The sequence below is a fragment of the Chiloscyllium plagiosum genome, unplaced genomic scaffold, assembly GCF_037043375.1.
Source record: "Chiloscyllium plagiosum isolate Xiang-an unplaced genomic scaffold, Cpla_swu_hap1 HiC_scaffold_20, whole genome shotgun sequence".
In the NCBI taxonomy this organism is placed as follows: domain Eukaryota; kingdom Metazoa; phylum Chordata; class Chondrichthyes; order Orectolobiformes; family Hemiscylliidae; genus Chiloscyllium; species Chiloscyllium plagiosum.
In genome coordinates, this window is record NW_028270158.1 from 60,467,205 (window position 1) to 60,533,215 (window position 66,011).

Genomic DNA, 66,011 nt, shown 5'->3' on the forward strand with positions numbered 1-66,011 from the left:
TCCTGTCAGTATCAGTGTCCCTCTCGGTATCAACGTTCCTGTCAGTATCAGTGTTCCTGTCAGTATCAGTGTCCCTGTCAATATCAGCGTTCCTGTCATTATCAGTGTTCCTGTCAGTATCAGTGTCCCTGTCGGTATCAGCGTTCCTGTCAGTATCAGTGTTCCTGTCAATATCAGCGTTCCTGTTAATATCTGCGTTCCTGTCAGTATCAGTGTCCCTGTCATTATCAGTGTCCCTGTCAGTATCAGCGTTCCTGTCAATATCAGTGCTCCTGCCTGAATCAATGTTCCTGTCAGTATCAGTGTCCCTGTCGGCATTATCAGTGTTCCTGTCTGTATCAGCATTCCTGTCAGTATCAGCATTCCTGTCAGTATCGAGTGTCCCTGTCAGTATCAATGTTCCTGTCCATATCCACCTTTCTGTCAGTTTCTGTGTTCTTGTCAATATCAGCGTTCCTGTCAGTATCAGTGCTCCTGCTTGAAACAGTGTTCCTGTCAGTATCAGTATTCCTGCCAGTTTTTGTGTTCCTGTCTGTATCAGCATTCCTGTCAATATCAGTGTCCCTGTCTGTATCAGTGTTCCTGTCAGTGTTCTGGTCAGTAGCAGAATTCCTGTCAGTATCAGTGTTCCTGTCCGTATCCACCTTTCTGTCAGTTTCTGTGTTCTAGTCAGTATCAGTGTTCCTGTCAGTTTCCATGTTCCTGTCAGAATTAGTGTTCCTGTGAGTATCAGTGTTCCTGTGAGTATCAGTGTCCCTGTGTTCCTGTCAGAATCAGCATTCCTGTCTGTATCAGCGTTCCTGTCTGTATCCGTGTTCCTGTCTGTATCAGCGTTCCTGTCTGTATCAGCATTCCTGTCTGTATCAGCGTTCCTGTCTGTATCAGTGTTCCTGTCACTATCAGTGTTCGTGACCATATCAGCATTCCTGTCAATATCAGCGTTCCTGTCTGTATCAGCATTCCTGTCTGTATCAGCATTCCTGTCTGTATCCGTGTTCCTGTCTGTATCAGCGTTCCTGTCTGTATCAGCATTCCTGTCTGTATCAGCGTTCCTGTCTGTATCCGTGTTCCTGTCACTATCAGTGTTCGTGACCATATCAGCATTCCTGTCAATATCAGTGTTCCGGTCAGTATCAGTGTTCCTGTCTGTATCCACCTTTCTGTCAGTTTCTGTATTCCTGCCAGTATCATTCTCCCTGTCAGTATCAGTGTTCATGTCAGTATCAGCATTCGTCTCAGTTTCAGTGATCCTGTCAGCATCAGCGTTCCTGTCAGTATCAGCGTTCCTATCAGTATCAATGTTCCTGTCAGTATCAGCGTTCCTGCCAGTGTTCCGGTCAGTATCAGTGTTTCTGTCCATATCCACCTTTCTATCAGTTTCTGTATTCCTGCCAGTATCATTCTTCCTGTCAGTATCAGTGTTCCTGTCAATATCAGTGTTCATGTCAGTATCAGCATTCCTGCCAGTATCAGTGTACCTGTCAGTATCAGCATTCCTGTCTGTATAAGTGTTCCTGTCTGTATCAGTGATCCTGTCAGTATCAGTATCCCTGTCTGTATCAGTGTTCCTGTCAGTATCAGTGTTCCCGTCAGTATCAGCATTCTTCCTAGTATCAGCATTCCTGACCGTATCAGTGCCCCTGTGTTCCTGTCAGCATCAGCATTCCCGTCTGTATCAGCGTTCCTGTCTGTATCCGTGTTCCTGTCTGTATCAGTGTTCTTGTCAGTACCAGTGTTCCTGAGTGTATCAGCATTCCTGTCAGTATCAGTGTTCCTGTCTGTATCAGTGTTCTTGTCAGTATCAGTGTTCCTGTCAGTATCAGTGTTCCTGTCAGTATCAGTGTTCTTGTCAGTATCAGTGTTCCTGTCTATATCAGTGTTCCTGTCTGTATCAGCGTTCCTGTCAGTATCAATGTTCCTGTGAGTATCTGTGTCTCTGTTAGAATCAGTGTTCCCAATTTTATCCATGTCACTGTCAGTCCCAGTATTCTTGTCAGTATCAGTGTTCCTGTCAATATCATTGTTTCTGTCTGTATCAGCGTTACTGTCAATATCAGTGTTCCTATCTGTATCAGTGTTCCTGTTGATATCAACATTCCTGTCAGTATCAGTGTTTCCAACAGTATCTGTGTCTCTGTTAGTATCAGTGTTCCCATGTGTATCCATGTTCCTGTCAGTATCAGCGTTCCTGTCAGTATCAGCGTTCCTGTCAGTATCAGTGTTCCTGTCAGTATCAGCGTTCCTGTCAGTATCAGCGTTCCTGTCAGTATCAGTGTTCCTGTCAGTATCAGTGTTGCTTCCTGCTCCCAGTTTAAACTTAAGTGTTCATCCACCATCCCCCTCTCAAGGTCCACTTTTCTCAACATCCTTATCTTCCACTGAGTAAAAACAATGACTGCAGATGCTGGAAACCAGATCCTGGAGTAGAGTGGTGCTGGAAAAGACAGCAGTTCAGGCAGCATCTGAGGAGCAGGAAAATCGATGTTTCGGGCAAAAGCCCTTCATCCGGAATAGAGGCACTGTGCCTGAAGGGTGGAGAGATAAATGAGAGGAGGGTGGGGGTGGGGAGAAAGTAGTATAGAGTACAATGGATGAATGGGGGAGGGGATGAAGGTGATATAGAACATAGAACATAGAACATAGAAGAATACAGCGCAGTACAGGCCCTTCGGCCCTCGATGTTGCGCCGATCCAAGCCCACCTAACCTACACTCCGGAACTCAATTCCTCTACCAATAAAAGCCAGTACGCCATATGCCTTCTTCACCGCACTATCCTCCATATGCCTATCCAATGCCCACTTAAATACCCATAATGAGGGAGAGTCCACCACTGCTACTGGCAGGGCATTCCATGAACTCACGACTCGCTGAGTAAAGAACCTACCCCTAACATCTGTCCTATACCTACCCCCCCTTAATTTAAAGCTATGCCCCCTTGTAATAGCTGACTCCGTACGTGGAAAAAGGTTCTCACTGTCGACCCTATCTAAACCCCTAATCATCTTATACACCTCTATCAAGTCACCCCTCAACCTTCTTTTCTCCAATGAAAACAACCCCAAGTGCCTCAGCCTTTCCTCATACGATCTTTCTACCATACCAGGCAACATCCTGGTAAACCTCCTCTGCACCCGTTCCAGTGCCTCCACATCCTTCCTATAGTATGGCGACCAAAACTGCACACAATACTCCAGATGCAGCCGCACCAGAGTCTTATACAACTGCAACATGACCTCAGTACTCCGGAACTCAATTCCTCTACCAATAAAAGCCAGTACGCCATATGCCTTCTTCACCGCACTATTTACCTGGGTGGCAACTTTCAAAGATTTGTGTACATGGACACCAAGATCCCTCTGCTCATCCACACTACCAAGTATCCGACCGTTAGCCCAGTACCCCATCTTTTTATTACTCTTACCAAAGTGAATCACCTCACATTGAACTCCATTTGCCACCTTTCTGCCCAGTTCTGCAGCTTATCTATATCCCGCTGTAACCTGCCACATCCTTCCTCACTGTCTACAACTCCTCCGACTTTCGTATCATCCGCAAACTTGCTCACCCAACCTTCTAACCCCTCCTCCAGGTCATTTCTAAAAATGACAAACAGCAATGGTCCCAAAACAGATCCTTGCGGAACACCGCTAGTGACGGCACTCCAAGATGAACCTTTGCCATCAACTACTACCCTCTGTCTTCTTCCAGCCAGCCAACTCCTAATCCAAACCTCCAACTCACCCTCAATGTCATACCTCCGTATTTTTTGCAGTAGTCTACCATGGGGAACCTTATCAAAAGCCTTACTAAAATCCATATACACCACATCTACTGCTTTCCCCTCGTCCACCTCCTTAGTCACCTTCTCAAAGAATTCAATAAGGTTTGTGAGGCACGACCTGCCCTTCACAAAACCATGCTGACTATCCTTGATCACATTATTCCTATCCAGATGTTCATAAATCCTATCCCTTACAATTCTCTCTAAGATTTTGCCCACAACAGAAGTGAGACTCACCGGCCTATAGTTACTAGGGTTATCCCTACTCCCCTTCTTGAACAAGGGAACCACATTTGCTAGCCTCCAATCTTCTGGCACTACTCCTGTAGACAACGAGGACATAAAAATCAAGGCCAATGGCTCTGCAATCTCCTCCCTTGCTTCCCAGAGAATCCTAGGATAAATGCCATCAGGCCCAGGGGACTTATCTATTTTCACCCTTTCCAGAATTTCCAACACCTCTTCTCTACATACCTCAAAGCCATCCATTCTACTTAATTGTGACTCAGTACTCACATTGACAACAATGTCCTGTTCCTGATTGAATACTGACGAAAAGTATTCATTCAGTGTCTCCCCAATCTCTTCAGCCTCCACACGCAACTTCCCACTACTATCCTTGACTGGACCTATTCCTACCCTAGTCATTCTTTTATTCCTGAAATATGTCAGGGGGAGGGTGGGGGAAGGTAGCAAACAGTACAATGGGTGGATGGGGGTAGAATGAAGGTGATAGGTCAGGGAGGAGGGTGGAGTGGATAGGTGGAAAGGAAGATAGGCCGGTAGGACAGGACATGGGGACGGTGCAGAGCTGGAAGTTTGGAACTCGGGTGAGGTGGGGGAAGGGGAAATGAGGAAACTGGTGAAGTCCACATTGATGCCCTGGGGTTGAAGTGTTCCAAGGTGGAAGATGAGGCTTTCGTTGAAGTGTTCCGAGGCGGAACTTCCACTGAATCTGCAAGGTACACTGATAAGAAATAAAATAGAAAGGTTTGTCATTTCAGTTGCATGACACTGTAGTCTTTTGCTATAAATTCTGTGTCTTATGAGCCTGCGGGTCTGGCACTGTGGCTCAGTGGTTAGCACTGCTGCCTCACAGTGCCAGGGACCTGGGTTCGATTCCTGCCTCGGGCAACTGTCTGTATGGACTTTGCACATTCTTCCTGTGTCTGCGTGGGTTTCCTCCGGGTGCTCCAGTTTCCTCCCTCTGTCCAAAGATGTGAAGATTAGGTGAATTAGCCATGTTGGGTGCATCAGTCATGGGTAAGTTTAGGGAATGGGTCTGGGTGGGTTGCTCTTTGGATAATCGGTGTGAACTTGTTGGGCCAAAGGGCAGTTTCCATACTGTAAGGAATCTAATCTAATTGGATTTTATCCAAGTCTAAGAGGAGGAGTCTTCAGTCAGATCCTGGGTGATACCCTTCAGCCAGGGCGACCTATCTCAGTAAGTCAAGGACATCCTCTTAGGGGAGCGTTGAGAGGTTTGGAAAAAGTCAGTTTGCCAGTCAAAGTCCGGGGTTCTGTATAACTACAGTCTGAGGAGTGGACCATGTAATTGAGGTGAGGTTATTAGGGGATTAATGATCGGTCAGTCTGGGAGCTTCATGAGATGGGTCAGGGAACTGGTCAGTCATCAATAGGTCTGCTGAAGATGAGGATCCAATGCTTGGATCGGTTTGTGGGAGTGGGGAGGGAAGAGGGTGCCTTGTTGTATAGTCTAGACAGCGATAATCCCATGCTCCTGCTGAACTGAAGAAGGCAAAGAGGGGGATGTGATGGAGGCCAGAGGCAGCCCAGCAAGGAGGGAGGTGAGGACATTGATCGGGAAGAAAATCACCTTCAAGGTGATAGAGGGCAGCAGCGACAGGCGTAATGCATCAGACCGAACGTCACTGCGTACTGGCTCCCATCGATGTGAGCTGGGAGCAGTGGCTGTAACCTGCTGTTGCTCAGAAAGCAAGCGGTCCCAGTCTGCTCCCAGAAACAAGGTTAAAAATCACACAACACCAAGTGATAGTCCAACAGGTTTATTTGGAAGCACTAGCTTTCGGAGTGACGCTCCTTCATCAGGTTGTTGTGGAGCAGGACCGTAAGGCACAGAATTTATAGTTAAAGATTACAGTGTCACGCAACTGAAATGATAAACCTAGATTAACTCTTTCATCTTTTCAAATGGGTTTGCTTGTTTCGGTTCATTAACATGTAAATCCCAGAACTTCTTTTAAGTCACACTCTCAAGAAAACTTCAGGTTTTCTAAGAGAAGGTGCCATCTCAGCTCAGGCAAAGCATTAAAGGTGTGAGGTTAAAGTCTGTCTCTGTCCCAATCTTGAGTCTGACTGGTTCTATTTCTAAAGTGGGATTTCTAGAAAAGTACATGGATTGCCTGTCGGTTGTGCATTTTTTGAGCACAATAGAACGTATCTGCAAATATAATTCTGCAAATACAAATTCACCTCATAAATGTATATGTATGTGCACATGCAGGAGAGACAGAGTGAGTGTGTGTGTGTGAGCATGTGTGTGTGTGAGTGTGATGGAGTATAAGCCCGTAAGGGGGTTTGTGCACGTGTGTGAGTGAACACTACAGCAGTCAGGGACATTCGGCCTCAGATCTTTGGGGGACCATTAGATTAGATTAGATTAGATTACTTACAGTGTGGAAACAGGCCCTTCGGCCCAACAAGTCCACACCGACCCGCCGAAGCGTAACCCACCCGTTCCCGTACATTTACCCCTTTACCTAACACTATGGGCAATTTGGCATGGCCAATTCACCTGATTCACCATCCTCCGGGGTGGACATCGCAACAGGCAGCAGCGAAAAGTGGCTGAGCAGAGGCTGATAGCCAAGTTCGGTAACCATAGGGATGGCCTCAAATGGGACCTTGGGTTCATGTCACACTGCACATGAGCCCAATGCACTATACCGTCTCTCCACAAGCGCGCGTGCAACACACACACACACACCGCAGTCACCTCAGTCTAATACCGGCCTCCTCTGCATCAATCCCAGAAACAAAAGCAGCTTTTGTTTATTTGTTTCCTCTTCACTTTTGCTGTTGCCGAGTAAAAGTGAATATTTTTAGCAGTCTGATGTCTTTCCAGGATGTGACAGTCCCACATTGAACACTGAGAAGACGCTAGGCTATCCTGGGCACTGGGGACAGAGTAACTCTCCCCGTGACGAGGGATCTGAGTTGGGATGATGGTAAGGATGGTAACTGGTGTAATTTGGTTCTCCGACAGCAATCCCTTTACAACCGTGCAGTTACGTTTGCAATGAAATGCCACCTGTGTGCTTGGAGAAGTATTTCCTTGTAGTTCCTCTGCCACAGTGGGCACAGGGCGAGGCAGGTCCTGGTACATGCCTGCGTGTTGAAATGGTACCAATGTGGGGTATCCCAGGACATCCTGGTAATGGCGGATACTTCCAATTTTCTCAAGAGGGAAGATTGGAAGAGCAAGCGCCATACAAGCTAGTGATGAGGTGAATGGTGAAGAATAGTGTGAGATCAGACGCCAGGACCCACAGAGAGAAACCCTCATGAAACTCACTGAAACTGACACTTCACCAACTGCTTATAAAACTGTAAAATGTTACTTTCTCCACAGTTGCCACCAAGTCCATGGAAGTTCTCCAGCACTTTCTGTTTTTCTTTCAAGTCTCCAGCATCTGCAGGAGTTTCCTCCTATTTGACTGCCTTGGTAAGACTCATTGAGTAAGAGAATCAGACAGGACCAAAACAGACCCTTCGGTCCACACTGACCGTGTCCCTAAAGTAAATTACTCCCACCTGTCTGCAGTAGGTCCATATCCCTCCAAACCTTTCCTATTCACGTACTTATCCAAACGTCTTTTAGATGTTGTAACTGTACCTGCATCCACCACTTCCTCTTGAAGTTCATTTCACACACAAATCACTCTCTGTGTAAAAACATTGACCCCCCCCATGTCTTTTTAAAATCTCTCTTCTCACCTTAAAAATATGCCCCCTAGTCTTGAAACTTTCCACCCTAGGAAAAAAGAGACCTGCCATTCACCTTATCCATGCCCCTCAGTATTTTATAAATCTCAATAAGGTCACCTCTCAATCTCGTACGCTCCAGTGAAAGAACCTGTCCAGCCTCTCCCTATCATTCAAACCCTTCGTTCCTGGCAATGACCTGGTGAATCTCTTCTGGACCCTCTCCAGCTGAAAAATATCCTTCCTACAATGGGGAGACCAAAACTGACCTCCCTCCCTGCTCTGATTCCAACTCCTGATTTTTTTTTTCATGCATCACCGGCTGGGCCCAGCATTTATTGTCCCGTCCCTAGTTGCCCTTGAGAAGGTGGTGGTGAGCTGCCTTCTTGAACCTCTGCAGTCCACCCACTGCTCATGGGTGAATTCCAGGATTTTGACTCAGTGATGCAGTTTCCCAGATGGAATGCTGCGTGGCTTGGGAGGAGAACCGACAAGTGGTGGTCCTCCATGAATTTGCCACCTTTCTCCGCCTGGATGGTACAGGTTACAGATTTAGAAAGTGCTGTCAGAGGAGCCCTGGTGAATGCATTGTGTAGGTGGTACACAATGTGAGCTGGCAATGCTGAGAGTGAAGATTGAAGGTGATGGATGTGGCGCCAATCGTTTAATCCCTGCATTGGGGTTGATGTCGCCATGAAGTCTGAACATTCTCATCTTTCCCTGAAGTGCAGTCACCCTCAGGGTTAAACTCACCACCAGTTCTCCCTCTCTCTCTCTCTCTCTAGTGAGATGAGTAGAGAGAAACCTATGGTCACGAATGCGGCCTGCACACAGTGTAAATGAGGTTTTACCAAACAGCTTGGGTGGCTCAGTGGTGAGCACTGCTGCCTCACAGCTCCAGGGTCCCAGGTTCAATTCCAGCCTCAGGCAACTGTCTGTGTGGAGTGTGCACATTCCCCCAGTGTCTGTGTGGGTTTGCTCTGGTTTCCTCCCACAGTCCAAAGATGTGCAAGTCCGGTGAATTGGCCAAGCTGAATTGCCCATAGTGTTCAGGGGTGTGTTGGTTAGGTGCATTAGTCAGGGGTAAATGGAGGGTAGGGGAAAGTGTCTGGGTGGGATACTCTTTGGAGGGTCACTGTGGGCTGGTTGGGCCAAAATGGTCTGTCTCCAAACTGTAGGGATTCTATTCTTTGAAATTCTGCTGGGTATTGTTTTGGCCCAAGGAATTCAATGTCTTCACTTTTACCATTCCTCGTATTATCATTATTATCCTTCGGAAATATATACTTTACGCAAAGAAAAAAGTACCACAAACGTATGTCGATCTGCCCAATCTCTGGTAACAGATCAAAATCCAGCAGCAGGAAAAGAACAGAAAATAATCAACATGGATATGGAGTTCCTTCAGTTGTAGTCCATAGATCCTCTCTCTTCCCACATTACACCTGACCGCAATAGTTTTTTTAAAATTATTGTAAGGACATCCTTGTTAATTCAGGGAATGTTTTACTGTTTAATAGTAGTGACACATCACAGACTGATTTGCTTCATAAGAGAATGGTGTTCATTGTATTTAACACCCGATCTAATGATAAAGATGTGGAGGAGCCGGTGTTAACGGGGGTGGACAAAGTTAAAAGTCACACAACACCACGTTAGAGTCCAACAGGTTTATTAGAGAGTACAAGCTTTCTCCCCTGAGAAGGAGCAGCACTCCAAAAGCTTGGACTCTCAAATAAACCTGTTGGACTCTAACCTGGTGTTGTGTGACTTTTAACTGTAATGAATAAAACTTGTCTGACTATCATAGTCATGTACACACATTTAAGCGTTGACGCACGCGAGTTACAAAGTGGGAGGTTAGACTAAGCAGTTTTAAATGTTTAGTTCTATATGCTAGATTTATGCTTCACGTGGTTTCAAGTTCTGTAACTGGGCTCAAACAATGCAGTATACAGGTAATTTCGAGTTGGTTTACCAGAGTTAGCAGCTGCTGGTTTTTAGATGCCAACCGCTGATCAAACAGCAAACGGGTTTTGAGCTGGCAGGATGAATAGAGTGTGAGAGAGATAGAGAGAGAGAGAGAGAGAGAGAGAGAGAGAGAGAGAGAGAGAGCCCCCTTAGGTCCTCCTTCTTCTGCTTAATTCTCAGGCCTCATGAAAATCAGTTTTGTAAATATCAAGATTAGGAGGTGTTGGACTGGGGTGGACTAAGTTAAAAATCACACGGCACCAGGTTATAGTCCAACAGGTTTATTTGGAACCACTAGCTTTCGAGGCCCTGCCTCTTCATCAGGTGGCAAATATCGAGAGTTAGGTGGCTATTCACATAAGCCCTCTCACCAACTGGCCAGTTACCCAAATATGGGCAGACCAACCGAGCCAGGATCCATTGTCAAAAGTGATTGCATTTAATCCCCACCCAGCTAATAAACTCAATGTTTTGAAAATGGGCCAAGAGATGGTGCTATTTAAGTTTCACTAAAGTGTTGGGCTCTGATGGGTTTTTTCTAGACAACGTGACTGCATTGTTAACAGTTTGAAAACTGTAGTGTACAATTATGCACGTGTTCAGCCATTTTAGAAGCTGCTGTTTATTACAGAGTCATAGAGTCATACAGCACAGAAACAAACCCTACAGTCCGACCCATCCATGCTGACTAAGTTTCCCAAACTAAACTAGTCCCACGTCCCTCCAAACCTTTCCTACTCATGGTACCTGTCCAGATGTTGTAATGGTACCCACATCTACCATTTCCCCTGGAGGTTTATCCCACACACAAACCACCCAAATCCAAGATGGCAGCAGAGAAGGCTGTTTCTTTTCTTCTTTTCCCTCTTTTCAGTTTTTTTTCTTTCTTTTTTTCTTTTTTCCTCTTACCTCCATTTCCTTAGATGGTAATGGTGATGGAGAGTTAAGCCAACGTGGACTCAAGGGACTTCAGTTCTCAAGGTGAAGCCCAGCGCAGACTCCCTCCCTTTAGAAAGACTCTAAGGATGAACTTTTAACTTTTTTTTCATTTTTCTGATTTATACCCAAGATTTTGTACCTAGGTATCTTTGTACCCAAGATGGCGGCTATAATGTCAACTTTGTACACTTACTCCTATATCCATGTACTTGAGCACATGTGACAATAAACCTAATTCTAATTCTCTGTGTAAAAATGTTGCCCCTCAGGTCCCTTTTAAATCTTTCTCCTCTCACCTTAAAAATATGCCCTCTAATTTTGAACTCATCCACCCTTGGGTAAAGGCCTTTTCTATTCACCTTATCAATACCCTTCATTATTTTATAAACCTCTATAAGGTCACCCCTCAGCCACCCCTATACTCCAGTGAAAAAGACCAGTCTATCCAGCCTCTCCTTATAACTCAAAGCCTCCAATCCTGGGAACACCCTGATAAATCTCTTCTGAACCCTCTCCAATTTAATAATATCCTCCCTATAGCAGGGTGACTAGAACTGTATACAGTCCTCCAAAAGTGGCCTTACCAACGTCCTGTACAACTTCAACATGGCACCCCAACTCCCGTACTCAATGGTTTGAGCAATGGAGGCAGGTGTGTTAAACTCCTTCTTAAGTACCCTGTCTACCTGTGACGCAACTTTCAAAGAATGAACTGAAGCCCCCGTTCCTTCTATACAACAGCAGTACCCAGGGCCCTACCATTAACTGTATAAGTCCTGCCCTTGGTTGTTTTACCAAAATGCAACCCATTGCATCTATCCAAATTAAACTCCATCTGCCACTCCTCAGCCCACCTGCCCAATCGATCAAGATGCCTTTATAATCTTAGACAACCCTTTCACTGTCAACTATACCACCAATAAATTACTGTTTTTAATATGGGATTAAAACCAGTATATTTGAAGAAAAATCTACAGGCACTAAAGTTTTGATTTATGAACCTATCTGATCCCACCAATTTGAAGATAGTTTCATTGTCAGTTTGATAATTGCAGTGACTAAGAAATCAAGTAAGTGTTTTGATTTAAAAAAAAATTCAGACATGAAGTGTAGATGATTGCTCAAAGCTAAAATCTAATTGAGACATTCTACCAACATTAATAAAGTACTTGAAGTTGACTTCATCCTGCAAATTGTACAACTCTGCATCGCAATTTGGTGTGAGCACTGTTCAATTCAGTATAATATCGTGTAAATGTAATCTGAAATGTATCACTTTGTCAGTAATTTTTATACTCACTGAGCTCAGTGCTGTAAATTATGGCTCCATCTATATGGCATCTACATGTACAGTTGCTTGTTCTTTAGTGGAGTTGGGACTGTGAATTCTGCTTGTTAATGGAGACAGGGAAGACTCCTCAACATGATTTTGGTGAATTACAGAGCAATTCCCACTTGAAATAGGGCTGTCATATAAATCTCGCATTAAATGGTGGTAATTATTCATAGAATCTCAGATAAATTATTTTATGAACCTGAGGGAGTGGTTTCGATGCTTGAACATCTCATGCTCACCGACTTGAAAACCCAGTGTCTCTGTAAATCATTTAACTGCAATGTTTAAGAGGTCAAGCCTGCTTATAACTACCAATCCTCTTGGCAAGAAGAGTCAGGAAATTCATTCTTAAAGGGATGTAGTATTAACATTGATTGTTATTCTCCTCTGCACAAAGTAGGTCTGAATGGAATAATTCTTCTTATCAACAACAGAACACTTAAAGGAAAAGTAAATTATCAAAACCTTGATTGGAAAACAAGTCATTTCATTGTGGAAATGCAGCAATCTCCGTTAATTTTGTTTTTAAAAATAAATTTTCTTTGTCTACTATGCCTAAACCTGTTAGAATCTTGCTTACACCTATCAAATCTCCCTGAAATGACCTTTGATAAAGGAAGACACCTTAGTATTCCCCAAATGGGCGGAATGGTGGCACAGTGGTTAGCACTGCTGCCTCACAGCACCAGAGACCTGGGTTCAATTCCCGCCTCAAGCGACTGACTGTGTGGAGTTTGCACGTTCTCCCCGTGTCTGCGTGGGTTTCCTCCGGGTGCTCTGGTTTCCTCCCACAGTCCAAAGATGTGCAGGTCAGGTGAATTGGCCGTGCTAAATGCAATCATCAATGTAGCGGAGGAAGAGGTGGGGAATGGTCTCAGTGTAACTACGGAAGATGGACTGTTCTACGTAGCCAACAAAGAGACAGGCATAGCTGGGGCCCATACGTGTGCCCATGGCTACCCCTCTGGTCTGGAGGAAGTGGGAGGGTTCGAAGGAGAAATTGTTGAGGGTGAGGACCAGTTCAGCCAAACGAATGAGAGTGTCAGTGGAAGGGTACTGTTGGGGATGTAGGGAGAGGAAGAAACAGAGGGCTTGGAGGCCCTGGTCATGGCGGATGGAGGTGTAGAGGGGACTGGATATCCATGGTGAAGATGAGGCATTGGGGGCCGGGGAAACGGAAGTCTTGAAGAAGGTGGAGGGCGTGGGTGGTGTCCCAAACGTATGTGGGGAGTCCCTGGACTAGGGGGGGAATAGGACAGTGTCGAGGTAGGTAGAAATGAGTTCGATGGGGCAGGAGCATGCTGAGACGATGGGTCAGCCAGGGTAGTCAGGCTTGTGGATCTTGGGAAGGAAGTAGAATTAAGCGGTGTGGGGTTCCCGGACTATGAGATTGGAAGCTGTTGGTGGGAGATCTCCTGAGGGGATGAGGTTGGTGTGCTGTGGGACATGATGGTTTGGTGATGGGGGGTGGGGTCATGGTTGAGGGGGCGGTAGGAAGAGGTGTCTTCGAGTTGGCGCCTGGCTTCAGTGGTATAGAGGTCAGTGTGCCAAACTACCACTGCACCTCCTTTATCTGCTGGTTTGATGGTGAGGTTGGAGTTGGAGCAGAGGGAGTAGAGGGCTGTACATTCCGAGGGTGAGAGATGGGCCTGGTTGAGAGGGGTGGACATGTTGAGGTGGTCAATGTCCCAGCGGCATTTGGAAATAAAGAGGTCAAGGGCGGGTAACAGACTGGCACGGGGTATCTAGGTGGTTGGGGTATGTTGGAGGCAGGAGAAGGAGGCTTCGGAAGGTGGGCGGAAGTCTTGGTGGAAAAGGTAAGCTCGGAGGCAGCAGAAGAAATGTTCGACTTCACAACGCGTTTTGAATTTATTGATCCGTGAACGGATGGGGTTGAAGGTAAGGCCGTTGCTGTGGACTGATCGTTTGTGCTCAGTGAGAGGGAGGTCTGGAGGGATGGTGAAAACTCAGCAGGGCTGGGAGCTAGGACCTGGTATAGGGCTGGAGCTGGGGGTAGGGGAGGAGACTGTAACTGGAGTGGGCGCGGTAGTGAAGGGACTGGGAGTGATGTCATTTACGGAAGTGATGTACAAAACCCATATCACCCAGTAAAAAGGCGCTTTAGCATTCTTGTGCAATTATTACACTACTCTTTAGATGCAGCCCATTTAATCTGGTCTATCCCTTTAATTCGGAAGAGGCAAAATGTCAAGCCATCTTCGCATATACACATATCCCCAGCCCCTCTGTTCCCATACACTCTTGTAAACTATTGCCATTAAGTCTAAATCATTGAAAGAGTTTAATAATTTGAACTTTCAGGAGAACCAAAATTAATTTCTATCACAGGTGCTGAACTCTAAAGTGTGGATCGAGCCAAGGCACTGCTGATGCTGGAATCCAAAGTAGGCAGGCAGGAGGCAGGAAGATGCAGCAAGCCAGGCAGCATCAGGAGGTGGAGACGTCACGTTTCGGGTGCAGTGCTTCTTCAGGACAAAGTGTCCCAGGATCGATTCCAATTATGCATCTTTCACATGAAAGCAAGGTAAACGAGCATTTGAAATTTCTTACACTTTGGACTTTAGAAAAATGAACGAAGCTCTAATTGATATACACAAGGTGCTAAAGCTGATTGATAAAGTAGATGTAGAGAGGTCACAGTTTTAGGTGATGGGCAGCGGATTTAACACGGAGTGATACATGTTCTTATTTTGAGGTCCTGCTTATGTTATCTTTGACAAAAATATATTTTCAACCACATGTACCAATGCTTCACTCCTTTTTACAATTAAAATGATGAAACTATTTTCTCATATAGGAACTGAAATACAAAAACTATGAGCTGTGCTGAGACAGTACTGAACGATAAGTAGACACAAAGCTAGATTAGATAAAGGAAGTCATCAAAGGGAACACATTATGTTGTTTGGAATCAGTCTAAGCATGCAGCATCAATAACTTACAACATCTTGACGTGGAGGAGCTGGTTTTGAACTAGGGTGGACAAAGTTAAAAATCACACGACACCAGGTTATAGTCCAACAGGTTTACTTGGACGCACTAGCTTTCGGAGCGACGCTCCTTTGTCAGGTAGCTAGTGGGGCAGGATCATAGGAAACAGAATTTATAGCAAAAGACCATAGTGCCATACACTGATGCGATATATTGAACAACACTGGGTAGTTGTTCAGTCTTTCATCTTTTAGAATGAGTTGCAGGTTTCAGTTCATTAATATGTAAATCCCAGAACTACTTTCAAGCCAACATTCCCGAGGTAACTTCAGGTTTTATTTAAAAAAAGGTGACATCTCATCTTAGACAATATATTAAAGGTGTGAGGTTGGAGCTTGGATGTATTCCAATCTTGAGTCAGACTGGTTCTATTTCCAAAGTAGGAATTTATAATATGTCATAGAAATGAATTTGCAGATACATTCTATTATGTTCAAAAAGCATACAATCTGTAGGCAGTCAATATTTTTCACAATCCATGTGACAGAAAGCTTGTACCTGTTGGACTATAACCTGGTGTTGTGTGATTCTTAACTTACATCTGCACACAATTATTTGTAATGAACTGTGTTGAAATAAATTTCAGACCCTTCATTTACTGGTACGAGGCCAGCTTTGCATCTCTCACTTTCTCAGTTCACGGAAATGGGTTAATCCATGAATTCAGACTCAGGGATTGATTGGATCCTCAGCAGCACAGAAGCTTCACGCAGTTTGCACTTTACCGAGCATGCAGCATTCCTCGGATCACAGCAGGGGGTCTGGGCTTACGTGCGACTTAAACCTCACACTGCACTTCTTAAAGGGGACATCTCATTAGCAGGAAAGGCCATAACTTATAGGGGAGGACCCTGAAGGGACTTGAGAAAAGACCAGAAAATGCACAACAGCCAGAGGGCATAATCCTCAGGACGCTATGTTCATTTCACACTGTGGACAGGAGGAGGGCAGGTTCTTTATCCCCAGGAGTCAGGGATACTCCAGACAAACACTTAGAGGGCCACGGATTCTGGCAGGCAATGCCCCCATCCCAAACTCTCAGGAGCAGGAGACAGGGCTGTAAAAGCCTAATGATCTTATCGGAGTGGTCAATCTCCTTCCATCCTGAATTCTTCTCACACATCCTGCCACATTACAACACCCTCGCTGATACATTACACACCCACACTGATACATTACAACACCCTCGCTAATACATTATACACCCACACTGATACATTACAACACGCTCACTGATACATTACACACCCTCACTGATACATTACAACATGCTCACTGATACATTACACACCCTCACTGATACATTACAACACCCTCGCTAATACATTACACACCCACACTGATACATTACACACCCTCACTGATACATTACAACATGCTCACTGATACATTACAACACCCTCGCTAATACATTATACACCCACACTGATACATTACAACATGCTCACTGATACATTACACACCCTCACTGATACATTACAACATGCTCACTGATACATTACACACCCTCACTGATACATTACAACACCCTCGCTAATACATTACACACCCACACTGATACATTACACACCCTCATTGATACATTACAACACGGTCACTGAAACATTACACACACTCACTGATACAGTTCAACACCCTCGCTGATACATTACACACCCTCACTGATACATTACACACCCTCACTGATAAATTACAACACCCAGTGGGTGGCACGGTGGCACAGCAGTTAGCACTGCTGCCTCACAGCGCCAGAGACCCGGGTTCAATTCCCGCCTCAGGCGACTGACTGTGTGGAGTTTGCACATTCTTCCCGTGTCTGCGTGGGTTTCCTCCGGTGCTCCGGTTTCCTCCCACAGTCCAAAGATGTGCAGGTCAGGTGAATTGGCCATGCTAAATTGTCCGTAGTGTTAGATAAGGGGTAAATGTAGGGGTATGGGTGGGTTGCGCTTCGGCGGGTCGGTGTGGTCTTGTTGGGCCGAAGGGCCTGTTTCCACACTGTAAAGTAATCTAATCTAATCTAATCAAAACCCTCACTGACACATTTCACACCCTCACTGATACATTACAACACCCTCACTGATACATTACAACACTGTCACTGATACATCACAACACCCTCACTGATACATTACAATGCCCTCACAGATACATTACAACACCCTCAATGATACATTACAACACCCTCACTGATAAATTACAATGCCCTCACAGATACATTACAACACCCTCAATGATACATTACAACACCCTCACTGATAAATTACAACACCCTCACTGATACATTACAACTGCATCACTGATACATTACAACACCCGCAATGTTACATTACAACACTCACAATGATACATTCAATACCTTCACTGATTCATTACAACACCCTCACTGATACATTATACACCCTCACTGATACATTACAACATCCCCCTGATACATTACACACCCTCACTGATACATTACACACCCTCACTGATACATTACAACATCCCCCTGATACATTACACACCCTCACTGATACATTACACACCCTCACTGATACATTACAACGTCCTCACTGATATATTACAACACCCTCACTGATACATTACACACCCTTACTGATACATTACAACACCCTCACTGATACATTACACACCATCACTAATACATTACACACCCTCACTGATGCATTACAACACCCTCACTGATACATTACAACAGCATCACTGACACATTGCAATACCCTCACTGATAAATTACAACACCCTCAATGATACACTCCAACACCCTCAATGATACATTACAAACAGCATCACTGATACATTACAACACTCTCAATGTTACATTACAACACACTCGATGATACATTACAACACCCTTACTGACACACTCCAAAACCCTCACTAATACATTCAACACGTTCACTGATTCATTACAACATCCTCACTGATATAACATCCTCACTGATACATTATAACACTGTCACTGATACATTACAACATTCTCACTGATACATTACAACACTGTCACTGATACATTACAATGCCCTCACTGATACATTACACACCCTCACTGATACATTACAACACTGTCACGGATACTTTATAACATCTTCAATGATACATTACAACGCCATCACTGATACAATCCAACACCCTCACTGATACATTACAACTTCCTCACTGATACATTACAACACTGTCACTGATACATTACAATGCCCTCGCTTCTAAATTACAACATCCTCAATGATACATTACAACACCATCGGTGATACATTACAACATGCTCACTGAGACATTACAACAGCATCACTGATACATTACAACACCCACAATGATACATTACACCACCCTCACTGATACATTACAACATCCTCACTGGTACATTACAACACTGTCACTGATACATTTCAATTCCCTCACTGCAACATTACAACACCTTTAATGATACATTACAACACCATCGCTGATAAATTCCAACAACCTCACTGATACATTACAACAGCATCACAGATACATTACAACACCCTCAATGTTACATTACAACACACTCAATGATGCATTACAACACCCTCACTGATACATTACAACACCATCGGTGATACATTACAACAGGTTCAATGATACATTATAACAGCATCACTGACACATTACAACACCCTCAATGATACACTCCAAAACCTTCACTGATACATCCAACACCTTCACTGATTCATTACAACACCCTCACTGATATAACATCCTCACTGATACATTACAATGCCCTCACTGCTGCATTACAACACTCTCTTGATACATTACAACATCCTCACTGATACGTTACAACATCCTCACTGATACATTGAAACACCCTCACTAATGCATCACAACATCCTCATGGATACATTACAATATCCTCACTGATACATTACAAAAATCACTGATTTATTACAACACCTTCACTGATGTATCGAACCACTCTCACTAATGCATTTCAACACCCTCAATGATACATTACAACATCCTCACTGATACATTGCACTGATACATTACAACATCCTCACTGATACATTCCAACACCATCGGTGATACATTCCAACACACTCACTGATACATTACACATCCTCACTGATACATTACAACACTGTCACTGATACATTACAACACCCTCACAGATACATTTCAATGCCTTCACTGCTGCATTACAACACCCTCAATGCTACATTACAATACCCCCACTGATACATTCCAACACCCTCATTGATACATTACAACAGCATCACTGATACATTTCAACACCCTCACTGATACATTACAACAGCATCACTGATACATTACAACACCCACAATGTTACATTACAACACATACATTACAACACCCACAATGATATATCCAATATCTTCACTGATTCATTACAACACCCTCACTGATACATTACAACAACCTCACTGATACATTACAACAACCTCACTGATACATTACAACAACCTCACTGATACATTACAACATCCTCACTGATACATTACAACAGCATCACTGATACATTACAACAGCATCACTGATCCATTACAACACCCACATGTTACATTACAACACCCACAATGATACATTACAACACCTTCACTGATATATCTAATAACTTCACTGATTCATTACAACACCCTCACTGATACATTACACACCCTCACTAATATTACAACACCCACAATGTTACATTAAAACACATACATTACAACACCCACAATGATATATCCAATAACTTCACTGATTCATTACAACACCCTCACTGATACATTACAACACCCTCACTGATACATTACACACCCTCACTGATACATTACAACAGCCTCACTGATACATTACAAAAACCACTGATTTATTACAACACCTTCACTGATGCATTGAATCACTCTCACTAATGCATTTCAACACCCTCAATGATACATTACAACATCCTCACTGATACATTGCACTGATACGTTACAACATCCTCACTGATACATTACAACACCATCTGTGATACATTTCAACACACTTACTGATACATTACACATCCACACTGGTACATTACCACACCCTCACTGATACATTACACGTCCTCACTGATACATTACAACACTGTCACTGATACATTACAACACCCTCACTGATACATTTCAATGCCCTCACTGCTACATTACAACACCCTCAATGATACATTACAATACCCCCACTGATACATTCCAACACCCTCACTGATACATTACAACAGCATCACTGATACATTACAACACCCTCACTGATACATTAAAACAGCATCACTGATACATTACAACACCCACAATGTTACATTACAACACATACATTACAACACCCACAATGATATATCCAATATCTTCACTGATTCATTACAACACCCTCACTGATACATTACACACCCTCACTGATACATTACAACAACCTCACTGATACATTACAACACCCACATGTTACATTACAACACCCACAATGATACATTACAACACCTTCACTGATATATCCAATAACTTCACTGATTCATTACAACACCCTCACTGATACATTACACAGCCTCACTAATATTTTACAACACCCTCACTGATACATTACACACCCTCACTGATACATTACAACATCCTCATTGATACATTACAACATCCTCACTGATACATTACAAAAATCACTGATTTATTACAACACCTTCACTGATGCATTGAATCACTCTCACTAATGCATTTCAACACCCTCAATGATACATTACAACATCCTCACTGATACATTGCACTGATACATTACAACACCCTCACTGATACATTACAACACCCTCACTGATACATTACAATGTCCTCACTGCTACATTAGAACACCCTCAATGATACATTACAATACCCCCACTGATACATTCCAACACCCTCACTGAGACATTACAACAGCATCACTGATACATTACAATACCCACAATGTTACATTACAACACCCACAATGATACATTACAACACCCTCACTGATATATCCAATACCTTCACTGATTCATTACAACACCCTCACTGATACATTACATACCCTCACTGATACATTACACATCCTCACTGATACATTACAACACTGTCACTGATACATTACAACACCCTCACAGATACATTACAACACCCTCACTGATACATTTCAATGCCCTCACTGCTACATTACAACACCCTCAATGATACATTACAATACCCCCACTGATACATTCCAACACCCTCACTGATACATTACAACTGCATCACTGATACATTACAACACCCACATGTTACATTACAACACCCACAATGATACATTACAACACCTTCACTGATATATCCAATAACTTCACTGATTCATTACAATACCCTCACTGATACATTACACACCCTCACTAATATTTTACAACATCCTCACTGATACATTACACACCCTCACTGATACATTACAACAGCCTCACTGATACATTGAAATACCCTCACTAATACATCACAACATCCTCATTGATACATTACAACATCCTCACTGATACATTACAAAAATCACTGATTTATTACAACACCTTCACTGATGCATTGAATCACTCTCACAAATGCGTTTCAACACCCTCAATGATACATTACAACATCCTCACTGATACATTACAACATCCTCACTGATACATTACAACACCATCCGTGATACATTCCAACACACTTACTGATACATTACACACCCTCACTGATACATTACATGTCCTCACTGATACATTACAACACTGTCACTGATACATTACAACACCCTCACAGATACATTACAACACCCTCACTGATACATTACAACATCCTCAGTGATACATTTCAATGCCCTCACTGCTACATTACAACACCCTCAATGATACATTACAATACCCCCACTGATACATTCCAACACCCTCACTGATACATTACAACAGCATCACTGATACATTACAACACCCACATGTTACATTACAACACCCACAATGATACATTACAACACCTTCACTGATATATCCAATAACTTCACTGATTCATTACAATACCCTCACTGATACATTACACACCCTCACTAATATTTTACAACATCCTCACTGATACATTACACACCCTTACTGATACATTACAACAGCCTCACTGATACATTGAAATACCCTCACTAATACATCACAACATCCTCATTGATACATTACAACATCCTCACTGATACATTACAAAAATCACTGATTTATTACAACACCTTCACTGATGCATTGAATCACTCTCACAAATGCATTTCAACACCCTCAATGATACATTACAACATCCTCACTGATACATTACAACATCCTCACTGATACATTACAACACCATCCGTGATACATTCCAACACACTTACTGATACATTACACACCCTCACTGATACATTACATGTCCTCACTGATACATTACAACACTGTCACTGATACATTACAACACCCTCACAGATACATTACAACACCCTCACTGATACATTACAACATCCTCAGTGATACATTTCAATGCCCTCACTGCTACATTACAACACCCTCAATGATACATTACAATACCCCCACTGATACATTCCAACACCCTCACTGAGACATTACAACAGCATCACTGATACATTACAATACCCACAATGTTACATTACAACACCCACAATGATACATTACAACACCCTCACTGATATATCCAATACCTTCACTGATTTATTACAACACCCTCACTGATACATTACACACCCTCACTGATACATTACACGTCCTCACTGATACATTACAACACTGTCATTGATACATTACAACACCCTCACAGATACATTACAACACCCTCACAGATACATTACAACATCCTCAGTGATACATTTCAATGCCCTCACTGCTACATTACAACACCCTCAATGATACATTACAATACCCCCACTGATACATTCCAACACCCTCACTGAGACATTACAACAGCATCACTGATACATTACAATACCCACAATGTTACATTACAACACCCACAATGATACATTACAACACCCTCACTGATATATCCAATACCTTCACTGATTTATTACAACACCCTCACTGATACATTACACACCCTCACTGATACATTACAACAGCCTCACTGATACATTGAAATACCCTCACTAATACATCACAACATCCTCATTGATACATTAGAACATCCTCACTGATACATTACAAAAATCACTGATTTATTACAACACCTTCACTGATGCATTGAATCATTCACTAATGCATTTCAACACCCTCAATGATACATTACAACATCCTCACTGATACATTACAACATCTTCACTGATACATTACAACACCATCCGTGATACATTCCAACACACTTACTGATACATTACACATCCTCACTGATACATTACAACACCCTCACTGATACATTACATGTCCTCACTGATACATTACAACACTGTCACTGATACATTACAACACCCTCACGGATACATTACAACACCCTCACAGATACATTAGAATACCCTCACTGATACATTACAACATCCTCAGTGATACATTTCAATGCCCTCACTGCTACATTACAACACCCTCAATGATACATTACAATACCCCCACTGATACATTCCAACACCCTCACTGAGACATTACAACAGCATCACTGATACATTACAATACCCACAATGTTACATTACAACACCCACAATGATACATTACAACACCCTCACTGATATATCCAATACCTTCACTGATTCATTACAACACCCTCACTGATACATTACACACCCTCACTGATATATTACAACATCCTCAATGATACATTACAACACCATCACTGACACAATCCAACACCCTCATTGATACATTACAACAGCATCACTGATACATTGAAACACGCTCACTGTCACGTTATAAGACACTGACTGGGAAAATGACATGGCGTTTGAGGAACGTTAATGCTCAGGCTTCAACCATAACACTGGATTTCCAGTCACTTGTCAATTTAATTCTCCACACTTCTCTCACTTTGACTGCTCTGTTCTCAGCTTCATCAACTGTTCCAGTCAAACTCAATGCAAGCTTAGGTTGTAAAACCTCATCATTTTATTATGCATATTACAGCATTCAATAATTTCTGATTATAACCCTAACCCCCTTTTTGGGTTTCCCTTTCTTTGCTGATTTTGTCTTAACACTAATATTTCTCATCTTTATTCTTTTGTTTTGGATTCTATTGGAGATTGGGGTCTGCCTGTTTTTGATATTTTACATTTCATACTTCCTGCGGAGCACGAGACCTTATTTGACTTTGTCTTATTAGTAACTGGCCTTTCAAATGCATCAACAAACATTGATCAGATGCCATTCTGCCCTATTATGAGTGCAACAGTTTGAAAACAGCAAGTGGGTAGGAGGGTAACAGTGCTCCAGGCGCCATGAGTAACTATCCATGGACATTGGCCAATAATTGATTGACACAGTGTAAGTTAGGAATAGAGAATATCAAGAAGGGCCAGAGACAGACAGCAATCCTCATTGGGCAATCTTTGTGGGTAGCAGTCTTCAACTGGGAGCTCGCTTCTCCAAGTGGAAGATGGATCAGAAGGAGGGGAGGAATACCAAGGGGAGAGTTCGCTAATACTTTGGCAAGAGAGCGTCACCACTTTAATGTTCTGCTCTAATAGCCTGTGTCCCCTCTGGTGTCAACGAACCATCCCCAAAGGTCATGGCTGTGTACTTTCTGTATTTAATTACTCATGCAATCATATCTAAACTGCTGCTTCTCAAACTCAATAAACTATCGGAAAATTACTATAAATTGTCGGCTGCCGATATTAAGTAATCGTGATTACAACACTCTCTTCCCACTAAAATCAACAATTCAACATTTTTCTTTATTTATTCATGGGATGGGTTTGTCACTGGCTAGGCCAGCATTTATTGCCCAGAGGGAAATTAAGAGTCAACCCCATTGCTGTGGGCCTGGAGTCACATGTAGGCCAGACCAGATAAGGATGGCAAATTCCCTCCCTAAAGGACATTAGTGAACCAGATGGGCTTTTTCAGACAATCAACAATGGATTCACAGTCATCATTATACTCTTACTTCCAGATTTTACTAAATTCAAATTACACCATTGCCTGTAGCGGGACTCAAACCCAGGTCCCCAGTACGTTTCCAGATTAGCGATAACACCACTAGACCAATGCCTTCCCTAATATTTTGCCATTCACACCTCTTCTATCCCCATCTTTTATTTGTGCACATGCCCTATGTCCACTCTCTTTAGCCTTGCACCATGAACCTCTGGTCACTTAAACCCCTGCTGCTTTCCGAAGGAAGGTCAGTGACCTGGAGCACTAGACTGCGTTGTCCTAACTGGATGTTTTAGAAGGTAGGCCAGATCCAGTATCCATCCACATGTCCTGACCCTCGCCACTTGCTTACAAGTGGCAACATCTGTGGACCAATTATGGTGCTCATCTGGACAATTAATGCCCAGTTCAGGGCTCCATCCTGAGATGTAACCAGCTAAAGCAGCAGGAGAGGCCATACCCAGTGCTTAGTGTGGTAGAGTAGCAGGCACAGGGACCCTCCCTCACCAGGCTCTCTTGGTCAATTGCAGGGATCACACTATAGCATTACACACACCCTCTCAGATTCCCTCTCATTGTCTGGAATTTGACAGGCAATCAACACCACTGCGGCCTCCCACCCCGTCACCCCTCTCTGCAAACCATGGCTAGCCAGCTTGACCCTGGCTAGACCCCCGGAATGTTTACCAAGTTGAGATCACACTCTCATCATCTGTCAGTGGCATTGGCACTGGGGGTGCTCCCAGCAACCCTCCTGGTCCTGAGAGCCAAAAGTGTTCCCTTCAAACCCAGTAATGGCTGTTCTTCTCCTGGGTTGGCTCCATCTCAGGGTGCAGAGAGCAAGGCGCCCTGGAAAGTCCAACACCTTGGCTCTGCCCCACCGCATGTCTCTCCAGCAAGGTCTTGTTTCCATCGGCACTGGTGAAGTCAGAAAGAGCTCATGGGAGGATATGGACCAGAGCCACTTGCAGAGTGCTCCACAGAAAGTGAATGTCCTGCTCTGAGGTCGCAGGTCAACTTCAAAGGTCAGTTGTCGCCTTCCCTAAAGGCACAGCTCCTGGTTGAGAGAGGGGAAGCTGTCCCCAAAGCACCCAAGTTGAAACTATCTCTGGAGAATTGATTCCCCCCCCCACCACCTCCCCATCTCTGCTGTTGTTTCAGGCCAAAGATGAACTGTAACCATTACATTTGACCCCTGTGGATGGAAGCAAGTGATTTGCTCAGAGATCTTTCAGAAATGTCTTCCAAGTGGCCAGTAGCACTCCCTTGGCAACTTTTCACAATCGTACCTGTAACCCAGGGAGTGGTAATGGCCTGGTGGCACTTTCATCACACTATTAATCCAGAGAGCTGGGTAATATTCTGGGCTCCCGGGTTCCCACCATGGCAGATGTTGGAATTCAATAAAAATCTAGAACTAATAGTCGAATGATTACCATTGTCAGAGAAATACACGCTTGGTTCACCAATGCCCATTAGGGAAGGAGACTGGTCTACATGTGACTCCAGATGCATGGATATTGGCCAATAATTGATTGACACAGTATAAGTTAGGAATAGAGAATATCAAGAAGGGCCAGAGACAGACAGCAATCCTCATTGGGCAATCTTTGTGGGTAGCAGTCTTCAACTGGGAGCTCGCTTCTCCAAGTGGAAGATGAATCAGAAGGAGGGGAGGAATACCAAGGGGAGAGTTCGCTAATACTTTGGCAAGAGAGCTTCACCACTTTAATGTTCTGCCCTAATAGCCTGTGTCCCGTCTGGTGTCAACGAACCATCCCCAAAGGTCATGGCTGTGTACTTTCTGTATTTAATTACTCATGCAATCATATCTAAACTGCTGCTTCTCAAACTCAAGAAACTATCGGAACATTACTATATATTGGCATCTGCCTTTAGTAAGTAATTGTGATTACAACACTCTCTTCCCACCAGCAATGTGGTTGAGTTTTGACTGCCCTTGGGACACTTACGGATGGTTGAAAAATATGGACAGGTGATGCCCACATCCTGTGAATGAGTCAAAAGAAGACCCACTCCCTGCTGCAAAGCCAAGGTGCTGATCATTGGAAACTCGCCTGAATGGTGGGTTCTAACACCTTGAAATGGTGCTTGGTTTGTGGGTTTTTGTAGATGTGAGGGGAGTGTTAACGGCAAACGGTCTCCCCTCCAACTGAGTAACCAATGAGCGTGCAGGATCGACTCCCATTGTACTCTGCCCACTTTGTAGACATATGATGCGAGCATCTTTGAGGGTGACAGTATGCTCCTGTGCACATGTGCAAGGTGATATCGGATCCCATGGGACTGAGACCAGATACAAGAGCAGCTCTGTTCCATACTGTCTTTCAGTACGCTGTTTCATAGTTAATCAAGGTTTGGACGAGAATGATGTCCAGTCCCAATCCCAATCCCAGATGCTTATACATAGAGAATATCTCGAAAGTTTGTGAGTTATGTCTGACAACTTGCTGATGTATTAAGTTTGTTACATGGTGGTTGATGCAGTAACTCTGCTGTCAGATAGATACATACAATGGAACCTGGATATAACAATGAGAAGTCAGGAATAGAAACAGTACAGATAAGGCTGGCACTGGCTAGGCCAGGAGTTCCTGTTTTCCTCATGTAAAAGGGGAAGCTAATTTGCAGAATCGAACATGCATCAGAGGAGCTGACATTTTGTTCCTCATCCCCTAGGAAACGTGGGGGTTAGAAACTCTACAAATGCCAATTGGCAGGATGTCAAGGGAGATTTTCAGGCAGTGCCTCTGGAAGTCTTGCCCAGTTACAGAGGGTAGTGGGTGGGCTCGAGAATCTGGGGAGCCCAACAGGAGGCTGGTCCAAGACTGAAAGATGGGCAGCCTCACTGTCATTGGTGGGTCAGGGTATGACAGGAGGCAAAGGGGCATCTCCTTTTCCAGTCCTCAGCCACAAACAAAGGCAATGTTTATTGGTCAGAGTATTGAGTACAGGAGTTGGGAGGTCATGTTGCAGCTGTACAGGACATTGGTTAGGCCACTGTTGGCCACTGTGCAATTCTGGTCTCCTTCCTATCGGAAAGATGTTGTGAAACTTGAAAGGGTTCAGAAAAGATTTACAAGGATGTCGCTAGGGTTAGATGGTTTGAACTATAGGGAGAAGTTGAATAGGCTGGGACTGTTTTCCCTGGAGCGTCGGGGGCTGAGGGGTGACCTTATAGAGGTGTATAAAATCATGAGAAGCATGGATAGGATAAATAGACAAAGTCTTTTCGCTGGGGTCGGGGAGTCCAGAACTAGAGGGCATAGGTTTAGGGTGAGAGAGGAAAGATGTAAAAGAGACCTAAGGGGCAACTTTTTCACACAGAGGGTGGTACGTGTATGGAATGGGCTGCCAGATGAAGTGGTGGAGGCTGGTACAATTGCAACATTTAAAAGGTGTCTGGATGGTATATGAATAGGAAGGATGTAGAGGGATATGGGCCAGGTTGGGATATCTGTTCGGCATTGACGAGTTGGACCGACGGTCTGTTTCCATGCTGTACATCTCTATGACTCTATGACTGAAAGAATTATGGTCTCTTGGATAGAAGGGAGATAAGACCCACACTGGTAAAGAATCCTATCAGTAGATATCTTATAGCATAGTACCTTCCCCATTGAATGGCCATTGTCAGTTGGAAAATCCAGATCCCAATTGTCTTACTGCACGGTGGGGCAGGTATAACAAATCTTACCATCATTCCTGCTCCTTCAGAACACGACGGGAATGGGAACATATCAGAGCATTGATCTGACACAATTTTCTCCCTGTTTTCGGATAACTTTCATCATCAATGCCCTCTGACCTTGAGCATTCAACCCTGGAAGAGTCCTGGTGAGGTAGTTCAAGGTTATTGGAATGTGAGGTTCTTTTCTTGGCTAGCATATCATGTGAAAAAATGCCAACATGTGGGTTCAACTCCAATTCTGACAAGGAGCCTGCCGGGAACTGGAACAGCAGCTCCTCATAACCCCAAGCAGGCATCACCAGGGGGTCGCCATGCACTTAGACACTCATTATGACCTACTGCGTAGGGCTGTTGTGGTGCTAAAATCACTCCACTGGCTCAGTTTGCAGTCACATTGGGAACATTACAAACATTCAGCCAGTGGTAATGTAACCATTCCTCGATGGAAAGGGTGAGCATTGAGGGCCATTTGAACATTTTGAGCGCTCATTTTGGACAAAGACTGGGAATGGGTTGTTTAACAGACTCAAAACTAATCGACATTTCACTCCTTATTGTCCCCGTGCCAGTGTGAGAGAGTAACATCTTTCCTGTAAACATAAACGTTCCAATTCAAGGTGGGCTGCTATTTCCCTCATCTGCTCAGCAGGGTGCGTTGGCAGTGTGGTCCAGAGAGCTGAAGGATATCTATCAGATCTGACTGGAAACTGCTGGAAAGGGCGAGGGCAGGGACCAATCGATGTTGTCTATGACAAAGCAACACCGAAAAGAGGATTTGTTTTAAAATAAATGCCCAATCTGTTCCAACAAAGGTTGCAGAGAGGCTAGTCTTAGCCTAACATATCGTTGATTCATTTTTACGACTGGACACTGAGCAGTAAACACTGCATTGTACAGTGAATATTCTACCTTTCTGGAAAAATTATAGAAACAAAAATTATGGAAACAGGCCCTTCAGCCCAACAAGGCCACACCGACCCTCTGAAGAGTAACCACCCAGATCCATTCCCCTAACCTATCACTCCACATTTACCCCGGACTAATCCACCTAACCTACACATTCCTGAACACTGCGGGCAATTTAGCATGGCCAATTCACCTAAACTGCATATCTTTGGACTGTGGGAGGAAACTAGAGCACCTGGAGGAAACCCACACAGATATGGGGAGAATGTGCAAACTCCACAGAGACAGTTGCCCGAGGCTGGAATCGAACCTGGGTCCCTGGCGCTGTGGGGCAGCAGTACTAACCACTGAGCCACCGTGTCACCCGAATGCTTAGCTCAGCCTACAAATTCTACATTTTGCAAAAACCTTGTCCAACTAAAGTCTGCCTTAATTTTGCCTAATTCCATCTAACAAAGATCAATACACTTAATGGGACTTGCGCAGGGAACTACACCAATTTCAAATCTCAGGGGAGTATTGTGACATCTAGTCGAGAATGGTGGTGGGCAATTAAACACCTTATTGGAGGTGGGGGTTCCACAAATAATCCCATCCTCAACGATGGGGGAGCCCAACATGTCAGTGCGAAAGGTTGAAGCATTTTGCAACCACAATCAGCAAGTCATGCCGAGTGGATGGTCCATCTCAGGCCTCCTCCCGATTTGCCCGAAACGTCGATTTTCCCGCTCCTCGGATGCTGCCTGACCTGCTGTGCTTTTCCAGCACCACTCTAATCTTGATTCTAATCTCCAGCATCTGCAGTACCCACCTCCACCTTTTAAAAAAGGCAGATCAGGAACAGACCACCAATCCAGCCCCAGCAGGTCAGCTGAAGAAAGGAGTTTGAGTGTTTACAATGTATTATTATACACCGACATTAGTCATGTTTCTTGGTGCTCCCCAAACTCTGGCAAACAAAGAGAGGATTGGTTCCATAAGGATCACTGAAGTTCAGTGAGTGTTCTCTCCAGGAAGCCACAATCACCATAGCCCCCACTCCACCCCGTGCCAAGTAACAATTATGGTCATAAGGTCTGTCTTATCCCACTCTGGGTACAAAGCAATGCTGTCACAACTGATCAAATGCTTACAGCCAACTCAACATATCCAACAGCAAGCCTTTGAGGCTTAGAGAGCTGACATTATTTTATCCATTAGTGAATTGCATCAAAATGATAAATTCCTTTTATTTCTATTTTTGCAACCTATCACACTAATTTCCTCCTCCCTGATACTTAGCTTAATTAAATTATTAACCGAACAATACGGCAAATTAACAAAACACCAAGACCTAGCATTAAGAAGCTGCCTAATAAAATCGTATTTGATCTTTAAATGGGTTAGATTTGCTCTAATGACTTTTGCCTTCAAATTTCTGCCTACTTCCTATTTTGCATTTCATTACAACCCTCATAATTCAATTCAGCACAGTTGCCTTTCATTATATTCAATCTAATAATTAGAAAAAGAAATATTTTATTATTCAAAAGAATAATCACAATCAAGAAAAGAATCAGCCTTTTTTTTATTTATTCAATTCCTTTCCCATCCAATAGGTTAGAGGCTAATTTCCATCCAAACACCACGGCTCACGATAATTTAGTTAATACACGATACATACAAACTTCGCAAGCATGCCACTTTGTTTGGTAAAACAGATCCTAATTAACCTATCATAAACCTAGAAACGGGCTTTTCTAAAGGAATACAGTATGGTGTCCGTGGAAAATGCTTTGAGTTCAGTTGTTTACACTGTTGTTAGCTTCAGGATATCATTGTTGCAAACAACGATATTTTCTCCAATATTTTAAAAAATGTAATTGTGCATGTGTTTAAGTCACAGGAGAGAGTGCAGAGCAGTTTGGGAACTTCTCTCCAATTATCTCTATAATTGTGGGAACGGAATGACAAGGCTTACTTCCCAAATGGTTCAACTGATGATGCCGCATCGTGGAGACCACCTCCGATTCACTGAGGTCGTGAATTCCCGCAGAAACGTGAAGTCGCTGCTTTGCTTTCCCGCTCTCTACCGTTTGCTGACTTCACCAGAACGGTGTCCTGTTTGCTCTCAAATATGCGTTGTCTCTGATTAATCAAAGGCTGCCTTTCACAGGGGACGTAACTCATTATCAATGCAGCTCGCTCAGACACACTCTATGTCCCCAATCGAAAGACCAAAATTGTACAACTCGTGCATTCTCCTTCTGATACTTCAAATATTTAACAGATCAAAGTCTGGATTTAAACACTCAAAGTCATTTCTTTTATTCAGAGGCTCAATTTCCAAGGGGCAACTGAAATGCAGTGCAGTGTTCACAGTTAACAAGACTGTACAAGCTGTTGCATTCTTTATTGCTGTCCACTGTCCACCTCCACCTCAACATTATTCACACCACTGCATTCTATGTTTAGTTTCCAAAGAGCTCCTGATTGTTTTCAATGTCCACACACCATTACTGGTGACATTCAATTGGGCCAACAAAGCAAGTAAGATTCCTCATACTTTTTTTGCAGTTGGCCAGATATAAGGATGCATTGGATCTGCTAAAGGTTTCCACAAATCGTCATCTGTTCAAAAACTGCAAATGCTGCCTATTGAGAATTGGACACCAATGGTGCAATCCAAAATAAACTCTCAATCAGGATCATATACAGAATGCCTACAGTGTGGAAGCAGGCCATTCGGCCCATCGAGTCTGCACCAACCCTCCAAAGAGCATCCCACCCTGAGCGACCCCATGCCTGTATTTCCTACGGCTAACCCACCTAGCCTGCACATCCCTGGACACTATGGGCAATATAGCCTGGCCAATCTACCCTGACCTGCACATCTTTGGACTGTGGGAGGAAACCGGAGCACCCGGAGGAAACCCACATAGACACGGGGAGAATGTGCAAATTCCACACAGGCAGTCGCCCGAGGTGGGAATTGAACGTGGGTCTGTGACACTGTGAGATAGTAGTGCTAACCACTGAGCCACCATTGCCACCCACTTAGAGACAACTGACCCCGTTTAAAAGGAGACAATTGACTATTTTAGTCGAAATGCAATTGCTCACATCCATTTTGACGACTTACGGTTAAACACCACCCCACAAATCAGGATTCTAAATCATCCTTTCTGAACTGGCATCATTCACACAGGATGGTGGACAAACCCACTGCACAAAAACATATTCAAACTCTAACATAGCGACACTGAAGGAGCAGTGATGAGGCAAAATCCTTGAACTCCCTCCCTAACAGTGTCATAGGTGTATCTAGAGCATATGGACTGCAGTGATCAAGGTGGCTTCTCGTTACCACAATCTGAAAGGCAATCGGGTGATGGATGAAAAACTCCAACTGTGAATAACCTTATTATTAGATATTTCTATGAGCATTTCATAAGATCGTAAGAATGAGGAATAGGAGTAGGCCTCAAACCCTCTCTGCCATTGAGTAAGATCAGAGTTGATCTTTTCATGCACCCAGCTCTATTTACCCGCCCGCTCACTGGAAGCCTTAATTTAGTGAGCAATTCTAGAACTAAACTGGGTCCAGATTGGTAATACATTTCAAACAGATTCAAAATTTCCATCCCACCTCTAATAGTTCATACCATATTCATATCTACTTTTATGGTGTGTATGAAGGTTTGATCCACCTTACCCAAATTAGTTCATGTTCTTCACGATGCTGAATTATGAAGCAGCATATGTTTCAAATCGGAAAGAAATTATGGGTAATTATTGTTTATTCAAATAAAACTCTAGAAGAATGTGCTGTAAACCCCACAATTTTTATTGCGGTGAGGCAAATAGCAATTAACCAGAATAGAAAATGGGAGATTGCACACATATGGGGGATTTGCTCCACTGGTCAGTTAACAGAGTGACCCAAGCAAACACATTGACTTCCCTGTTACAAACCAAGCATCTAACAGTGACTACTTATCAGTCAGCTCAAAGAATGATGAGTTTATCTCTAGTCTGCATTCATGAATTAAACAGATTGGCATAGTTACACAGTTCAGCGGACGTTGTTCATTTCATCTTCAGAATTACATAGCAGCTCTTTACAAAAGTCACGGGATGGAAACCCTCCATAACTTCATTGTTAAGGCAGCAGTTCCAACACAATAAGAAAAGGAATTCTGCATAGAATCACGATGACTTGATTACACCTTTTTTTTTAAAAAAAGAGATCCATGCTAATGTGGACAGGCCAAGATGCTTGCTTCACTGTAGGATATGTAGAAAGTACATTTGCCCTTTCTAGTGTTCAATCATTTAGGCCTTGCGTTTGTCATGATTAAGGGCAGTTCCAAACAATAATCGAATCAAGTCCTCCCCACGTCCCTTCTGTTTTTGAGAATTTCACTCAGGTTAGTCACCAAATCAATTCCAAAAAGAAAAAAAACTACACCTTTTAACACTAGTACTTCTGAGCAAAATAAGTCTTTTATGGAAAAATATACGGTCAAAACTGTGCCTTACATCCTGTAAGTGTGTTGATTCTGTGAAGCCATTGAACCAAAGCTCAACACTCACTCAATAGCCAAGTCAAGAAAAAGCAAGTAGAAAATTAACTTGAAAGACTTCTAGTTTAGCCCTGTATTTCTAATTCGAGTTCATATGGCGAAACACTGCAACTGCAAGGTAATAGAAGGTGACTTTAACACAAGTTAGGGTTAGTCGTTTTTAGGAGTAAGTGCAATATACTTCAATGGACAATTTTTGGATCAACTAGCAAGAATAGGCTGTTAACAGCCATCTCAGTTAAGAATTAGCTAGCTCCTAATTGACTGTACGTAAATAGTGCCATCACAGTTCCATTCATCGTACGCTTGCTTGACTTGACTATTGGCTTCATATTTTCACTTCAGCAACATTGTCTTCCAAAGTGTCAAGTGCAGTTGTGAGCAATTTTCGGCTTTGAACAAAGAAAGAATCTGAAACGGCAAATAGCTTTGAGAACACATCCCTTTGAAACACTGCAGCATTGTGCACCTCTGGTGGTACAACCTGGTATGTAATCAGATGGTATGATCTTAAACTATTAAGAATTTCAGACTGATTTCTTTCAACTATGACGGAAATCTCTTAAAATGGTATTCCAGTGTAAAAATTATAAACAATAAAAAATAACAAATGGGTCATTTTTCAACAGCATAAAAGGAACTTCATGTAAGCTGTACATTTCCAGTAATCAAGAGCATTAATGCTAATGTAGCAAATGGTTCAAGATTGATCATTAGGGGAACATAGTCTTGTCACAGAAAGTTGTCTCCTCTTTCCCATTGATGCAGTTCATTGAAGAATCCTTCATAGAAGTTGAAGCCTTGATCTATATCCAAAGGGGTAATTTGGAACTCTTCCTTCATCTCCTCCCATGGATGCCTTTGAGCATCAGAGAAAAATGTAAAATCTTCAAACTGGGAAGCCTGGCTGGTGGTTTCCGCAAGAACCTGGTCCATCCCAATGGAGCACCATTTAGACTGTGGGCTAATATGCCTTCCTTGGACAGTAAGATCCAGCTCTGTACCCAGAGAGTTCAATGCTGCATTGATGTCTAAGTCCTCAAAATTGCTCCCATTCGCATTGAACACATCATCAAAGACTGAGGCCCAGTCAAAGTCGCCCTTGAGCGATTCAGATTCGCGATCGTCGTGACCCAGCAGTGGAGACTTGGTAGTTCTGGACGTCTTCATTGTTCGCTTTGGCAAGGCTTGCTTGCGTTTGCTTGCAGTTCGGTGGTTGTCTGAAGAGTTGAAAAGTGGATTATTGTGAGAATTCTCCATGTACCGCACAGATGTATGTCCAGGCCCAGGATAAGACAGGAAAGGTTGAGTTGATGGATTTATCGAGACTTCAGATGTAGTTACAGATGGGAGTTTGTTTTGTTTGAGGGCGCTAAAGTGTGTTGCTGGCATCCGTCTCCTTTTGAATACACCGTTGACAAACATGTCGGCATATTGTGGATCAATCTGCCAGAAACCCCCTTTACCAGGTTCATCTTTCTGTCTTGGCACTTTCATGAAGCATTTATTTAAAGAAAGGTTATGACGAATAGAATTCTGCAAATTGGATGGAAAACAAGAAGAATTAATACGAGAAAATCTTCCAGAATTAAACTATGAAAGCAACTATTGTTACTTAACTAGGCCTCTAAAAGTGGGGCCAAAAACACATCCATGTGCATAAAAACTGCAAATCATTTATCTACAATAATACATTTTTAGGACTATTCAACATTGAAAATTAGTTGGATTTGGGCTAACCACAGAAGTTTAAAGTCTCAACTCACTTTCCCTGAGTGAGAACAATCCAGAACTAATTCCACCGTTGTGCTCTGTTCATACAGTTTTGTATCCTAGAGCCTGGGGTACATCTTTTCCAAATCTTGCCTGATTTGCAACCGTTTGAACAACACTGTTTCTTATCTATTAAGTAGCTTTTTACCCTTGTTGCAATATTCCCTCTTCTTTAAAATCCTGAATTTTAAGAAGAAATCCATTCCTAGATGTTTCGTACCAACTGCGTTCTATAATTTCATATAGATTACAGATATGCCTCTGTTTTAAGTGTCATTAATTACCTATTCAATTTGAAATGCTCGATTGTGGCTTCCAACTGTTTGCTCTAATTGAACGTCCTCTTCCTTCTTAGCCATTAATGGCAACCAATCCCAAGATATAAAAACGTGGAATTCCTTGTTTTAGGCTTCAAAATCGAATGGTGATAATTTATAATTACGATGGCTGCAGCAAGATTTTACTGAGAGACTGCTATCTGTCTGTACGGTCAGGTGGCTCCAATTTTCCACCTTCTCATTACCCTCTCTGTCCTACCCTTAAAGTTGGAACAGCATCACTAACCTTCACTATAAGGCCATTATTCTGCATTGCAGGTAATAAAATAACGCAATGTGGTTGGCTTGCCAAAGCATATTCCACAATATGTCTCAAATTCTTAAAAATGTTTTCGAGATGTGGTCAGTGCTTGCAATTTGTTCCCAATCTCTAATTGCCCTTGAGGAGGTGGTGATGAGCTGTCATCTTAACCGCTGTGGTGCATCGGTAAAAGCAGCAGTTCAAGGGCATCTTGTTCGGCCATTTCAGAGGGTAGTTAGGGGCGAAAGTCAGCCATTGTTACCTGTGACATGTGACATCTCCAGAAAAACTGCAGATCTGGTAAGGCAAAGCGCCCACACAGAGACTGCTCTCATATGCACTAATGCACACATATGGCAGATTATATCACTGTCTACACTTTATACCACCTTACAGTGATTGCATAATCTCCAAGAATTGAGACTGAGTGGCCTTTAAGTATTCACCTTAAGCCCACCAGCTGGGAGCAGAGATGGTGAGAGACGGGACTGTCACAGAAACACCTCCAAGGCCGTATTTTAAAACTGTGCGCTCCTTTTCCTGGTAATTTCTCCCCTTTGCCTCATCATTTTGTCTTCATTCTTTCTCGGAATGTGAGCATTGCTGGTTTAGACCACCATTTGTAGCCCATCCCTAATGATTGGGGTAGCTTACTCACCAGTTTCAGTGGGTACTTTTAAGGGTCAACAACATGACTATGGTCAGGAGTCACGTGTAGGCATGGCCAGGTAGGCTTTTACAACAGCAAACAAGATTCTCATGGTACAGGTCCTGAGACCTCTGGGGATTTTCAGCTCCAGAAGCACTGATACCACTCGTGAGCAAACTAGTGGGCACTGTCGGTACTGCGGTCAAGCCTCAGGGAACCTGGACTGAGATATGTCAGGAATATTGGGTTGGGAAACTTTGGACCGAGTGAGAGCAGGAGAGGGTTTTGGGACAGAGCTTTGCAGGGCAGATGAGAAAGGGGCTCAGTGGTTAGCACTGCTGCCTCACAGCGCCAGGGACCCAGGTTCGATTCCAGCCTCGGGTTACTGTCTGTGTGGAGTTTGCACATTCTCCCCGTGTCTGTGTGGGTTTTCTCCAGGTGCTCCGTTTTCCTCCCACAATCCAAAGATGTGCAGGGTAAGTGAATTGGCCATGCTGAATTGCCCCATAGTGTGCAGGGATGTGTAGGTTAGGCGCATTAGTGAGGGGTAAATATAGGGTAGAGGAATGGGTCTGGGTGGGTTACTCTTTGGAGGGTCAGTGTGGACAGACCTGTTTCCACACTGTAGGAATTCTTAAGAATCCACAAAGGCACCTGCTAGTAGGAAATTGCATCCTGCTTCCTCCCTGGTGGGGTTTGAACCCAGGACCTATATTGAGTTAGCCTGAGTCTCAGGATAGTTAGTCCCAGTGACATTACTATCATGATGTGGAAGAGCTGCCAGAGTTGGACTGGAATGGACAAGATCAGAAGTCACACACCACCTGGTTACAGTCCAACACGTTTATCTGAAAGCACAAGCTTTACACCATCCATGTCAGTGATGAAAGGGTTAGGTCTCCTTTATTTGTTGATGAGTAATAAGGTCTCCTTAAGACTCATTTCTTGGTTTAAAGCATCGGGGAACAGAAAAGAAAAACACACCCTCTCCTCACACCTCCAGTAGCCTCTCCCCTTCAAATCTACGTTGCTGTATCCTTACGTCCAATGTTAAATCTTTCATTCATCTATAGTTTAGCAATGGTCTAACTGCAACGTTTTAAGTACTCCCATCACCAATAAAAGCTTTCTGAATAACACAATCTGTACTTAGTTCAGCAAATGGAATTCAATGTTAATCTGTTCTGACTATAGCTCTATATCCACACTGAAACCACATGTGGGGCCTGTATTCACTGCTTCCAGAATGTACCCAATAACAGTGACAGCACAGCACCCCACGCTCAGCTGAAGATCACGGAGTTGGAAGATGGTGATGACAAGCCTCACACTCGGACTAAATTTCAGGCTAGCATTTCAGTAGCAACAGAAAGAAAAGGTGTTTTTCAAACATGTCAGTTTTCAGTCAGTGTGAATACAACGACTTCGGGATTTGGTGTTGAGGGGGGATTCTCAAGTCCGAGGAAGTTTCAGAATGTGGTGGGTGTTAGGGCCTTCATCAGCCATTTTGTGCTGCTCAGTCTTTGGCAGCCCCTAACAATATGGTTCCAGACATAGAGGGAGTTGGAAACAGAGATGAACACTTTAAAATCAGAATACGACCAGACCCAGGTGTCAATGTAGGTCAGCGACCAGAACAAGTTAAACTTTGCGCAACAAGTGATGAATATCACTTCGAGGTATCGTTCATCTTAACAAAATGAAATTTTGATGATACAAACTAAAACAGAGAATGCTAGAGAAACTCTAGCAGCACCTGTGGAGAGAGAAATAGAATTAATGCTAAGAGTCCTCAGAAATTTTAAATGGAATGGACTAACACCTAAATAGAAATCGGAATAAGAAAACGTGTGTGTCAAAGTGATTATTGTCTGGAACCAGAATTTCCCTTGCTATCTTTTATCAGATGGCTGTCCTGTTGCAGGTATTTCTGGTCTCTAATAAAAATCTGAAAGAATTGTAGATGCTGGAAATCAGAAACAAAACAAAAAAAAATTCTGGAAGGGCTCAGGAGGTTTGGCAGCATCTGTGGAGAGAAATCAGGGTTAACATTTTGGGTCCAATGGCCATGCCTCAGAACTGAAGACTCTGGAATTCTGGTCTCTGTTGCCTGTGTAAAAAGAGACAATATGAGTTGAAAGGATTCAGGTAGACTGCAGATTCAGTCACACTCTGTCCTCAGTCTTCCTGCTAATACAGATCCTGATTCTGAAAGCTGTATTAATGTCAAAAAAAAAAGAGGCTCAACATTTTCAAAATTTATTGTTTTGGAACTTTGCTTTGCAGTTCTAAATTCTGAACTATTTTGAGACCAATTCCTCAAGATCGTTCACTATCGTTTCTTGTAAATGAAACCAGACTGAGATCACCTTCTCACATAAATGTCAAACTACAGATCGTGTGTCACTGCAATGTTGAAAATGCGTTAAATCATTATATTGAGCTTAACATTTGTCTTCAAACCAGATATCAGCTATTATCACATTATGATAAAACACAAAAATTAACCCGACTTCGAATCAAAATGAGAAGAAACTTAGTTGCAAAAATATCATCTCCATTTTTTGATCATTAAAATTCACAATTGAAATCCTAACTCAGTCAGGAAGGCTCATTTAAAGCACTTTAGAAATACATGGAAGTATATGGGGTAAAGTCAAATGTCTGTACTCACTCCACAGTACAACAGAAATGTCCTTATTTGTCCACTTTGAGTCATAGAGACGTACAGCACGGAAACTGACCCTGTGGTCCAACGCATGCATGCTGACCAAATATCTGAAATTAATCTAGTCCCACCTGCCAGCATTTGGCCCATATCCCTCCAAACCCTTCATATTCAAAGGCCCGTCCAGATACCTTTTAAATATTGCATTTGTACGGGCCTCCACCACTTCCTCAGGCAGCTCATTCCATACACGCCCCCATTCTCGGTGTGAAAACGTTCCCCCTTAGATCCCTTTTAAATCTTTCCCCTCTCACCTTAAACCTATGCCCTCCAGCTTTGGACTCTCCTATCCTGACATAACGACCTTGTCTGTTCACCCTATCCAAGACCTCCGTGATTTTATAAACCTCTACAAGCCTCTGGTGCTCCAGGGAAAACAGCCCCAGCCTATTCAGCTCCTCCCTCTAGCTCAAACCATAGAGCACACAAATTGATCAGCAGGCCTCAAACTCAGGGAGAGAGGGACAAGCAGAGATCTTTAGGAGAGGAGATTTCCAAACCAAGCACTCCCATTGTGACTGATCAATTCAGATCTGAATGAAGCTTGCTATTATACAAAGACTGAGAATTATTGCTGATGTCATAAAAACACAAAATATTTCGACTGGGACAACACATCTATCCTGGGACAGGCTAAGCAAAGACATGCCAGAGAATTCCTAGAGGCCTGGCACTCCAACCACAACGCCATAAACAAACACATACATCTAGGTGCCATCTATCAACCCCTCAGAAAACGAACAGGAAATGACATCACCACAAACCCCAGGAACCCCATCCAGGAGAAAGATATAAATAGAAAGCAGGAGACAACAGCTTCGCTTCACTTGGAGGTCGCCACTGATGATGTTACCTAGCCAGGTAATGAAACATCTGGATATCAAGCCTACAGCTCAGCGAGCAAACCTACACCCTAAACCTCAACCTGAGCTACAAACCTTCACAAACCTTGCAAAAACACAAAGTAAACAGGAGCAACCAATATGGGCATTCAAGTTTGCCCTACCCTTTAATACGATCATGGCTGAAGTGAAGCTTCAATTCCAACTCCCTGTCAACGCCTCATATCCCTCCAATCCCTGAAAGCTCTTGACAGTCTGCCCAACTAAGTCTGAAATATATTCAATGATGAAGTATTTACAACCACTGAGATGGAGGATCTCGTGGGTTCACAATCATTTGAGTGATGGTTCCTTATCTCAGTCCCAAATGATCGAACCCTTATCCTAGGATTAATCGACACTCCGTGATCTGTGGGAACAATCTCCCTGCCAAGAATCTTCCGTGAAATCATCTCTCATTTATCTAAACTCCAGAGGATCCAATTTACGCAGTTTCTAATCAAAGCACAACTGCTTCTATCCTGGGAACCAATTTCATCAACCCCTTGCTGTGACATGTCCCATGCATGTTGTTGTGACATGGAGAGAACTTTTTTTAGAATCCCTACAGCGTAGAAACAGGCCCTTTGGCCCAACAAGTCCACACCGACCCTCCGAAGAGTAACCCACCCAGGATCCATTCCCTTATTTCTCTACATTTCCCCTGACTAATGCACCTAACACTATGGAAAATTTACATGGCCAATCCACCTAAACTGCACATCTTTGGATTGTGGGAGGAAACCCACACAGATATGGGAAGAATATGCAAACTCCCGCAGACAATCGCCCGAGGCTGGAATCGAACCCGGGTCCCTGGTGCTGTGAGGCAGCAGTGCTAACCACTGAGCCACCGTGCCACCCAATCAGAAACAGAGAGAAACAGCCAAATCAAATCAACCTCCCCACTCCTACATTCACAACACAGTAAAGTTAAAGCATTCAATGACCCTCAAACTTGAGCCCCATGGTTCCTAACCCAAACTTTTTAAATAACTGATACCAGATATAAAGTTTATAGCTTAAAACAAATTAACATTTTTTTAATAAGACATTAGGTTTAGCAAAGTTAAACAGCAAGGCAATCAAAATAATGTCTCTGATTTAAACCCCATCTTCTTTGGTTCCAGTCCCCAGTATCAATCCAATTTACTCTGCCTCTCACTGGACAACCCTCCCATTCCAGAGATCAATCGCCTCCAAAGGCAAGGAGATCCTTTGGTAAACCTGAAGGTCAAAGTGCACACACTACTCCCGATGTGATCGCAGCAAAGGCATTATACAGAAGACATTGGTCTTACAATCAACCCAAAACTTCCAAGTAGGAATCTGGAGAGGCAACATGGACTGCATTTGGGAACACGCCGGAAAAAGCTGGTGAGGACAAGGCATTGTTCCAATCAAAGTGATATTACTGGTGTCAGAATATGAATCCACAACTACCAACTAGAAGTCCATAAGACATAGGAGCAGAAATTAGGCCATTCAGCCCATTGAGTCTGCTCCACCATTCAATCATGGCTGTTAAGTTTCTCAACCCCATTCGCCCACTTTTTCCCAGTAAGCCTTGATACCCTTGACACTCAAGAACTTACCTCAGTCTTAAATATACTCAATGACCTGGCCTTCACAGCCTTCTGGGGCAGTGAATTCCATAGATTCACCCCTCTCCTTATCTCTGTTCTAAAAAAACACCCTTTACTCTAAGGCTGTGCCCTTGTGTCCTCGTCTCTCCTACCAATGGAAACATCTTCCCAACACCTACTCTGTCCAGACCATACAGTATACTGAAGGTTTCAATCAGATTCCCCCCTCATCCTTCCAAATTCCATGAGTATAGACCTAGAGTCCTCAAACCTTCCTCATATGTCCAAACCTTTGCCTTGATTGCAGTTTCCTTCTAATTGTTTTACTATCAGAAAGCGACAAAATGAAGTCTTCAGACAAACTTAACCCATATGACTATAATGGGAGGGGTTTGCGACACAGTGGTAGTCTCCCTACCACTGAGGCAGGAGGCCCAGCTCAAGTCCCATCTGTTCCAGAGGTGTGTAACAATATCTCTGAGCTGGGTCATTAGGAAACATCTCCAATGGTGCTGAGTCCACACCAGAACTATCTGTCCAGCTGCTTTACCTTAATATCCTACCAATATTTCTCTTCATGTTAACCGGATTTTCTCAGCTATGCACCAATTAGCTCAGGTTATATTTCAGAAGATTGAATTTGAGAGCATCAGTAGATTCTCTAATGGATAGCCAGCTGAAGTGAGCAAATTGTTCTGTTTCTCCAGATCAACAGATCTTTGAAGGAGTCATGATGGGAGATCAGGAAGATTCTTCTCTTGAAATCTGACAAAAATACAAGTAGTGCAATTGCATCCCCCTCTTTTCAAATGACTGGTCTGTAGTTTGCACATAAACAGGCAACACGGTTTTGTCATATGCAGTAACTTCAGTGTAGAACACTACACATTGAACCAAACAAAACAGGCAAGTAGACTTCATGTTCCACAGAAGACTGGTGGAGGCCAGGTCATTGAGTATATTTAAGACGGAGATAGGTAGGTTTGTGAGTGTCAAGGGAATCAAAGGATACGGGGAGAAAGCGGAAGAGTGGGATTGTGAAACTTATCAGTCACAATTGAATGGTGGAGCAGACTAGATGGGCCGAATGGCTTAATTTCTACTTCTATGTCTTAGGGTCTTTTGATGTGAAGCTGCTATTATCCCAGAGGGCTGCTGGCCTCACAGTAATCTCAGTTGGTTTAAGAACTGAACTGGTACAGTTGGCATCACACTGCATTGCAAACCAGCCAAATGAACTGCTGACCTCCCTATACTTGATATGCATCTTCGCTCAACAAGTATCTACCACCAGTTAGGAATTAAAGGACCTGCATTCACCATTTTGCCAACGATGCATCAAAGTACACGTGCATAAGCCATGCAAAAAAAAAAATCTGTGCATTGGGATCACATACCTACAATGGTTACAGCTCACGTTTCACACCATTAGTCACGTTTGCATTCCCAATTAGTCGCGTGTGGCTAGGGATTAATGCAATGAAAAATAATTGCAGCAAAGCACTGATGCAAGAACAGAACAAAGCTACATGAACGGGTGTACTGAGTGTGCTACCTTCAGCACACAGAGTGTCAGTGGTACACTGTAGCCTGATTCTAACTCAGACAAGGTGAGGCGGGGCAGTGGGGGGTCATTACTGACTGGAGACTTTCAAACTTCTCGGCCTCACCCAAAGCAGTTCAGCCCCAGGAGGTCGAAGCCAATGACCCACCAGAGTGACCCCCAACAATCACACAGATCTGGGAGGCTCCCAATATCACAACATAGTGCGGTTCGTTCAAAGGTCCAGGTTTCCTTTCGAGACTGAAAGCCAGACTCTTGCATCACAGAGGGGGGGGGGGGGGGGGTTCAAATTAATTCAATTGTAACTTCTATTTTCTTTTCAATCCTATTCTGGGCCTGTTGTTCCTTTGCATACAGTGACATTGCTGGAGAGCATTGTCTGCATTTGACAATGCACAGTTAAAAATCGGGTCGAAATGACCATAACTCATAGGAACAGAAATTAGGCCATTCAGCCCATCGAGTCTGCTCCATCATTCAAGCATGGCTGATAGGTTTCTCAACCCCGTTCACCCGCTTTCTCCCGTTCCAGGGCCAGTACATCATTCCTGAGATATGGGGCCCAAAATTTCTCACAATCTTCTCAATGTGGTCTGACTAGAGCTTTATACAGCCTCAGAAGTACATCCCTGCTTTTACATTCTAGTCCTCGTGAGATGAATGACAATGTTATATTTGCCTTCCTAACTACCAACTCAACCTGCACATTTACCTTAAGAGTAACCTGGACTAGGACTCCTAAGTCCCTTTGCACTTGAGATTTCTGAATTTTCTCCCCATTTAGAAAAACAGTCCATGCCTCTATTCATCCAACCAAAGTGTACGGTCTCACATTTCTCCCTTCTCCTCTGAGGCTGCTTGTCTTGCTGTGCTTTTTCCAGCTACACTCTTTATCCACTCTGACTCTGACTCTCCAGCATCTGCAGTCCTCACTGTCTCCTTTGACCATCGCTGGCAATGCATACTCACCTGGCCCACTGGAAGGAGGTCTCCTTCCTGGTGGCTGTATATGTCAGTAAACAGCGGACAGGAGCCTCTGGGAAAAGGTGCTTGGTCAGGTCCAGAAAACAAACCCTCCAGCATAAACCTGCCATTGGGGATACCTCTGCCTGTGGCAAAAGCTCTGTGCCCATCCCCTAAAGCACCAGGAGGTTGAAGAGAAGATGCTGCTGCTGGTGTTGGTGTTGACCCTGCTGGTGTTGATCCTTCTAATGCTGGCATTAATGCTGCAGCTGGTGCTGTTGGTGTTGACCCTGCTGGTGCTGCTGCTGTTGATCCTGCTGGTGCTGCTGGTGCTGTTGGTGTTGACCCTGCTGGTGCTGGCATTAATGCTGCGGCTGGTGCTGGTGCTGTTGGTGTTGACCCTGCTGGTGCTGTTGGTATTGACCCTGCTGATGCTGCTGGTGTTGATCCTGCCGATGCTGCTAATGTTGACCCTGCTGGTGCTGTTGGTGTTGACCCTACTGGTGTCGAAGCTGCCGGTAGCGTTGCTGGTGTTGCTCAACACCAGCAGCACCAGTAACAGGATCAACACCAGCAGCACCAGTAACAGGATCAATACCAGCAGCAGAATCTGTCGATTCGATTCCACTGCTTCTTCCTCATCAGAGATCCTAGGCAGAGCTACATTAAAAAAACTCCCAAAACTGCAGTGAGGCCTAACAACTGGAAATGCAAGACCAAAGAATCAGGATAGCAGAAATGACCTCCCAATTCTCGGAAATTACCTCCAACACAATAAAACAATACACTCAGGACTGATCGTGTGAGCAGAAAAAGATCAACCGTTTAATACACTGAGATGATGAACATTTCTAATGTATGTGCATAGGGAGATGTTCTATGGTAATGATATTCAAGTATGACCTATTCAGACAACCTGATCCGAACAAATGTATCGGGTTAGACCAGTCAGTGTCTGGAATCCTATATGTGCATAATTTTACCTCAGCTTCGTAAACAAAACACTCAGTCAGTTTAATGTAGCGTTTTCCTCACGTTTCATTCCCACTGGAACATTATTTCAAGTAGACTCAAGCACTTCAACTTTAAATTAGCCTTCTAACAATTGTCACTGAATGAATAGATTAATCACAGAAGTAACGATGTGATTTGATATTTATACAAATAGACCGCAACCGAATAACAGATGGTTAATGAGAAGATGAGTGAGGTAAAATGACAGGTGTGTGTGCAGAAAGTGCAACACAGTCAGAGGCTAATTCTATGGATCACATGCTATTTAATATGTATAGGCAGCAACAAAATCTATAATGAACAAATACGTTACACATTTATAATATGTATATGAACACATAAATGTAAAAGCAGTATAGGCAATTTTGTTTCCAAAGATCAAAGCTAAAAGCACCTGCATCATATAACTGTCCACCAAAGAACAATAAAAGACTAATTTTAAAAAGGAATTGACATCTGATATGCTTGTGTAGTATTTTACTAATTGGGGATAAGGAGGGGGGTTAAGATTTGACAGTAAGAGAGAAGTACTCTGTCTTTCGGTCGATCCTTGGTTTGACCCAGGTACACCCACGTTCTGTTGTATTAATGCATGAACTCATAACTATGTAGAACTGGACCTCTACACCTGCCGAATGTTATGTATCATTGGAAGTGCTTTGCTTCTACACTCTGAAGAAGCACTATACCAAGTATGGACCAGTTTCATCACACTAAGATCATAAAGAACACAACAGGGAGAATATTAAATGTGAGGTAAGCACTTGGAATGCTGTGTCATATTAGTTCATACAGCGCAGATAGAGACCATTCAGTTCACTTTAGTCTCCACTGACTATCCACCCAAATCCAGCCCCCTATCCTATCCCCATAACCCCGCATTCACTATGGCTAATCCATCTAGCCTGCCCACCCCAACGTAAAATTGAGCCTAGCCAATCCACCTGACCTGCACATCTTGGGATTGTGGCAGAAAACCGTACAGATGGAGGGACAACATGCAAACTCCACACGGACAGTCTCCAGAGGGTAGAATCGAACCAGGGTCACTGGTGCTGTGAGGCAGCAGTACTAACCACTGAGCCAATCTGCTGCCCCATGCAATTATGGTAGAAGTTGTTTCGAATGGGTAGTTTGAGTCTGCTACAGGAATCCAGCACATGTTTTATGCAGATCACCAGCCATTTGTTTTATTGTTCCAGTCATCATTACTGTAAAGGACAGCTGGAATTAGGTCACTATAATTGAAAACAATGACCCCGGTAGTGGAATCCTTGTCCTCTGTTATTAGTAAGATTCATTACCAAACCACGTGTCAGGTTACTGTATCCTGTTACACAGCTCAATATAATCCCTCTGAATACAATTGGTTAATTGTCAGCTGTCTTATAAAAGACCCTTGGCCCAAATTCCTACTACCTGATATCAATTTTTAGTTACTCAAAGAATAATTAAACTGTCGAAACTACAACAAATAATGCAGAACACAAGCAGAATTACTAATGAAACCGTATCCAACAATAGACCCAATGGCATAGGCACAAAGTCTATACTCCCATGGTCTCTACTATTTGCTAGAGGGCTATGTTTAATACTCCTCAGCACTGGAATAAATGACTCACCCAATGTGCTTCTTGCACAATAAGGGTTGCGTCAATTCCCCCCAAAACACTTGATTTAGAAATACTTGCACTTGCATCAAAGTAGCAATCAGTACATTAATGTTCCAGGTTGTGGAGAGTGGAATTTGAGAGATGTTTGATAAATGCATGAAGAACCAGAGCATGAAGGAGCAATGCTCCAAAAGCTAGTCCATCCAAATAAACTTGTTGCACTATAACCTGGCGTTGTGTGATTTTTAACAGAGGATAATAGTTAGAGACCAAAAAAGTCACTCATGCAGGAAGGCAGAAGACAGTAGGTGTGGTTTGCATCTTCCTTTGCAAAGCAGAGTGGGAAAAAGTGAGGACTGCAGATGCTGGAGATCAGAGCTGGAAATGTGTTGCTGGAAAAGCGCAGCAGGTCAGGCAGCATCCAAGGAGCAGGAGAATCGACGTTTCGGGCATGAGCCCTTCTTCCTGACCTGCTGCGCTTTCAAAGCAGGGTGGGGTCATGATGCAAACATTGCAATTAAGGAGAAAATATTGACAGAGCGAGAAAGGATGTTAAAGGGGCTACGTCTTCAAAAGTGGATGATTGTCCAAGTCCCTGAAAAATGTGCCCCAGGTTGTTAGGAGAAGGGAGGGAGGGAATAGCACAGACTCTGATTGTATGTTTGCAGTTCTTTCTGTCTGGAGGCCTGGTGGCGGAAGCAGTGAACATTGTAAAATTGACCAAGCAATTACAGGCCAGCCTGCCCTCAGCTGAAAACATTTGAAGGGGTGACAATGGTTTAGTAAAGCATTTATTTAATGAATCATTAATATTTAATCAATGACCATTCACATGGATTTGCTAAGGGACGGCTGTGTCTGACTAAAGTTATTGAATTTCTTTAAAAAAACAACATTAAGATGATCAATGGAGGTACATTTGAGATAATCTACCAGGTCTCCAGCATGGCTGTGAAAATGGCAGGCTGGTCAGGAAGGTGATGACTTGCACTGGACTCGGTGGGGGGGGGGTTGCGGTTTGCTGTTCAGTGAAAATGCAATTGTCAGCAGCGTGGAGAGGTTTTTCAGGCCCCAATACACAGCCCTACCTGCACAAACTGTCCATGTGGGTGATGTAAGGTGCAGACTGCAGGAAGGTAAGGACAGGTCAGCTGAGCAGTAACGGGACACATTCGATCCAGAGAAATGTGAGGCCATGCATTTGGAGAGGATAAAAAAATGGCAGGGGAATAACACACAATAAATGGGAGGATTCTGAGATGCGCACAGGCATAGAGACAACATGAAGTGCAAATCCACAGATCCCTAAAGGTAGGAGACAGGTGATCAAAAAGGAAAGCATCTCCCATACCTTCATTCGCTGAGTAACAGAGTATGAGATCAGAGTCGAGAGAGTGTGGTGCTGCTGGAAAAGCACGGCAGGTCAGGCAGCATCCGAGGAGCAGGAAAATCCACGTTTTGGACAATTTTCTGATTGCTGATGAAGGGCTTTTGCCTGAAATGTTGATTTTTCCTGCTCCTCGGATGCTGCCTGACCTGCCGTGCTTTTCCAGCAGCACACTGTCTCGACTCTGATCTCGAGCATCTGCAGTCCTTACTTTCTGCCAGAGTATGACAGCAGGCAGGTTATGCTGGAACTGTACAAAGTAGAATTAGGCCGTAGCTGGAGGATTGCAAATAATTCTGGATATTGCATCGACAGCAAAATGTGACTACACTAAACACAATATGAAGATATTGCCAAGAATTGACAGATGAGATAGTGATACATTTTGACAGAGGGATAAGGAGGGACGATGGAGACTAACTTCTAAAAGGTGTGCAGTAACAGAGTGTCCTGGTAAGATCTATGAAGGACTTATTGAGAGTGGTTAGTGAAGCACGTGGAATCTTGAGCTTTGTATTTCTAGATGCATTAAGTGCAAAAGCAGGGGAGGTGTGTTGAATCACTGTAAAGCTCTGGTTAGGACCCAGTACTGCATCCAGTTTTGGTTTGTACACTTCGAGAAAGATGAGAGGGTGCAGAGGGGATTTTAGCAGAATGAGCCCAGGCGATTTTAGATACTAGGTAAACTGGAAAAGACAGCAGTTGATCTCCTTGGAGTAAAGGAGTTTGAAGGGAAGTTTGATGGATGTGAACAAGGAAGGGTCACAGATTTCTCTTCACAGATGCTGCCTGACCTGCTGAGCTTTTCCAGCAATTCCTGTTTCCAATTTACAGCATCGGCAGCTCTTTCGGGTTTTCATTATGAATGAGGTTACAATGAACTTAGATAAAGTAGACAAGGACAAACATGAGCAAAGTTGTATGGAGTGGGGGTGATGTAGATTTTGGGCTGGAGACGGGGTAAATATGAAAAAGGACATTTTTCCCTCAGTAAGTGGAATTTGAAACTCACTTCCCATGAAAGTGCTCAAAATGGAAACAACCAAATTATTTCAAAAAGAAATTGACTGGGCACTTGCCAGAAGGAGAAATGCAGGGCTCCAGGGATTGAGTGAGGAAAATGAGATTGACCAGCGTACACATTCAGATGGGCCAAATGGCTTCCTTCACTGTCACAAATGACTCAAAAACAACCCAGGGTCAAGAATAGATTGTATACCAACCACGTTGGAGATCTTCCATCGCTACCTAGATATACACCAGGAGTATCATGACGTTTAAACATATGTTCCCAATTATTTTCATAGCTTTGGAGTTGGTCATATTGATAGATCTTGTTGCTGTGATGTAGGATTTAACCATCAGTGAGTCAATAATATGTAGAAAAAACATTTCAAAACTGTTATGTCCTGGAAATTCTAATGGGACAAAGCAGCAAATAAGTGAAAAGAAAAGACAAACATGCTTTGGTTTCAGATATAAGAAATCCAAATCCATGGACGTTCCAGACATTCCACAACACCTTTGGCAATGAGCCCCAAACTTTGAATCATTGCAATCACTTCCGCCCACTTGCTCTACTCCTCTGCCCCTTACTTCAACTGCTTAACCTCACCGGTCTCTCCCCACCACCCATGCATCCATCCAAACCCAACCATCAAATAACAGCCCCACTCACCAACTCGATCTGATTACCTTAAAACAAGCAACGTTTCACAAACCCTTTCCCCTCTGCAGCCCATTCCTCCAAAGTTACACCAGCCCATAAGACTGCCCTAAGCCTCCATTCCTATCCCTCCCCTCCCACGTCTTCCCATCTCCCTCTAAGCCCTCCCCATCTGACCCATACCTTTCCTTTTCAGTTAAAGCACTCAGCTTTAACTGAATCATGCTGGGTACCATCAAGGGCATGAAAAAGATCCCTGGAATACTGGAAGTAAATTTCACTAGATTAGGAGCTAGAGAAGTGAGCTTGTTCATGCTTTAAGCACATGGAGATGTTTGAACAGTGAGCAACTCCCCTGTGCAGTAACATGTTCAAAAGGATATCACATGTTTTCTGCTATTTTCGTGGAGAACTGGCCAAAGGGAGAATTCATCCTTGACAAAATGTTCAGTGTATTGTGCTCTCAGTCGGTTAATGCCAACCAAATTCTTTCATAGAATTGGAGTGTCGCTGGCTAGGCCAGCATTTATTACCCATCCCTAATTGCCCAGAGGGCAGTTAAGAATCAAGCTCATTGCTGTGGCTCTGGAGCCACATGTAGGCCAGAGCAGGTAAGGATGGCAGATTTCTGTCCCTAAAGGACATGAGTAAACCAGGTGGATTTTTACAGCCGTGGATACATGGTCATCATTAAGCTAGCTTTTCATTCCACATTTTCAAAGTTCACCACCGGCCATGGTGATATTTGAACTCCTGTCACCAGAAATAATTAGCCTGCGATTCTGGATTAGAAGTCCAGTTGTATTATCACTACACCACCAGCTCTTTGCACGGAGATTGTAATGTGAGCTTAGTGCCTGTCAGAAGGAGTTAAGAAAGAAAATCAGCCAGGAGTTGGGTTCCTGACAACTACCCGATCATTTCTGCCTATCTACAGTTAGCATTGGACTATTGTGGCTGAACAACTCTAGTGGCCCACTGAATTTTACACATAAATACTGGGCACTTGTGTATGACATTGCAAGGTAATGAAACTCAAGGGAACCATAGTCCTCCACAGAATCACCACATTGCGAATCAGGCTGAGTCCACACTGAGCCCCAGCCTCTATCCCTGTGATCCTGCACATCTCTGGACTAGGTCAGAATGCAGATGACACCAGCTTATAGTCCAACAGGTTTATTTGAAATCATAAGCTTTCCTGGCTTCCCCTTCATCACCTGATTTGGTGTCATCTGACTCCTGAGCTAATCCAGGAATATGAAGGTTAGGTGGATTAACCATAGGCCCCTCCACATCACCTTTGGGTTGTAGGAGGAAACTGGAGCACCCAGAGGAAATCCACACGGACACAGGGAGAATGTGCAAACTCCACGCAGATAAGTCATCCGGGGCTGGAATCGAACCCGGGTCCCTGGCGCTGTGTAGCAGCAGTGCCAGCTACTGTGCCACCCCACAAAACCGGAGACTGAGGGATCATTGTTGGGGCTAGGGGTATATTCATGGGAGAAACAAACAAAAAGAATGAATTGAATTTAAGGGAATCACTCGAAACAACCTAAAAAGTATTAAATGGTCAGTGCAGATGGTGCATCATTAACATAAACCATAGTCAATTGTACAGTTTCAAGTCTTTAAGTAACCTTCTCCTTAAAAGATAACAACTCCTGCTGTGGTCCGTACTCATAACTGGATTTATCCTTCTCCCCACCAAGGAGAAGGCGGCCAGACAAATGCAGTGATGCTTGAGGTACAGTATACCGCTTGGGGAATCGTTTAATGTGTTGTTCAGAACTCCCAGTACTCAACCACCAAGGCTGGCTACAGCAGAGCAAGTTAAAATGCAAAATTACAACTGGAGTAGGTCCAGGTCGAGATGCATATGCATGACATTGACAATGCTGCTTACCCCATGCTGTTAAATTGCCCACCAGCAGGGTGGCTGCCAAGCTTTCACATTCACATCACACAAATAGAAACGATCAGAGAAATAATAAAACAGCAAGCAGAGCTTCAGATTATTGGAAGATTACTCTAGAAATATTTAACAAACATTTTGGGGGAAGCAGAATTGAATCCTGTTATCTTCTGAATGCTATAAAATTTCCAGATGCCTGCTTTACTCATGCAGACAATGAGGCACGATGTTTGAGCACTGACGCATGAACTACAGCTAGACGTGAATCAAATTCAATAAAATAAAAGTTCTGTCAAAACACAAGAGATCAAACAAGAAACTCTAAACATGATTTCTTAGCAACTATTCCTTCGTAAGAAGAGCCTCTCAATCAAGTGTAGGTACAATTACCGCCTGTAAAATTGAATCTGGATGGAATCCAGATTGCTTAAATTGCAAGTTTTCCCTTGTTTAGTGAGAATCAAGGTGAATACTTCCCTCAGGTTTAATTAAATTGATCGAAAAATGACATGGCAATGTTCATTTTTCAATTCATTCTCAGGAGGTGTACTACTGAGAGTTCCTGATTTGGACAACCATTGAAAACCAAGTGGCCCTTTATATAATACCATCTTTCCATGCAGTCCAGTATAGAGCAAAAGTGCTTCACACTCTTGATCCAAATGTCAATGTCAATCCCGATAAACAAGGAAGGTACAACATGGGAGGACAGGGAAATAGATAACTTTTAGGAAAACAAGGGCTAACTGGAAGCCTCGAGTCTTTGATTGAGAAACAGTTACAGGAGAAAGCACCCATACTCAGGCAACAAGTAGCTTGCCACAATATGAATGGTGCACTGTCCTCAATATCACTTTACATACCACATGCTCTATTACAATTGTGTAACTGGAAGGGTGCAAAACAATACAATCAAGGATGGAAGTAATGAATGATAAGGAGGTAGTACACGCATTTCATTGCTTTCTACAATTGTTGGTAGCTGCAAGAAACTGAGCTAATTTATATAATATAGATCTTATTATATACAACTTTTATTCTACGCAAATTAATATGATGTTGTGCACAGTGCAGAGAGAATGTTGCAGTCAATATCCAACGTTTATCATCCTGTCTGTAACTTGCTTTGATAACGCACATACAAATTAAAAACATCAGCAATTTAACACAGAAGAGAATTCATTTTAACTTTTTGTTATCAAAATGTACAAAGTGAAAGCTAATGATTATTAACACTTCTTGTGTGAACTATACAAGCCTTACAATGTGGAAGCAGGCCATTCAGCCCATCGAGTCCATACTGACCCTCCAAAGACCATCCCACTCAGAACCAACCTGCATCACTTGGCAGAGAGCTGACATAGACTTGAGGGACCCTCTGCTATACTGACTCTATGACTCAGTCACATAGAAGCTCAAAAACATTTGCAATTGTTGTACTCAGAGCTGAGGAGGTAGAGGGGAGATTTAATCAAGGAGTTCAAAATCACAGAGGGTCTTGATGGAGTGAATGTGGGGCAATTATTTCCCTGTTGTATTAGGATCAGGAATCAGAGGACAGTAACTGGATAGGAGAAAGAGTAGCCCAAGCAGCCTATGCATCCCTGGAAGCTATGGGCAATTTAGTATGGCCGATTCACCTAACCTGCACATCTTTGGACTGTGGGAGGAAACTCAGGCAGACACGGGGACAGTGAGCAAACTCCAAGTAGAAGTTACCCAAGGGTGGAATCAAACCTGGGTCCCTGGCACTGTGAAGCAGCAGTGCTAACCACTGAGCCACCGTGCCTCCCTATGTATAAACTGTTACCGCAATTTTTATACGAAGCCAAGAGAAAAGGTTAAAAAACCACACGATAAGGAGAAACAGGAATTCTACAGAATCACTCAGAATGCATAACGCATTCTGTCCAGATGCTCTATGCCAGTGTTGATATTGAATCCAAGCGTCCTCCACCTTCCTTCCCTTAACCCCATCATCATAACCCTCTACGCTCTAACGGAATTCTTTAATGAGAGAATTGGTTGATGAGGACAAAGCAGTTGATGTTGGGTTTGCTGTCTTTCAAACGGAAAGTTGAAAAGTGTGGTGCTGAAAAAGCGCAGCAGGCCAGGCAGCATCCGAGGAGCTGGAGAATCGACGTTTCGGGCATAATAAGCCCTTCTTCAGGAATGAGGCTGGTGGCAAATACAGCAAAGGGTGAAACCTGGTTAATCAGCAGCCAATAGTGCTGAATGGTCATTTTCAGACTGGACAGACATGTGCAGTGGTATTCCCTCGGGGTCAATTTAGGAACTGCTGTTTGATACACGTTCATGATCTGAATGAACTCACAGAGCATCATTTCAAAGTTGGCAAATGACTGGAAACTTGAAGATGTAGCAAACAATGGAGTTGACAGCATCAGACATCTGGCTGGCGAAATGAGCAGAGGGCTGGCAGGTAAAAGTCAGCGGTATAAAGTGTGATGTGATGCATTTTCTGGAAGATTTAGGAGAATCAATGGAAACTAAATGATATCATAGAATCCCTACAGTGTGGAAACAGGCCCTTCGGCCCATCAAATCCACACTGACCCTCCGAAGAGTAATCTACCCAGCCCCATTCCCGTACCGTATTACTCTACATTCCCCCTGGCTAATGCATCTAACCTACACATCCCTGAACACTACGGGCAATTTAATGTGGCCAATTCACCTAACCTTCACATCTTTGGACTGTGGGAGGAATCCGGAGGAAACCCACACAGACACAGGGAGAATGTGCAAACTTCACACAGTTACCCAAGGCTGGAATCAAACCTGGGTCCCTAGCACTGTGAGGCAGCAGTGCTAACCACTGAGCAACCATGTTGCCCCCAAGGAGCAAAGGACACAATTTGAAAGGAAATGCAAGAATAGAGAGTCTTGGTAAATATTTGAAGCTAGCAGGTCATGTTGAAATGCTGTTAAAAACACATACCAGATACAATGGAGAAGGTTCCACTAAATCTTCAGAAAACACTGGTTCAGCTTCACTAGGGGGCACTGTTCTGGGAAACCAAAGTCTTGGAAATAGTTATTTTTGAGAATGGCACCAGGAACGTAGGACTTCAGCTATCTATTAGCAAACTGGTACCAGGCCTAGGGGGGCACAAGATTAACATTGTTGGGTAAAAGACACTGGGGGTTGTGAGAAATAACTTTTCCTTTAACCACCATGATTGGACATGGCCTGGAACCTCCTGCTGGTCAGGGGGGTGGGAGCAGAGACGATGAACCGTTTCAATGGGCGATTGAATGGGCACTTGTGGGAAAGCATCTTGAGGCTTATGGTCACTTGGCACAGAGCTGACACAGACGTGAGGGACCCTCTGCTATACTGACTCTATGACTCCATCACAAAGGAGCTAAAAAACATGAGCAATTGTTCTCCTCAGAGCTGAGGAGGTGGAATCGAGGAGTTCAAAATCACAGAGGGTCCTGACGGAATGAATGTGGGGCAATTATTTCCCTGTTGTATTAGGATCAGGAACCAGAGGACACTAACTGGATAAGAGAAAGAGTAACAGATTAGATTAGATTCCCTGCAGTGTGGCAACAAGCCCTTCGGCCCAACCAGTCCACACTGACGTTCCGAAGAGCAACTCACCCTGACTAATGCATCTAACACTACGGGCAATTTAGCATGGCCAATTCACCTGACCTGCACATATTTGGACTGTGGGAGGAAACCAGAGCACCCAGAGGAAACACACGCAGACACGGAGAGAATGTGCAAACTCCACACAGAGTTGCCCGAGGCGGGAATTGAACCCGGGTCCCTGGTGCTGTGAGGCAGCAGTGCTAGCCACGAAGCCACCGTGCAGCCGTAACATGGGGAAGAAAAACAGGAGGAGTCCTGATCTGACACGCATTGCCTGAAAGTCTGACGGCAGTGAGATAACCTCCAAGAAGGAACTGGATTAAAGCTGGAAGAGGGAAAGATTGTATAACAATGATGGAAAGGGTCAGAAATCTGGTCTAACTGGATGGATGTCACTGGGGGTGGCACAGCACTGCTGGGCTGAATGGCCTCCATCTGCACTGCTATTTCATTGTCTTTGTGCACTTAGCTTGGTTTCTGTCAGAATGCATCCATGCTCCTTTCTTCAACCATTCTTCACAGTGGTGACTTTCACATTCCAACCAGCATCAGGATAAAGAGCTTTCTCTTGAATGTTTCATTGAGTTTGTTGCTGACTGCCTAAAATACTCTATCACTCTGAGGAGGAAGGATTTTACACTACTCTGGAGAACTGGTTTCCCAATCAGTATTCCTTAAGGAAGTCAACTGTGCCTTCACTAGGACTGGTCAGATTCTGAAGGATAAGTCTTTTTTTTTTAAGCATTCCCATCACCAACGAGGGAGTGAAGGGGATACGGTCCCCACTGGCTGACCAGTTAAGTCAGCACTTGACAAGTATAATGACGCCATGCTGGAATCCTACCCCCACAACCCCCTCCCCACCCACTGCCTTTTCTTGAAGAAAAGGTGCCAAGTATCCTATTCTTCCACATTCCATCAATAATCAAAATAAGTGCAAAACGATTCCAAAACCAACACAGAGACACACACAGACATACACACACACAGACATACACACAGACATACACACTCTACACAGACACAAACACACACACTCCACCCACACAGACACCCACCCACACACAGACACATCAATGTGTCAAATGAGGTGGCTTGCCTGCAAAAAAGCAAATATCTTGCTTTCGATTTCTTTGCTGTGTGAAGCAATGGGCTTCAGTCTTTCACTGGATCCCACTGACTGTACTGAACAAGCTAAAGCATACTGGGCTAGGGAGCTAAGGAGCATTCTTGCTCCATAATCTGGCAGACTGGCTCCCACAGCAGTATTCCCAGCCAAGCTGGTTCCAGTGTAGTGGGGAGACAGCAGCAGCAGCAGCAGGAGGAGGGGTGCACATGCACAGTCTGACTCTCTCCTGGCTTTGGGAGAACCTCAGTTACCCTTGAAGAGAGGCAGAAACTTTAGACTTCACTTCCTGCTGATTCCAGCTGCTGCTGCTGTGACCCCCACCCCACTGGAATTGCAGGTTAAAAAGATACAAAGAAGATAATACTGGTGTCATGCCAATTACTGGTCACACTATGTGGGGTGCGGAAGAAATCTGCCAGGATTGGAGGGTTTCAGCTATAAGGAGAGGCTGGGAATTTTTCCCCTGGAGCATCGGAGGCTGAGGTTTATAAGTCATGAGGGGTGTGGATATTGTGAGTAGCTAAGGTCTTTTCCCCAGGGTAGGGGAGTCCAAAACTCGAGGGCACAGGTTTAAGATGAGAGGGGACTGATATAACAGGGACCTGAGGGACAACTTTCTCGCGCAGAGGGTGGTGTGTGTATGGAACAAGCTGCCAGAGGCTGGTACAATTAGAACACTTAAAAGGCATCTGGACAGGTGCACAGATAGGAAAGTTTTGGAGGGGTATTGGCCAAGTTTAGTTGGAAAACCCAGTCAGAATGGACAAGGGTCTGTTCGCTATGACTCTAAGCACATTTCAATGAGAGTTAAATTGCCCATAGTAATCTAGGGGAGGGGAAACAGGTCTGGGTGGGTTACTCTTCAGAGAGTCAGTGTGTTGATCTAAACTAAACAGGAATCCAACACTGGAGGTGCAAAAGTCTCTTAGCTTTAGTCACCCACCTGCCAGCTGGGGTCAGCGTGCTTGTAGTAGCAGAAGTTGTCGGTGATCCAGTTGTAAATGGCAGACAGGGTGATCTTACTCTTGTTGCTAGCCTGCATGGCCATGCAGATGAGCGTGGCATAGGAGTATGGCGGCTTGACGTGCGGGTTCGTCTTGTAGTCCACATCCTCCGCCGGGCTCTGGGAAGGAGGCTGAGCCTGGATCAAGGTCTTGGTGCCAGCCACCGCCGAGGTGGGCTTGCCCAGCCCAGTGGGCATGCCGCTGGACGCGGTGTCACCAGCTGGAGGTGAGGCAGGGGAGTCCGAGCTGGGCGCGTGGTGCTGCTGCTGCTGCCTGCAGTGATGCTGGGCACCCCCAGCCGGCTTCTCCAGGTTGGCACTGAGGATTGAGAAATCCTGCAGCCATTGCAGGCTGGTCAGACTGTCATCCAGGTTCACGGCACCGCTCACATTGTCCTGATCCTCCGGGTGCAGCATCATCCAGTTTTCCTTGAACTTGGTGGCGATTTCTGGGGAGGTCAGGACAGGCATTCTCTCTTGGTCAAGCCTCCGAAAGACCAACTCTTCCCCCAACCCCCCACAAGAAAAACCCCTCGCCCTCAACTTGCAGCCGCTGAATTGAAAGTTTCTTGGCGAGACTGTGGATGGTGTTGGGGGGTGGGGGGGTTGTAGGAAAACAAAAACAGAAATGCAGAATTACAAACACGCTGAATGCAAAAACGCCGCGTTTTATTTTCCACCAAATAAGAGCTGGTTTCTTTTCCTTTAAAAAAACAGGAGCTGCTCAACTTTGCAATGAGAGGGGATCCAGGCAACAAGTCGCTTCCTCCCGGTTGCAAATAGACTGAACCTGACCACCCCCCCCAACCAAAAAAAATGCAAGGTTGCAGCGGGAGAGGAAAGGGGGGAATTAAATGAAAATCATTAACCTTGCACTGCCTTTGCCATCCTCAATCATGACCTCTCCCAATATTCCGAACAACACTAATCGCTGCAACATTTGCTGATCTTTTCCCCCCTGCAGTTTCTCTCTGGAACTTGTTGAGCTTCAGACTGCTCTCTCACCTGACGCTCTGAGGAAATCCTGGAGAATACAGTAACTCTCCCCCCCCCCACCCCCCCAAAAGACAAGGCTCCGTTTTATTGTGTTTCCAGACACACTCCTGAAGCCCTGGGGGTGGGGGAAGCTGGAATCGAACCGGCCTCCAGCAACAACACACTGGCAATGCGGCTCCTCAGCGCTGGCTTAACATCTAACCCGGTGTGTGCAGGCTGGGCTGGGCTAGGCGCGACTGATGCCTTCATTGCCAACTCCCCCCACACTCTCACACACACACCCCCAGCCACCCCACCCCCTCTCAGCGACTTGATCTCCTTTAAACAGATCCCGAGCAGCTGATTGGGCGCCCGTTTCCACGTCTCACCTTTCACTGTTCTCCCAATGAGGAGGCAGGGAGCAAGCAACTCGAGAGAGAGTCGCCAAATTACAAGCAGAGCCCCCTGTCCCTCTCCCTCAGACACACAACCCCCTGTCCCTCTCCCTCAGACACACACAACCCCGGTCCCACTCACGCTCCCTCACACACACACAGCCCCTGTCCCTCTCCCTCACACACACACACACATCCCTGTCCCTCTCCCTCACACACACACACACAAAACCCCCTGTCCCTCTCCCTCAGACACACATAGCCCCCCCGTCCCTCTCCCTCACACACACAGCCCCTTGTCCCTCTCCCTCACACACACAGCCCCCTGTCCCTCTCCCTCACACACACCAAGCCCCCGCCCCTCTCCCTCACACACACAGCCCCTTGTCCCTCTCCCTCACACACCGAGCCCCCTGTCCCTCTCCCTCAGACACACACACAGCCCCCTCTCCCTCACACACACACAGCCCCCTGTCCCTCTCCCTCAGACACACACACAGCCCCCTGTCCCTCTCCCTCATACACACCAAGCCCCCGTCCCTCTCCCTCACACACACAGCCCCTTGTCCCTCTCCCTCACACACCGAGCCCCCTGTCCCTCTCCCTCACACACACACAGCCCCCCGTCCCTCTCCCTCACACACACAGCCCCTTGTCCCTCTCCCTCACACACCGAGCCCCCTGCCCCTCTCCCTCACACACACACAGCCTCCTGTCCCTCTCCCTCACACAGTACCTTACAAATCTCACAATCAACAGGACACTGGGAGACATCCCATCTCAATTCAATTTGTGTCAGAGACCACAGCAAAGTTTGTGGTTTTAAGAAACAGAGAACCCCTACAGTGTGGAAACAGCCCCTTCGGCCCAACAAGTCCACACCAACCCATGAAGAGTACCCCACCTAGACCCATTCCCCTACCTTATTACTCTACATTTACCCCTGACTATTGTGCCTAAGCTACACATCCCTAACGCTATGGGTAATTTAGCATGGCCAATTCACCTAACCTGGGAGGAAACCAGAGCACCAGGAGAAACCCACGCAGACACGGGGAGAACGTGCAAACTTCACACAGTCAGTCGCCTGAGGCTGGAATTGAACCTGGGTCCCTGGCGTTGTGAGGCAACAGTGCTAACCGCTGAGCCACCATGCCACCCTACATAATAATCTTCCAGCTCTGGGACATCCTTTAGCTGAGCATCGGAGCAGGTAACTTTGAGACTGCTCCCCTACTCAACATTATCATGGCTGCTCATCCAACTTTTTATTTATTCACAGGATGAGGGGGTCTCTATCTAGGTCAGCATTTATTGCCCATCCCTAATTGCCCAGAGGGCAGCCACATTGCTGTGGGTCTGGAGTCACATGTAGGCCAGACAGGATAAGGATGGCGGTTTCCTTCCCGAAACAGCATTAGTGAGGTTTTTCACCCCTAAACAGTCAATTCATGATCAGCAGATGCTTAACTCCAGATTTTTAATTGAATTCAAACTACACCATCTGCTGTGCTGGGTTCCAAACCCAAGTCCCCAGAACGTCACATGGATCTCTGGACTAGCAGTCTAGTGATAATACCACTAGGGACATTTCCTTCCCCATAAATCAGTCCCTGATTCCTCCCCGCCTCCCCATACCTTTTGATCTTTTAGCCCGAAGAACATCTTCTTGAAAACATTCAAATTTTTTGGCCTCAACTGTTTTCTTCAGGTAGAGAATTCCACAGGCTCCCCACACTCTGCGTGAAAACATTTATCCCGATCTCAGTCCTGATAGCACAACTTGCATCCTTAGACTCTGACCTGCTGGGATTTAGACTCCTCATTGATCAGGAACTTTCTATCTAGCCCTGTTAGAATTATATATAGGTTTCTGCTAGATCCTCTCTCGTTTTTCTATAAAGCCCAGTGAATATAGTCCTAGTCAATCCAGTCTCTCTTCATAGCCTGCCTTCCTGACCCGCCCTGGTCTTTGAGTGACTCAGAGTTGACTCTTAGCTGCCCTCTGCTGGCAACAAGGGACTGACTTTGCCCCTACAATGCCCATTAAATGCATCAAGAAAAGAAGACCCCTCAAACCCAATGTACTGACCACTCCATTACACATGAGCAGCCAACCAATCTGTTTTTAACACATGCCCCAGGTCAGAGTGCTCCCAACCAAATGTACAACAACCGCCAGCTATCCATGATATCCCTTCCCACCTACAGATTTCTAGCCAAACGCCAAACATGTCAAATACCATTCCCAAACCATTACCCATCAATCCATGCATCATAGTCAAATTTCCCAAAATTCCCAGGCTTCCAGGTCACAGACTAAGGATACAGGACTGGCCATTTCAGACTGAGATGAAGAGGAATGTCTTCACCCCGAGAGTGGGGAACCTGTGGAACTCTCTGCCACATAAATGGTTCGAGGCCTAAACATTGACTGTTTTCAAGAAGGATCAGATATCGGGCTAAAGGGATCAAAGTGTAATGGGGTAAAAGTGGGAACAGAGGACTGAGGTGAATGATCAGCATAGTCAGCCGATGGCCTCCTCCTGCTGCTATAGTTAGGTTTCTCTGTTAACCAGTTGGTTACTTAAGGATTTGTTATTCTGATGGGATTACTCATTGATGTAGGTCCGAGGATAAAGACCTGACTTGGATCTTACCTTTTTGAGGAAGAATATGAACAGGTCAGACTCCTTGGAGATTTGACACAATCAAAATGAAATCCCATTTTATATTTGAAACCTCTTCCATCCCAGAAAGGCACAAGCGAGACCTGCATTTCCCAGATGCCAGGTACGTTTAAAACGTGACACCAGGAACATAGACCTCTTAACATAACTGACATCCAGCTCTAATCTAACACAGCAGTGAAATTAATCTCAAATGAAAGAGAATTTGTTTTCATTTTGAATAAAATTTCATAACATACAATTGTATAATGTAATAAAAATAAATGGAATGTGCTGGAATCCTAAGATAATATTGAAATTACACAAAATTTTAAACTTTTATTAAAGTTGTTTCAGAGATTTGAAGGATTTTGGATTTGTCTGCATTTTACAGATTTCTCTACTTATTTATATGACACTTTTCAATGTTTAAATGAGCAAGTCAGCTCACAATATTTCAAACAAAATATTAAGATACCAGAAAGCCACTTATTTTTCCGCTATTAATTCTGCCCAGAGATCATCAAAGTGACAAGCTGCTGAAAACAATGGTGGTTTTAAAAGGGAGTAAAAGGATCAGTTGAAGGGGCTGCGAAATGGACCTTTGTTGTTGTGTAGGGAAATGTTAAAAACTTCATGTGCCATTTTGATGACTGTTACATCACAAGTAAACAACTGAAAAAGTGCAGAAATTATTTCACAAAAATAGTCATGTACTGTTTGAGAGCAAACGAAAGGGTGATAAATAGCTTTCATCTATTTTTCTGGAAACGTTTGAAGTTTATATTAGATTAATCAATTTCACTTTTCAATAAGTGTGTCTAGAACATGTCACAATGTTTTGTTGCTGTAGTTATTACCCTTTGGTGCAGGAACTGTAACACTGACTATGCTGCCACCTTCTGGGAACAATATGTAAATCGAGACATTTATCAAACGTGAATTTTACTCAGCTGATGGAATCCTGAGGGCTGGAGAATTAAAATTATCCTTGACAAGCTTTCATCTCCTCTATCCCCCCCCCATCATATAATCCCTTGGATTCATTTCGCAAGGGTTTCTCTGAAGATATTTTTAACAAACTTGGCGCACCTCCAAAGATGGTAGGACTTGAACACAGAGGTAGGGATATTACCATTACACCACAAGAGGCCTGAGGGCTTCAAACTGGGCTGTTGATGGAGCAGCTAAACCACATAAATCTGCATTTTTAACTTAAACCTGAGCATGGACGACACTGCAGAAGATCGGGATCCAAAAAGACATGAACAAATCGGCTTTCTTTTCACTGCAGGGCCCAGGTCGAGGGCTCCATATGGATAAGGAACATCCCGGCACTCACACCTGACACCCCGCGCCCTCTCCTAGCATGTACTTGTGCAGATCCTGACCAAGTGCCAACATGACCTACCTGCAGCTCAGCTGCCTCTTACCACCAGGAATGGGCAGGAAATCAATGGTTTTACACTGCAGTTTTGCCAAATCTATTTAGGCTGAAGTTTTAGTCAAACGTTTGTGCAATTATTTGGTCTGTTTGTCACCTCGTGTCACCCTTGTGCCTTTTGATCGCCCCTTTTCACACTTTAGGGTCATACAGATGTACGACATGGAAACAGACCCTTCGTCCAACCCGTCCATGCCGACCAGATATCCCAACCCAATCTAGTCCCACCTGCCAGCACCCGGCCCATATCCCTCCAAACCCTTCCTATTCATATACCCATCCAGATGCCTTTTCAATGCTGTAATTTTACCAGCCTCCAGCACTTCCTCTGTCGACAGGCAGGAGGCTGGGAGAACACCTTCTTCTTTTTAAACGTTCTAAACCCTGGAACATCAACCATTCCTGCCCCCGTGAAACCCACGTCTCCACTGTGGCCACAACATTGTAGCCCCAAGTACTGATCCCTGCTCTAAGTTCGTCACTCTTATTTTGGACACTCCTTGCATTAAAACAGGCACACTTTAACCAATCCCTTTGTTTCATCACGTGAGAAACCTTCCTGATAGATTCAATACATCCTGTCACTGCCCCATCTGCAACTGACCCCCTCTCAGACATGTGGCTCTGATTCCCACCCCCCCTTGCCAAACTAGTTTGAACCCTCCTGAATCACACGAGCAAATCTCCGACCAGAACATTGGTGCCCCTCCAGTTCAGGTGTACCCCATCCTTTATGTACAGGTCCCACCTTCCCCAGAAGGTATCCCAATGGTCTAGGTATCTGAAGCCCTCCCTCCTGCACCAGCCTCGCAGCCACGTGTTAAGCTGCATTCGCTGACTGTTGCTCATCTCACTATCTCGTGGCACTGGTAGCAAACCCAAGATCACTACTCTACTCGTCCTGCTCTTCAGCTTCCGACCTAACTCTCTGTAGTCACTTTTCAGATCCTCAACCCCTTTCCTGGCTATATCATTGGTGCCAATGTGTACCACAATTTCTGGCTGCTCACCCTCCCCCTTCAGAATGCTGTAAAGCCGATCGGTGACATCCCAGACCCTGGCACCTTCTTCAGGACTGGCTATTTTGGAGTCTAGCATCTGCAGTTTCTTTTGTCTCCACTACTCTGGCAGCTCAGTCCAGAAACGCACCACCCTTTGCACGACAAAGTTACCCCTTAGGTCCCTTTTAAACTTTAGGCAGTTGATATTAATTTAGATTATTTAGTTCTAGTTTGTATTTATTCCATGGTTTGTTGGTTAATGCAGGGATTTAAGGGAAGAAATAACATTTCAAACAAAATCAAGAATTAATCACTGGACATCAAACTGAATGTGGAACTTTACTGAAGAGATTCTACATAATTAAATGTTTGACACAGTCACTCATGGGGACAGACAATAGTCTTGCAGAGAAAAGAGATATGTTGCTGAAGCCTTTCATTGCGTACATTCATCAGGACAAGTGCAAGAAATTCCAAACCATCACAATTTCAACCGCAGGAGAATAGGATGCTGATTGGTTGGCAAATTGATTCTGATTGGTGGAGTGTTGCTGTGCGAAAAGCAATGGGAAACAAAAGCACCTGGTCCTTCCCAACCATTTGAAAAGGGCAGTGTCGACTGGGCCCAGGGCAGGATCTGCAGCTCATCTGGAATTGCAGAGCCAGTACATCATCCCACATGTGGCTTCAGAGACAAAGGCCACTCCATGTCCGCGCAAGGAAGCAGCACAACGTTGGAATGTGGAATTGCACAAAGAGAGTGGGAATGTGGGCTGGGGACTCGAGACATGCAGTAGGGGAGAGTGAGGGCGGGGGAGGGGAGAGTGAGGGACAGGGAAGAGGGGGCTTGAGGGACAGGGAAAGTGAGGGACGGGGAGGAGGGAAAAGTGAGGGACGGGGAGGAGGGAAAAGTGAGGGACAGGGAAGAGGGAAAAGTGAGGGACGGGAAGGAAGGGAAATGAGGGATGGGGAGGAAGGGGAGAGTGAGGGATGGGGAGGAGGGGGGAGCGAGGGACGGAGGGGAAGGGGAGTGAGGGACAGAGAGGAGGGGACGGTGAGGGACGGGGAGGAGGAGGAGTGAGCGACTGGGAGGAGGGAAGAGTGAGGGACGGGAAGCAGGGGGAGTAAGGGACGTAAGAGAGGAAGGGGGAAGTGAGGGACATGGGAGAGGGAGTGCGGAGAGAGGGAAGGGGAGAAGGGTGAGCGAGTGACATGCTGCGGGGAGGAGAGG

At 44.3% G+C, this 66,011-nt stretch overlaps 1 protein-coding gene across 2 annotated transcripts; it reads right to left on the reverse strand.

Moving 5' to 3' along the window:
- Nucleotides 1–33,458: 33,458 nt before the first annotated feature.
- foxj1b (forkhead box J1b) lies at nt 33,459–59,500 on the reverse strand. 2 transcript variants are annotated; one of them, XM_043711144.2, is made up of 3 exons: nt 59,302–59,500; nt 58,237–58,874; nt 33,459–35,754 (listed from the first exon to the last, which is right to left on the reverse strand). In XM_043711144.2, the coding sequence occupies exons 2-3, from the start codon at nt 58,765–58,767 to the stop codon at nt 34,951–34,953; spliced, it is 1,335 nt and encodes a 444-aa protein (XP_043567079.1). In that variant the 5' UTR covers nt 58,768–58,874; nt 59,302–59,500; the 3' UTR covers nt 33,459–34,950. The 2 variants fall into 2 exon arrangements, with proteins under 2 accessions (XP_043567079.1, XP_087854140.1); XM_087998014.1 differs by lacking the exon at nt 59,302–59,500 and having other exon boundaries at nt 58,237–59,251.
- Nucleotides 59,501–66,011: the final 6,511 nt, after the last annotated feature.

Coding starts and splice junctions, on each gene's coding strand:
- foxj1b (XM_043711144.2), bottom strand. CDS start 58,767: ATGCCTGTCCTGACCTCCCCAGAAATCGCCACCAAGTTCAAGGAAAAC. Junction 35,755..58,236: donor ACGCTGACCCCAGCTGGCAG/GTGGGTGACTAA, acceptor TCCAATTTGCAG/AATTCTATTCGTCATAACCT.